The sequence below is a fragment of the Pelophylax lessonae genome, assembly GCF_965119305.1.
Source record: "Pelophylax lessonae genome assembly, chromosome: 4".
NCBI classification, from domain to species: domain Eukaryota; kingdom Metazoa; phylum Chordata; class Amphibia; order Anura; family Ranidae; genus Pelophylax; species Pelophylax lessonae.
Window position 1 is genome coordinate 640,087,834 of NC_138771.1, and position 72,089 is coordinate 640,159,922.

The 72,089-nt window shown below is 39.6% G+C and overlaps 3 protein-coding genes across 3 annotated transcripts; all 3 read left to right on the top strand.

The window, feature by feature from the left end:
- Positions 1 to 19,646: 19,646 nt before the first annotated feature.
- LOC309552898 (olfactory receptor 10A7-like) lies at positions 19,647 to 20,579 on the top strand (the record flags this gene model as incomplete). The annotated part of the gene is made up of 1 exon (XM_082253806.1): positions 19,647 to 20,579. One exon carries the CDS (start codon positions 19,647 to 19,649, stop codon positions 20,577 to 20,579), a length of 933 nt encoding a protein of 310 aa, XP_082109932.1.
- An 18,831-nt stretch (positions 20,580 to 39,410) lies between these two features.
- On the top strand, positions 39,411 to 40,361 carry LOC309552899 (olfactory receptor 6C4-like; the record flags this gene model as incomplete). Its single annotated transcript, XM_082253807.1, has 1 exon — positions 39,411 to 40,361. The coding sequence occupies one exon, from the start codon at positions 39,411 to 39,413 to the stop codon at positions 40,359 to 40,361; it is 951 nt and encodes a 316-aa protein (XP_082109933.1).
- Positions 40,362 to 68,860: 28,499 nt separating this feature from the next.
- LOC309552900 (olfactory receptor 5G26-like) lies at positions 68,861 to 69,553 on the top strand (the record flags this gene model as incomplete). Its single annotated transcript, XM_082253808.1, has 1 exon — positions 68,861 to 69,553. One exon carries the CDS (start codon positions 68,861 to 68,863, stop codon positions 69,551 to 69,553), a length of 693 nt encoding a protein of 230 aa, XP_082109934.1.
- Positions 69,554 to 72,089: the final 2,536 nt, after the last annotated feature.

Here is a 72,089-nt window from a genome sequence, read left to right on the forward strand (position 1 = left end):
TGAACATGCTGTGAGACTATCACTTGAAATCTTTTATGAAAAATTGCTGCAGTTTTTTCCTTCGCAAAATAATGTTCATGTACAGAAAACTATCAACATTTGTGTAGACACTGATCACTCTTTACACAGCATAAAAACAACACCCAATGGTGGGAAATATTGCTGACTAAGGTCACAGAAGGTTTTATAGGGCAGAGAGTTTCCATTGGAGAAGTTGACCAGCCTTGGTGGCCTTTGTATTTGGAAATCATATGTTCCTCAAAGGGAAGGAAAGAGAGAGATGGGTGATCTGTTCACATGGGAGAGGCACTAAGGGAGCATTGATAAACATGTAGGATGTCCTTTCCAGGATAAGAATACATCTTGCTGGAGCAGCACCAGGGAAATGGTAACAATCTTGAAGCTTAGTGAAGTCCAATCAATGGTGAATCAAGTAGAGCTGGGAATATCAAGAGGGTAGTATGGCCCAAGAGTTTGTCAGATCCATCTAGAGAGCTGCAATGTAAGGCACCAATTTTCCAGGAAGACATTTTACATAGAAGAATTTGGAATTTCTATTTGATATCAAGCTTGAGAAAGTACAGGGATACTGCATGTAAAATGTGTATCTTTTTAGCAATAAAAAAGCTCATGTGTTGTAACCATCTTGTTTTCTTATTATGTTTGCATGGACATTTAGGAGCCATGGTGATATTGACATCTTCGGTATCTTTTAAATGCAGGGTCTTTTTGTTATTAATATGCCTTTGAAGTTGTGTGTTCATTTTTTTTTATAAATGAATAAATAAAGTAATAAATTAATATTTTGTGAATAAATAAAGCTTTTTGAATTGATAATGTAATACCTCTTTTTATTGTCCCCATTATTAAAGTTTATTGGAAGTTGGATTTCATCTATGTACATTATGCAAAGAAAAAGGATGCTAAATCCCTTAAAGACAATGTAAAATTCTAAGAAATATAAACCAATTACATTCAAATGGGAAAGTCTGTACCACTTACAATCATTTTTTTAAACAGTTTTGATCTTCTTATATCAGCATGACCATGACTACATTTAATTTCCTTGATTCAGAATTTCTTGTTATGCTGGCAATAGAGAAAATTGTATTTTTTAAATTTTTATGGTTAATCATCTACAGTGATTGATTTGAAGAAAATTATAATCAGTTGTGTGGGTATGCATGTGACAATACTATCAGACCAGCTGGTCAAAGCCTAATTGAATTTTGGCCCGTTCAGCAGGAACCAGCCACATTTTTATCTATGTATGACCATGCACATTCATTATAAGGTGATCTATTGATCACCTTTTCATGAACTGGGTTGTTGGAAAATATCCATGGCAAGGGATTCCCATGATCAGAAAGAATAACACAGCGAGGAGGATTTCCCTTTCCAACTCGAATGTGTGGATGGGGAAATTGGCCCAACCATCTATGTTCATTTTTAGTGAATTAACAGAAGAAAAAGCTTTCCTGCTTCATAGTTATCTAAGTATCAGGAAATAATAGAAAGATTCTTTTAAGATTCCTCCAAAAAACATCTGCCTTTGAAGAACATCGGTTTCCAACAGACATTTTGTTTATAGTCCTATTACAGAACAAGATTTATAATATATAAAGTTAATTTCATTGAAAAAAAAAAAAAGAATAGTCAAGGGAGTTAGTAGGTTAGAGCCTGTTTATGCAACCAGGGTGCCCAGGCACCTGGGGTGCCTTCAGGTTTCTTCAGGAGTGTCTTGGCAAAATGCCTAAAAATTGCCCAAAAAGTGTATACAAGCCAGCAGGTTGATAAAGTCTGCCTTTTAGTCACACAAAGCCACAGATTTCCATCGTGCACCATTACAACCTTCCAGCCGCCAGTGTGCTAACAACCAATGATGCCATCAGTTGATAAGGAGGACATTGGGCACCTGTACAGCATCCTTGTTAGACCTCTTTCTCTCTGTCAGCATTGGGGTCATGTTGGCTTAGCAAGGTGTACACATTGGGTGTCCTACGTCTGTGGATGTGGCTACATTAGGTAAAACTTTTCAAAGGGTGCCTTGACTGAAAAAAGGTTGAGAAACACTGCGTTAGAGTCACATGCTTATTTGTCATTGAAAGATTGCCTATATACAGTAATCATGCTGTTAATAGTACAAGAGACTTGAAGGGCAGAGTAACTTAAAGCAAAGTTGGATGAAGAGAAGCCAGCAAGGAGGCTTTGGGTGACCAGTAACTAGCAACATCCACTTTTCTGTTTTAATAAACCCTCAAATGTCAGCAACAATATTCAAAATAAAACAATGTAATCCCTCTTTTTCAAAAAATTACAGAGAGGATGGTGCCTCATAATTTTACTAGATCATAAAATTCCGTAGGGATCTTTAAACAAGAAACTAAAACGGCTAAAATCTGCAAATCTAAAACTAATGTATCTTTTCATTGGACCTTTCAACTCCAGTCTGATTGAAAGGAAATAGTACATGGAATGTGGGACTTTTAGGGTACTCAAGAACTTGAACAAAGATACTGCTGATAAAAAAAATATTTATCTTAAAACCATAAATATTTAATTTTACATATATTCATAAAAACATACAGTAGCCAATGTTTAGTGTCTTATGAGGATATAGACATACAGTTTCTTTATATAAAACTTCAATTTCCGACCGGTTTCGCCGAACAGGCTTCTTCACGGAAATGAAGATATATACAAAAAAGACTGAGGAAAAGAATATACGTGTAAGACAAATTTGTATTTCATGCATTGTAACACAATACTGTATAGTTTCTATTTGCCAGATAACCACATCAATGCAAAAAAAAAGAAGAAAAAGGGAGGGATGCACCATACCTGAAGCATGGTGTCCCAAGCTTATTGGGATATCTTGGGATCCACCTCCATGTTTGACGAGTTGAGTTGATGCCAAAGAGCTTGATTTTGGTCTTATCTGCCCACAACACTTTCACCTCCTAGTTCTCCTCTGAATTATTCAGTTGTTCATTAGCAAACTTCAGACCTGCCTGTACATGTGCTTTTTGGAGCAGGGGGACCTTGTTAGCGCTGCAGGATTTCAGTCCTTCATGGCGTATAGTGTTACCAATTGTTTTCTTGGTGACTATGGTCCCAGCTGCCTTGAGATTATTGACAAGATTCTCCCATGTAGTTCTGGGCTCACCGTTCTCGTGATCATTGAAACAAGGTGAGAGCTTTCATGGAGCCTAAAACTGAGGGAGATTGACAGTTATTTTGTTTTTCTTCCATTTGTGAATAATTGCATCGTTATCACCCTCTCACCAAGCTGCTTGGTGATGGCTTTGTAGTCCAATCCAGCCTTGTGTAAGTCTACAATCTTGTCCCTGACATCCTTGGACAGCTCTTTGGTCTTGGCCATGGTGGAGAGATTGGAATCTGACTGATTGATTGCTTCTTTGGACAGGTGTCTTTTATACAGGTAACAAGCTTTAAAAGAGTGCCCTTAATCTCAGCTCATTATCTGTAGAGAAGAAACCTGGGGGACAAAAATCCTGCTGATTGACAGGGGATCAAATACTTATTTCACACATTAAAACGCAAATCAATTTATAACTTTTTTGAAATGTGTTTTTCTGGATGATTTTGTTGTTATTCTGTCTCTCACTGTTAAAACAAACCTACCATTAAAATGATAGACTGATAATTTCTTTGTCAGTGGGCAAACGTACAAAATCAGCAGGGGAACAAATACTTTTTCCACCACTATAAAGGGGTTCACTGTCAGTCCATTTTTCATCTGTGTCTTTTTTGGGAAGATTTTGCTTTGTTTCCTGTCATGTAGTCATGTATAGAAGTGAAAGAAAATCATTCCATTCTGTGGGAAATCCGCGGAAGGTGGAGGGACGTCCCCCCCTCCCTCCACCTTCCGCGGCAACCAGCCTGCACGGCCGCTGAAGGCACGATCAAAGCCGCATTTGGCACTGATCGGGTCTCCATGTAAAAACACGGGAGTGATGTCATGACATCACTTCCGGGTACTTGGCACCAGATTAAAAAAAAATGGCAGCATTCAAAACAGCCAAACTTGGCATTTTGAATGCTTTTAAGTGCAGAGGAGGGGTTTAGGGTCTTTTAGACCCCCAGATCCCTCCACAAGAGTACCTGTGAAATAAGAAAAAAAAAATTTAAATGTACGAAAATATTGGCCAATATCAGCCGATACCGATATGCAATGGCCAAAATATTGGTATCGGTATCGGCAACGAAAAACCGATATCGATCGATCACTAGTATATACATAGTTATATTGTACGAACTTTACCAATGCAACTATATACAAATATATCATACTTGGAATTTATCTTTAAGTACTCATTGACTAGTTAGTTTTGCAGCTGTAGCCACCCGCGATCGCTCCCCACTGAGAGTGAAGGATGGGCAGCTGTTGTAAACACAGCTGACCGTTTCTTCTCTCTGAAATGATCACAGAGCGCCTGTGATCCTTCTATATAGGATCACAGGTCACTATGATCATTTCAGAAGCCCATCCCCCCCCACAGTTAGTAAACATGCCCCAAGGCTAACATTTAATCCCTTGATCACCAACTAGGTTAACCCCTTCCCTGCCAATGTCATTATTACAGTAACAGTGCATATTTGTATCACTGATTACTGTAGTAATGTCACTGGTCCCCCCAAAAGTGTCAAAAATGTCAGTTAGGGGCCTGATCTGTCGCCAAAATGTCGCAGTCCCACTAAAAATCTCAGATCGCTGCCATTACTACTAAAAAAATAAATAAATAAAAATGACATAAATCTTTCCCCTAGTTTTTAGATGCAATAACTTTTGCGCAAACCAATCAAAATACGCTTAATGGGATTTTCTTTTTTACCAAAAATATGTAGCAGAAAACAAATTGGCGTAAAATGCTGAAAAATTTTGATTTTTCATTTTTCATTTTTTTTTGGGGGGGAGGGGGATGTTATATAGCAAAATGTTAAAAATATTGTTCTTTTTTTTTTTTCAGAATTGTCGCTCTTTTTTTTTATAGCACAAAAAAAAAATAATTGCACAGGTGATCAAATACCACCAAAATAAAGCTCTATTTGTGGGAAAAAAAGACATCAGTTTTATTTCAATACAGTGTCGCATGACCACACAATTTTCAGTTAAAGTAATGCAGTGCTGAATCGTAAAAAAATTGGCCTGGTCATTAAGGGGGGAAATCCTTCCGATCCAGAACAAAAAAAATTAAAAATGAGTAGCCCAAGAGGAGGTAAAGTAATAAATGAGGCTTTCATTGCAACACTCTCCTTCTCTTCGTGACTATCTCCTACAGAATATTGACTCAGCATCATAAAGCCTAGTTCCTGTAAACCTAAAGCAGCTTTCCTCAACCTTTTCAACACAGAGGAACCCTTGAAATAAATTTCTGGTCTCGGGGCACCCCTGCTAAAAATTCAAAATCTACAACTCATGACACATTAGTGTGACAGTCAGTGGGAAGAACGCTCCTTACTTTTGTCATCATTGGGAAGAATTACCCCCTTACAGATAGCTAAAAGGAACAATGGTGTCATTGGAAACTTATCTGAGAGGCAGAAATTGCTCATTGCTCAAGGAACCCCTAGCAAACTCAGGAGGAACCCTAGGGTTCCATGGAACCCTGGTTGAGAAACCCTGACCTAGAGTGTCATGGACACACTCCCTGTGATTGGTTCATCTTGCTTACCTGAGGTCACAATATTACTGCATAGCACAATGCTCGCACTTCATTATTTGATCATCAATCTGAGCAGGAGTAAGGGCCTACCACTGCTGGAGGGAAGAAGAGGACCTCACTCATTACATACTACATAGTGTGAGTTAGGGACCTTAGATTGTGAGCTCCTTGAGGGCAGCGATTGATGAGATTGTACAATATACATATATATATATAGAAGACACCTGGAAAAAAGTAAATGCTAAAATAGTAAATCTAGGGGACAAAGGCTTGAGAACATTGGGTGAAAAACATGCTTAACCTGCAGTTGGAGAGTCCAGAGAAGGACATCAAAGATAATTAAGGGAATGGAGGACATCAGCTATGAGGAAAGACTACAAGCATTAAACTTATTCTCTCTGGAGAAGAGACGATTGAGGGGGGATATGATATCAATGTACAAATACTGCACTGGTGACCCTAGCATAGGGAACAAACTTTTCAGAGAAAGGAAATTCAATAAGACACGTGGCCACTCACTAAAATTGGAGGAAAAGCGGTTTAACCTTAAACTGCGTAAAGGGCTCTTTACTGTCAGAGCAGTAAGGTTGTGGAAGTCTCTTCCACAAGCAGTGGTATCAGCAGGGAGCATCAATAGTTTCAAAAAACTATTAGATGGGCACCTTAAAGACCACAACATAGAGGGGTATACAATGTATGGATAACAGCAAACACACACACACACATCATAGGTTGAACTGGATGGACTGGTGTCTTTTTTCAACCTCACTAACTATGTATGTAACTATGTAAGTTGGGCTTTAATTGATGGTTAAAATAATTATCAGCTCTTGTAACAAAATGAGCAATGTATTCTTTTGAGAAGACAAAAGAGAAATCAATAATGCAATCAATTCTAGTGAAAAAAGTAAATAAATACTTAAAAAAGTAGTTTAAAAAGTTTTATAGAATAGAGGGAAAAAAAAAACAAATTCATAAAGAGTCGGTGTAACCCTCAGAAGCCATTAAAAGTCCATTGCACAAGAAGAAAATTACCACAAAGCTACTTTTCTGGAAAACAATATTTAATTCCAAAGTAATTTTATTTGTTTTGTAAAAAGTAGCAAACCTTGTTTTAGATTGTCAAGAGAAAAAATAAAAATAGATTTTCTTGAGATAAAAATGAAGGCCAATTGTAACAAAATATTTAAATATTAAATAAATATAGATTATCAGCTCTTGTAACAAAATGAGCAATGTATTCTGTTAGTAAGATAATTCAAGAAAAAAAGAAAAAAAGCCATCTTTTGTCACTAAAAAGGTCATGCTGTAAAAGGAGACCTTCCTCCATCCTCCAAAAAAATGAAGGTTTTCACCTCCAACTGCAGAAATAGACTGTTAGCACTTACCAATAGTGTTGTTCTGTTGGTAATTCTGAGAGCCTTTTTCTACAGTTGAAGTTGAAAATCTTCATTTTTTTGGAGGATGGAGGAAGGTCTCCTTTTACAGCATGACCTTTTTAGTGTCAAAGATGGCTTTTTTTATTTTTTCCTTGAATTATCTTCTCAACAGAATACATTGCTCATTTTGTTGTAAGAGCTGATAATCTATATTTATTTATATTTAATAAATATTTAAATATTTTGCCGCAATTGGCCTTCATTTTTATCTCAAGAAAAATATATATATATATTTTTTTTATCTTGACAATCTAAAACAAGGTTTACTACATTTTTACAAAACAAACAAAATTACTTTGAAATTAAAACATTTTTCCCAGAAAAGTAGCATTTCCCAGAACATTTTTTCCCAGAAAAGTAGTCATTTTTTTTCTTGTGTAATGGACTGTTAGAGGCTTCTGATGGTTACACCGACTCTTTATAAATTAGATTTTTTTCCCCCTCTATTTTATAAAATGTTTTAAACTACTTTTTTAAGTAATTATTTAGAATTGATTGCATTATTGATTTCTCTTTTATTATTAGTCAAAATAGTATTTAAACATCCTTAGGGGTTGATTTGCTAAAGGCAAAGAGACTGTGCACTTTGCAAAGTGCAGTTGCCCTCTGCAAGAGCAATTTCTCCAGAGCTTAGTAAATAAACAGAAGCTCTGCCATCATCCAATCAGGTTTTAGCAAAACAATTTTTTTTTTCCTTGCATATGATTGGGTATTTTTTGCAAAGTGGAGCTTTACCTCATTAATTAAACAATGGAACAACATTTGCCTTTAGTAAATCAACTCCTTAGCCTCTAATATAAAGCAGAGAAAAAAGGGAAATACTCAATAACTAATTTTATATTTTTTTATAATTATAATTTTTATAATTTTTTTTGGGATTTTGGAATTATTTACTTTAATGAAATATGGTCTAGTTGTATAAATCTCTTGAAAACACAGAATGAAAAAAAGCAAAGGCTTTGAATCAGAAAAGGAAATTTGTCTCCAAAGCATGTTACATGTAATCCGATGAGGATACCAATCTAAAAGTCTCTGATCTTCATAACAATTATAGCAATTGGAACCTTAAATCATTTTTAGGCTTGTTTTTTGTTTTTAAATCCCAATTGCACTTAAAGAATAAATAAATATTGCATATGAGGTTCGTTATGGCCTAGGCTTTGCACACTGATAAACAATGGTACACTTTGAGATTTACTCATGTCAGGATATTTAGGACAGACTTCTGGTTCCCGGCGCCACATGATAATTATACTGACTAAAGACTGGGTTTATCATTTTCATTATCTTGGTCTGTGTTGATAATTTTATAAATGAATAACATAAATGTATTGCATTTACAATGTTAGCTAAATTATATGCCAACAGCTACAAAAATGGCTAAATCTGTATTTCTTATTGAATTTATTGTATGTTTTATTTTTATTTTTATTTATTATTTATTTGTTATATATTATTTTGGGCCTAAAACAGCAAACAATGGGAACTGAAAAAAAAATGTTAAACAGGGAACACAGATGGTTTGTGGTGAAGAGATCATCTATCCAAAACTTGCAAGAACCATCCTTACGCAAAGGAAAGAGTCTTCGACTTCAACTGCCAGCTATATATAAAGCAGTAGTAGGCTCCTTTCACACTTGTGAGACTTTTCCTGCAACTTGAGACTGCAAAGTTGCATGATACTTTGTACCCCATGATTTCCAAGGAGTGCCGTTCATATCTGTGCGACTTAAAGTTGCAGTGACTTTAAAGTTGGCCCCTGCACTACTTCGGTCCGACTTTGATGCGGCTTGAGGTCTATAGACCTCAACATTACACAGGCATTGCTTCAAGTCGCATCAAAGTTGAGTCAAAGTTGCATGACTTTAAGGTCGCACAAGTGTGGAAGGAGCCTTAATGTCTTTACTTTGGTGTTTGGACAACATTTCACACATTCAGCCTTGTACTGAATAATTTACACCTGTTTCAGTCTTCAAACATATCCTAATCCAACAGCAGTTGTAATACGAGTATATTACATCCTACCAGTCAGAGGCGTAACTAGAACCTTCAGGGCCCCGATGCAAAGAACCATGAAGGGCCCCCCAGACCCCTGGCTGGGGCCCTTCCCTTCAAGCCCGGGGCTCTTCCCACTACTCCTGGGGCTCTTTACTCTCGTTGCATGGCCTTTTATTATGGTCCCGCAGCAGGATTCTTTCACAAGTTCTGCAGTGGGCCCCCTTCCTGCAATCTTGGGGCCTCCCCACAGTGGTACAATGCCAGGGCCCGGTCGCAAGTGTGACCTTTGAGATCCTGGAAGTTCACCCACTGGTTTGCTACCGGGCCCCCTGGAGCATGGGACCCGGTAGCAATTGCAACCCCTGCAACCCCTGTAGTTACGCCCCTGCTACCAGTTCTTATTTGTGGTTCCTGCATTTGTTTTCTTGTTTTTTTTTTTCAGGCTGTTTTCTCCTTCACTTTCATCTGGTAATCCTACCAGTAACACACTTTCTTTTCTAGCATGACAATGTTCACTCACCCTTCAGCATCAGGCAAACAGAAACCAGATTGGACTACAGATCTTTTACCCTCTCCTATTTTCTAAAGGTTAAAGAAGTATAGAGTGCACGGGCAGAGCGCGCGGGCAGAGTACATGGGCAGAGTGCACGGGCTGCGCGCGCAGGCAGAGTGCACGAGCAGAGCGCGCAGGCAGAGTGCAACGGCAGAGTGTACGGGCAGAGTGCATCGGAAGTGATATCTGGCAGAATCAACAGGTATTTTTGTTAACTTAATAAACAAATATAACAAAGTTTTCAATGATGCATTTCACATTTCAAATATTTTCCAATATGGAACAAAAGAGAAAAGTCTACTGTTAGATCTTCCATAGACTTTCATTATACCCTGGTGATTGAACAATGAAACTAGAACTTCTGTCATGTTTCTGGACAAGTCTTGACATGTTACCTGACACTATGATGACTGGATTATTACCCCAACACTTTATATTCCTGATATGCCTGCTGTACCATGTACTTGTATGAGAAAATATCCTGTTCTCTCTGCTCTGCTTCCTTTATGTGATATCCCTGGTCTTCCTTCTAGTCCCCTTGCTTTCCTTTTAAAAACTGACTACACTGGGCATGAGAGCACAGTGTAGTCAGTTCTCTAGCTATGTTGGGAACTCAGTGTAATCTCCTCCAATGAGCAGACTTGTCCTAACACGCCCCCCATTGCACAGTCATTCACTGGGAAGCTCAGTGTACTGCTGCTTCTCCTCCCCCCAGTTCCTATGCACCCGCAGCAAATCATAGGTGCCATGCAGGACTCCTGCAGCCTTGTCTGTGTATCTGTCAGCTTTTACCTTGTACGGGCAGGCAGATACAGATGGACAGGAAGATAGAATGAAATACCAAAGTGCTCAACAGCGCAGTGATAGTTAATTGAGACTACAAGTAGACAGCTGCAAAGCTATCGGTACTTGTAGTTTCCCATTCACAGAGCACTGTGAATAAATGATGTGGCCGGGTGGGCAGAGGCATGTATGGCCATGCTATTTTCAAACAGTGACAGCAGGCGCCCGGAGGAGGTGCCCGCTTGCTGACACTGGGGAGCAGGGGGAGGGGGGAGAGAGAGGCTGCAGCTGCAAGAACATGTTACATTTTCTAAGGTGAACCTATCCTTTAATGCAGAGAATGCATTAGGGTAAAAAAAACCTTAAGGCTTTAGAACCACTTTAAGTAGGTATATATTGATACATAACATGCATCATGATGCAATACAAATATTTACCTCGACTCTATATGAACCTTATCTATAGCACACAAACATGAATGTGCAAGCAAACTGTGTTAAAGGGGTTGTAAAGTCAGAAGGTTTTGTTAATCCTAATGCATTCTATGTATTAAGATAAAAAGCCTTCTGTGTGCAGCAGTCCCCCTCAGCCCCCTAATACTTACCTGAGCCCCCTCTCTATCCAGTGATGTCCACAAGTGCCTCAGCTGTATGGGACTCTCTCTCCTGATTGCCTGAGACACAGCAGCAGCACCATTGGCTCCCGCTGCTGTCAATCAAACTCAGTTAGCCAATCAGGAGAGAGAGGGGGCAGGGCCGAATGGCAGCTCCATGTCTGAATAGATACACGGAGCTGCAGCTCGGCTCAGGTGCCCCCATAGCAAGTTGCTTGAGTGGTGGCACTCGTCAGGATGGAGGGGCCAGGAGCTCTAGCCAGGGAATGGAGAAGAGGAGGATCCGGGCTGCTCTGTGCAAAACCACTGCACAGAGGAGGGAAGTATAATATGTTTTTTTATTTAATAGAAAAAAAATAAGAGTTTACAATCACTTTAAGCCTAGTAGACACTAACTGGCATTTTTTGTTCAACTCATTGGGCTGAACAAAAAAAATTGGAGAGCTCTGGAGGAGCCACTGTACTAACTATCCATCGTTAGTACAGCAATCTCTCCCGCTGAGCTATTGTGTTCTGACAGCTGGATGCCCCCGCCACAACACCCTGGTCAGCACTCTCAGCCATTGGCTGAGAGCGTAGATTGGATGCAGATCGGCAGACCCTTTTTGACATAAGCTGGCCCTTCTGTTGGACTTGCTGCCTACACATGGAGCAAATGTTGATGCCGCCCGATTATCGGCCTCTGTGTACTAGGCTTTTGAGTGAAAGTGTTCTCTGATTGTATGAGGGGGAGAGTGCAATGTCACTACCCCACCCATCTACCTTCTCCAGTCAGAGGATGCTTTGCATCCATTCATAAAATGCAAAGCATTCTCTGGGTAAAGGTTAATCATTTATAGTATAGCTATTGCTATATAGCTAGCAGATGTTGTCAACATTGCTAAATTTCTGCTCAATTTTGTTTGAATAGAGACATTTTATTGCATGTACAGGCATCACCTAAATTAACCCCTAATCCTTCTCCCTCATCCCATAGCACATTTTCCATAATTAAATTGTCTTGTTCCTGTAGTGAGAAGCAGCTTTTGTAAAATTCTTGCAAAATTCTGGGACAGCTGCTAGGACAGTGATGGAGAACTTTGGCACCCCAGATGTTTTGTAAACTACATTTCCCATGATGCACATGCACTCTCATCTGGAATATACAGTTCAGTTTTGGGCACCAGTTCTTAAAAAGGATATAGGGGAACTGGAGAAAGTGCAAAGAAGGGCAACCAAACTGATAAGAGGCATGGAGGAGCTCAGCTATGAGAAAAGATTAGAGGAACTGAATTTATTCTCTCTTGAGAAGAGGAGATTAAGGGGGGATATGATCAACATGTATAAATGCATAAGGGGTCCATAAAGTGAACATGGTGTTGAGTTGATCACTTTAAGGTCAACACAGAGGACAAGGGGGCACTCTTTACATCTAGAGGAAAACAGATTTTGTCTCCAAATATGGAAACGTTTCTTCACCGTAAGAGCTGTGAAAATGTGGAATAAACTCCCTCCAGAGGTGGTTCTGGCTAGTTCACTAGATTGCTTTAAAAAAGGCCTGGATTCTTTCCTAGGTGTACATAATATAAATGGGTACTAAAATCTTTTTAGGTAAAGTTGATCCAGGGAATATCCGATTGACTCTCGGAGGGTCAGGAAGGAATTTTTTTTCCCCTGCTGTAGCAAATTGGATCATGCTTTGCTGGGGTTTTTTCGCCTTCCTCTGGATCAACTGCAGGTATAGGATTGTGTATATGGGATTGTATGGTTGGGTTTTCAATGCTGTTTTTTTTTTTTGGTTGAACCAGATGGACTTGTATCTTTTTTCTACCTGACTAACTATGGGCCTAATTCACTATAAGTTTGGAGTAGAGCTTCTCACTTCTCCAAAAATAACTCCAGCCTAAACTCATTAGCATCTTAATTAGGTGAAGTTGCTGGAGTTAAACCTTCAACTAGGTGCTTTAGTGAATTCGGAGTTAGAGTTAACCAAGAGTGAATTCGGGTTTGGAGTTAACCAAATTCCCTTTGTGTTTTTCATAAAAGGAAATTTGTCTATTCTGAATCACTATTACACAGCAATGTCATCTATTATGGTTTATTTTATTTTTAAGGTATAGTTATGTATCTTATGTGTTTTAACCTTTAGATTTACTAATAGCAGACTACACAGCTATCTAATTAGCAATCTTCATTCTTTATTCATCTGAAACTTTCAGGCACATCTGATTGTATTCAGCACTTTAGTCTAGTGGTCTATGCTCATAGACAAAGATTGCTAGGTCATGAGTTCAAGGCCCAACCATGATAGCACCCTGTGTGCTCACAGTTGTGTGTCAATTTTTTATTTTTTTTGCCACATAGTAATGGATTGGCTGCATCACCTAAAATTGCATGTCAATGGCCATGTATATTCAAGAAACAGACATGCATATTTGCAGGGTGCAATTATGCATTTGCCAAGTTTCAGTATTTATTTACAGTTGTCTAAAATTTAAGGAGGTGATGGCACACTTGGGATTTGAACTCATGCTCTCAGTGTTTATAGATAGGAACACTAACCACTAAACCATTGAGCTGAGCATGATTACCCATGGAATATTTAGTCCCATGTTTCAATAGTTAACCACTTCCTTACAGGGCAGTTACACCCCTTCCTGCCCAGGCCAATTTTCAGCTTTGTATGCTGTTGCATTTTGAATGACAATTGCGCGGTCGGTCATGCAACCCTGTACCTAACACAAATGTATGACATGATTTTCACACAAATATTGCTTTATTTTGGTGGTATTTGATCACTGCAAGGTTTTTTTTTTTATTGGAAAAAGAAGACCTAAATGTTTGACCCCTAAAAAAATGTGGTTTTGTTTATGTAATACAATTTGGTAAATCAATATGTTTTTTGTTGCACTGACGAGTAGTGATGGACGAACATCAGCCGGGGCGGTTTGCGAACGCCAACTGCAAATTTTCTCAAAAGTCCGCGAACCGCGATTTCGCGGCGGGCCCCATTGACTTTAATGGGAGGCGAACTTTAAAAACCTTTAGGTCATACTTGCAGCCACAAAAGACGTACTAGCTGTGCAAATATAGTCCCAGCACATGGACAGTGTCATAACAGAAGTATTGCAATTGAAAAGGTTGCCCTATTTTTTTTTTTTTTTTACAGCAAAAAATATATATATATTTTTCATAAATCAGCCAGAACTGACAGCAGCAATGGTAAATACATTGTCTAATACATATAGGGTCCATTCACATTGACAGAGCGATTTGTGTGTGACTGCAGCCGATCTCTAACTGCCCCTAAACCAACCACAGGATACCTGCCCCTATAGTAAAGAGACTTTAATAGACCCTAAAACGACATTGGAGCATTTTAAATGACTTTGGTGGACATTGACAAAGCGATTTGTGTGTGACTGCAGCCGATCTCTAACTGCCCCTAAACCAACCACAGGATACCTCTCCCTAAGCTCTAAAGATACTAGACCTATACCGAAATACCAGCCCTCAAAAGGACTTTTGTGGACATTGACAGAGCGATTTGTGACTGCAGCCGATCTCTAACTGCTCCTAAAGAAACCACTGGATACCTCTCCCTAAGCTCAAAAGATACTAGTAGACCTATACAGAAAAATACCAGCCCTGAAAAGGACTTTTGTGGATCTTCACAATGCTATATGTGTCTAGCAAACTCTCCCTGATGAGCACAGCAGACCTCTCCCTACACTGGCAGAAAGCGGAATGTGAAATGGCCGCCAGATCGGGTCTATTTATAGGGTAGGGGGCATGTCCATGTGCTGGAATGTTTCACTTGGCTGTCCCGTTCCACCTAAAGGCTGTGTCACGGGTCAAAGTTCTCCCCAATGTAAACAAGTATGGCCACCGCGAATGACGCCATGTGTCCAAAAATTTGGCGGGTAGCGAACAATCAAAATTTGCCGCGAACCACAAGGCCATCTCTACTGACGAGCATTGATGAGGCTGCGCTTGCAGGCACTGATGAGACACTAATATGCAACACTGATGGACACTGATAGGCGGCACTGATATGCAGCATTGATGGGCATTGATAGGTGGCACTGATGGGCAATGATTGGCACTGGTGGGCAGCACTGATAGATGGTAATGATGGGCAGCACTGATGAGGAGGGCACTAACAGGCTCCCTGAACACTGATTGGCATCAATGGTGGCATGGGTGAGCATCCCTGGTGGCCATGGGTCAGCAATCCCTGGTGGCTCTAGTGGCATCCCCCAAGGGTCTGCACTGGTAATCAATGCTCTGATTACAAGCACAGACCCCCCCTCCCACACACACACACTTACTTTGCATATGAATGCCATTTCTTCACAGCTGAAAGTGACCCTCACCATGATTAGCCAGTTGATTGTGACCACTTGCTGGAATGTGTGCAAGCCAAATTGGTGTAATTTCTGGTCCAGAGCGAACACTAATGTGCCATTTGCAATTTATTTTAAATATATTTTGCTTTATTTTAAACATGGTGCACACAGACAACTAAAATGTATTGGAAATGTTTTACCTAGGCCAGTAATGATAATCCTTAACCCCCCCCCCAGATGTTTTTGCCCTACATTTCCTATAATGCTCATGTACTCTGCAGTGTAGGTGAGCATCATGGGAAATGTTACAAAACACCTGTGTTGCCAAGGTTCATCATGACTGACCTAGGCCAACTAAAAAGGTGACTGAGCGCTGTAGCAATCTTTTATTTAGTAATCATTTTTAGTGTTTTTTTATTAAAATGTTTTGGTTACATTCATCCACAGAGGCTGAATGGAAATGTTGTATTATTCCTTAATTTATATATATTTTTAGCTAAATCTATACATACACACTTTAATTATTTCTTACAATTTAGCCCCCCACACACACACACTCCTCCTCTCCCCCCCACACACACACACACACACTCCTCCTCCCCACACACACTCACTCCTCCCCCCCACACACACACTCCTCCCCCCCCACACACACACTCCCTCCCCCCGACACACACACACACTCCACACTCATTCCCCCCCCCACACACACACACACTCCCCCCCCACACACACACACACTCCTCCCCCCCCACACACACACACTACTCCCCCCCACACACACACACACTCCCCCCCACACACACACTCCTCCCCCCCACACACAAACACCCCCCCCCCACACACACACTCCCTCCCCCCGACACACACACACACTCCACACTCATTCCCCCCCCCACACACACACACACACACACACTCCCCCCCCACACACACACACACTCCTCCCCCCCCACACACACACACTACTCCCCCCCCCCCCACACACACACACACACTCCCCCCCACACACACTCCTCCCCCCCACACACAAACACACACCCCCCCCCACACACACACACACACAAATATGAAGAAAAGAAAACAAAAAAACAGGAGCTGTGTAAAAATGAATAAGCTTTATTAAACATGTATAAAACATCAGTAATCACTCAAGCAGGCATGTGAAATGCCCCCCCCCCCCAAAACCCCAAAATCAAGTAATCTTTATTCAAATTACAGTGCAAAGATACAACATATGATGAATAGATAGAGCTTACAATATCCAACAGTCCAGCAAAATAAGTTGTAGACACCTTAGTATTAAGCATAAAACATACCCAACATACTTTTATGGTTATTGTTTGCATGAGCCTGCCTTTCCATTTAAATACCATCAAATCAGTAGAACATACTGCTACACAGAGGCATGGAAATAAAAAAAACACATGTATAGAGTACATAAAGACACACTTTGCAAAAACTATACCAAACATTTAGAGCATGAAAAGTATTCATCCAACAAAATACACTACCTGCAATATGGGTCCTTAGGCATGCCAGCAAACCCACCCCCCCCCCCCCCCCAAAAAAAAAAGCAAATTCGGACATAAAGACATGTGGCCCTGCTGCCAGAGGCCAAATGATCTGCTCTTAAACATGCCTTAATATAACCTTGGTTAAACTACACCCACCCAGTATAGGAAACGCCCAGCAAAGTAATTAATTGGGTCTGTTGGTTCCTAAACCAAAATCACCAGTTCACTAATAAATGAGTGTTTGTCTAAATGAAAAAGCCACTTTGTGCTCATGATGAGATTATTGAAAGCATTTCTTATGTGTGTTGTCTTGATGTAGTATTTTTGTAACAAAAAACTGTGCAAAATAGCAAATGTTTGCAGCATGAGCAGCTGAACCCAGAAATCTTTCGGAAAAAAAAAATATATAAATTATATTTTGGGGATATATATATATATATATATATATATATATATATATATATATATACATATCTATATATTTTTGGGGTTGTTGAATTCTGAGTTCTGGGGTTCCACTGCATATGCTCAATCAATTTGCAAATTCTGAGATTTTGCAGCTCAAACACTTTGCTATTTTTTTAATGTGGCTCTATATAGGAAGCAACACTAATATGGCTCCCCACTCAATCAACAAATATATTAATTTCTCACATATACAATGTTTTATTTTTGGGGAGGAGCCATATTAGTGCTGTTTGTCATATAGAACAACAGAGACAGTTGTAGGTAGTTCAGCGATTTGAACACCCAAATACACTGTTGCACGGCAGGTTGGCTAACCGCTTAGCCACCTGGTGCTCATGAATTTCTTCATTACATTTATTTCATAATATATGCCATTGATAGTTTATTAGCCTATCAATTTATATTTAAAATACTAATTTTTCACAGAAATAAATGTTTTTTACACCTATATATAATTTCCAGCGTGCAGGATTATTTTTATAAATTTGTTGATTTGGTACAGTTTCACTAAACTAGGTTAATTCGTTGGGAATTGTGGTCTCTGAGGTTTTTTTTGTTATCTTTATACCAAACATAGATGCACTGGCAGCTTAAAAATTAATATAGTTTAATTAGATTAGTCCATCAAAAAATTATAATAAATAAAAATTATTTGTGCTTGAATTGGGTCTAAATAGAATTTGCGCTAGTTTTTTTACATTTTTTAAGTCTCTATGTAGTTTATCTACAGATAACCAGCAGCATTTTTTATTGACCCCACCCATATATAAATTGATCTCATATGTGCATAGTCCTTAATTTTATCCAAAGTTAACATCCAAGGTGCTTGATCACATATTTTCTCATATATACATATATATATATATATGTATATATATATATATATATATATATATATTTTTTTTTTTTTAAAGAAATCACAAATCACACATGCTTTTCGAAATTTTCATGAGCACCAGGTGGCTAAGTGGTTAGCCAATCTGCCGTGCAACAGTGTATTTTTGGTTTGGTTAGATATAGGAAGTAACAATAATATATTGGTTTTTGAATATGCATATATATATATATATATATATATATATATATATATATATATATATATATATATATATGTATATGCAAAAAACAGTATATTATTGTTACTTTCTATATCTAACCAACCCAAAAATATATTCATTTCACACATATACAATGTTTTATTTTGGGGAGAAGCCATATCAGTGTTGCTTGTCGTATATATATACACATAGGCAAAACACACACACACATATATATATATATATATATATATATATATATATATATATATATATATATATATATACATATATTTATTTTTTGGCATCTATATATATAAATATGTGTGTGTGCGTGTGTGTGTATATATATATATATATATATATATATATATATATATATATATTTTTTTTTTTTTTTGTGATTCATATATATATATATATAGACATACATAGATATGTGCATTTCTCTCATTAGCGCCTGAATAGCGCCGTTTTACCTCGAATTTGCGGCGGTATTTGCCGCAATTCACTATAACTCCCACTAACGTTTTCTAAAACGATATTTTTAGCCTAATTTTTGGTATGGAGCATGCGCACATGGGCTATCTGCCAGAAATAGAATCTGGAGCTATTTTTGGGTTTTACACTTTCATTAAAATCTTTTTTTCTACTTAACTTTTTCACACAGTTTAAAAGCAGTTTAGCTCAAGATCATATAACACATCTTTCCCACACATTTTTTTATTTTTTTCCCCCCATATTTTGTGATTTTGAACAAAACAGTCCACCTTTTAGCTGGACTGTTTGTAAGTCCAGTCCTGACGTTATTTGATCTTGGTGAATTTGACACTGCTCATAACGTTTCTGATGGAGTTATAGTGAATTGCATTTGCACCTAAAAATAGTCAAAATTGAGGTAAAATAGAACTAGATCAGCGTTGGAGGAACAGTGAATTAGGCTCTATGTAACTCTGCACTGTAGTCGAGCATCATGGGAAATGTAGCTCCAAAACATCTGGGATTCCAAGGTTCTCCATCACTGTGCTAACTGTGCTGTTATTTATGTAGGCACACTCCAGAACTACATCCCCCAATATCCTTTTCCCTACACACAGTGAAGCTGTTTTACTAAAGGAGTTCAGAATATTCATCCAATAAATTGAGTAAAAGTTTTACTTTAATTATCCAAACGTTCTCATTGCTGATGAGAGCATTAACTCACAATTAATGTTTCTGCAGGTATGAAAGAACTGACCACCAGCAATAAAAACATCACAACAGCAATTGAGTTTTTCCTTCTAGGATTCTATGAACTAGGCAGGTTCAATACCCTACTGTTCATTTTTGTTCTTGCATGTTATACTGTGACGTTGCTCCTTAACATGATGATAATCATACTGGTGTCAACCAGACAATGTCTTCAATCACCAATGTACTTCTTTCTCAAGAACCTCCTAGGATCAGAAATTATTATTTTGAATCTTGTTGTCCCCAACATGCTACGTGTTTTGTGGTTTGAAGGTGCCCCCATATCCATCCCTAGCTGCATAGCTCAGAGTTATCTCTATTGTGCATCTGGAAGTACAGAATGTTACCTTTTGACAGCAATGGCCTATGATCGATACTTGGCCATATGCAAACCTTTACATTATAACTCAATTATGGACCTCAGACTCCAGTATTTCATAGTTATCTTTTGCTGGGTGTATGGTTTTGCCTTGAGCTTGATTACGCTCAGTCTTCTGGCACAACTTGAGTTCTGTGATCGTACTATCATCGACCATTACTTCTGTGACCTTCTTCCATTTTTAGACCTTGCCTGCTCAGATATTTCTTCTCTAGAAATTGACATAATCATTATCTCTGTGCCAATACTAATTATTCCTTCTTTACTTGTCATTGTAAGCTACATTTATATTTTTGTGACTATACTAGGCATGTCTTCTATCACCGGGAGAAAGAAAGCCTTCTCCACTTGCATTTCTCACCTCTCCGTAGTTGGAATAGCTTCTGGAACCTCAATAATAAATTACATGGTACCAATGAAGATAAAATCTTTCACATTTAACAAGATAATATCGTTTACGTATATAATTGTGACACCACTGTTCAGCCCCATCATATACTGCATAAGAAACACGGATATAAGGAATGTTATAAGGACATTAAAATAAATGTAAACCCAAGCATTAAAATCTCACTTTAAAACTTTCTCACTCTAAAACTTTACCATGTCAATAAAATGTCTGTATTTGTTTAATCTGCAGCTCTCGGTAACCCCTTCAGTTCCAGGAAGGTTGACCCCCCATTCATGACCAGGCCATTTTTTGCAATACAGCACTGTATTACTTTAACTGACAGTTGCGTAGTCGTGCGATGCTGTATCCAAATACATTTTTTTCCTTTTTTTCCTACAAATAGAACTTTCTTTTGGTGGTATTTGATCACCTCTGCAGTTTTTATTATTTGACCTATAAACAAAAAAAGACCAAACAAAAAAAAAAAAAAGAAAAAAAAAAGGCCTACAATTTTGAAAAAAAAAATAAACAATATTTTTTACTTTCTGCTATAAAACATACCCAAAAAATGTAAAAATCTAATTTCTTCAAACATTTAGGCTAATATGTATTCTGCTACATATTTTTGGTAAAAAGAAAAACCCCAATAAGCGTATTTTGATTGGTTTGCATCTACAAGTTATGGGAAATTTTTATTTATTTATATATTTATTTATTACTAGTAATAAATCGAGCTCAAACTCAAGGTTGGATGGGGAGTGTCGGTGCACAGCCATTTTCAGATCAGTTTTTCAGATTTTCAGATTCAGTTTTTATTTTTTGCACTATTAACAAAAAAAGACCTACAATTTTGTAAAAAAAAAAAAAAAAAAACAAAACAATATTTTTTAATTTCTGCTATAAAACATACCCAATAGAAAAATGTGAAAAATTATTTTCAAATTTCTTCAAAAATGTAAGCCAATATGTATTCTGCTACATATTTTTGGTAAAAAGAAAAATCCCAATAAACGTATTTTGATTGGTTTGCATCTACAAGTTATGGTAAATTTTTATTTATTTATTTATTACTAGTAAATAGTAATAAATCAAGCTCAAGCTCCATCAGGTTGGATGGTGAGTCATTTTCAGATCTCTCCAGAGATGTTCAATCGGGTTCAAGTGCGATGCTGTACCCAAATAAAATTGTTGTCCTTTTTACCTTCAAATAGAACTTTCTTTTGGTGGTATTTCATCACCTCTGCAGTTTTTATTTTTTTTCGCTATAAACAAGAAAAGACCTACAATTTTGAAAAAAAAAAAAAACAAAACAATATTTTTTACTTTCTGCTATAAAACACACCCAATAAAAAAAATGTGAAAATCTAATTTCTTCAAAAATTTAAGCCAATATGTATTCTGCTACATAGTTTTGGTAAAAAGAAAAAAAAAATCCCAATAAGCGTATTTTGATTGGTTTTCATCTACAAGTTATGGGAAATTTTTATTTATTTATTACTAGTAGAGTTGAGCGGACACCTGGATGTCTGTGTTCGGCGGGTTCGGCCGAACTTGAAAAAAAAGTCCGGGTCCGTGTCCCGGATTTTTTCCGAACTTTACCCGGACACCGAACCCCATTGGAGTCAATGGGGACCCGAACTTTCAGGCACTAAAATGGCTCTAAAACACCAATGGAAAGGGCTAGAGTGCTGCAAATGGCAGCAAAACGTAGTTAAGAGCATGGCAAGTGCTCTGCAAACAAATGTGGATAGGGAAATAACTTAAAACAACAAAAAAAAAAAACAGAAAAATAAAACAATGTTCTTCATCTGTGAAGGACGAGGCCCATATGGAGTAGGAGGGAGGTTGAGGTGGATGTGGCGGTGTCATAGGCGTGCGCACAGGGTGTGCCGGGTGTGCCTGGGCACACCCTAATCACCTAGGGCACATTAGCATTATATTGTTTGCCAGTGAGGAGATGGGAAAGATCTCCCTCGGACCTGCTTTGCCATAATAGAAGTGCCACACACTTCTATTTCACTTTGCCAGCAGGGAGAGTAATGTACGGGGGCCATATACATGTAGGCAAACACATGCATGTGTATTTAAACTTTGGGGTGCACACCCTAATGCAATAGGCTGTGCACACCTATGGGCGGTGTAGGTGGAAGCGGCGGTGGAGGAGGACGAGGTAGCCAACACTGCTTTTTTTCAGTCATTTTAAATGAGGGTACACCCCAAAAGAGTGAGAAAGATCAAAAATAGAACAATGGCTGGGTAAGGTCGGTATCCATCTCTATTCTGCACAAGGTACGGAAAAGTCCTGTGGGATCCATGCCTGGTTCATTTTAATGAACGTGAGCTTGTCCACATTGTCTCTGGACAGGCGGCTGTGCTTGTCTGTGATAACGCCCCCAGCCGTGCTAAATACACGTTCAGATAATACACTGGCTGCAGGGCACACCAGCACCTCCAAGGCGTAAAGGGCAAGCTCAGGCCATGTGCCCAATTTGGAGACCCAGAAGTTGAAGGGGGCAGACCCCTCATTCACTACATGTAGGCGTGTGCACACATACTGCTCCACCATGTTGGTGAAATGCTGCCTCCTGCTAAGACGTTCCATATGAGCTGCTGGTGCTGCTGTTTGTTGTGGCGTGCTGACAAAGCTTTTCCACATTTCGGCCATGCTAACCCTGCCTTCTGAGGTGCTGGCAGTGCCCTGGTTGCATTGGTGACCTCTTCCTCCTCTGCCTTGGCCTTGTGCTTCCACTGTGGCCCCGCTGTCAGGTGGGAATGCCAGCAGCATCGCGTCTACCAGCGTGCGCTTGTACTCGCGCATCTTGGGATCGCGCACCAGTGAGTGAATTAAGGACGGTACGTTGTCCTTGTAACGGGGATCCAGCAGCGTGGCCACCCAGTAATCAGCACAAGTTAGAATGTGGGCAACTCGGCGGTCGTTGTGGAGACACTGCAGCATGTAATCGCTCATGTGTGCCAGGCTGCCCAGAGGCAACGAAAGGCTGTGGGAGGTGTATCGTCTGTGTCCTCTGTATCCCCCCAGCCACGCACCAGTGATGGCCATGAGCTGGCTTGGGTGCCACCCTGCTGTGAACATGGTTCCATCTCCTCCTCCATCTCCTCCTCCTCATCCTCCTCATCCTCCAGAACTGTGCCCCTGCTGGACAATTGTGTCCCTGGCGTTTGTGGGTGCAGGAACCCACCCTCGGAGCCACTTGTGAATGACTGCCCTGAAAGCCTTGGAAATGTTACCTCTTCATCCTCCTCCTCCTCCTCATCCTGTGCCACATCCTCTTCCATCATTGCCCGAATTGTTTTTTGAAGGAGGCATAGAAGTGGGATAGTTAAGCTGACAACGGCGTCATCGGCACTGGCCATGTTGGTGGAGTACTCAAAACAGCGCAACAAGGCACACAGGTCTCGCATGGAGGCCCAGTTATTGGTGGTGAAGTGGTGCTGTTCCGCATAGCGACTCACGCGTGCGTGCTGTAGCTGAAACTCAACTATGGCCTGCTGCTGCTCGCACAGTCTTTCCAGCATGTGCATGGTGGAGTTCCACCTTGTGGGCACGTCACATATGAGGCGGTGAGCGGGAAGGCCGAAGTTACGCTGCAATGCTGACAGACGAGCAGCAGCAGGGTGAGAACGCCAAAAGTGCGCACAGACGACCCGCACTTTCTGAAGCAGCTCTGACATATCGGGGTAATTTTTAAGGAACCTCTGCGCCACCAAATTCAGCACATGCGCCAGGCAAGGGATGTGCGTCAAACCCGGCTAGGCCCAGAGCTGCTATGAGATTTGGCCCGTTATCGCACACCACCAGGCCGGGCTTGAGGCTCTCTGGCAGCAACCACTCATTTGTCTGCTGTTCCATGCTCCTCCACAACTCCTGCGCGGTGTGTGGTTTTTTCCCCCAAACAGGCAAGTTTTAAAACTGCCTGCTGTCGTTTACCCCTGGCTGTGCTGAAGTTGGTGGTGAAGGTGTTAGGCTGACCGGATGAGGAGGCAGTAGAGGATGAGGAAGCGGAGTAGGAGGAGTTAGGAATAGGAGGCAAACTGAAGCGCCCTGAAATCCTTGGTGGTGGAAGGACATTCGCCAAATTGCTATCCACCTCAGGCCCATCCGCCACTGCATTTACCCAGTGTGCTGTTAGGGAGATATAACGCCCCTGACCGTGCTTACTGGTCCACGTATCGGTAGTTAAGTGGACCTTGGCACAGATGGCGTTGCGCAGTGCACACCTGATTTTTTTCCCCCACTTGGTTGTGCAGGGAAGGGATGGCTTGCCTGGAAAAGTAGTGGCGACTGGGCACGATGTACTGTGGGACAGCCACCGACATAAGGCTTTTAAAACTGTGCGTCTCCACCAGATGGAATGACAGCATTTCAAAAGCCAAGAATTTTGAAATGCTGGCATTCAGGGCCAGGGATCGCGAGTGGGTTGGGGGGTACTTCCTCTCAAGTGTTTGGGAGATGGAAAGCTGAACGCTTCCACGGGACATTGTGAAGATGGTTGGTGAACCCAGGTGGTGGTGTTGCTGACAGATTGTCTGTTTGCGGGGTGGCAGGTGCCAGTATCACTACAGAGGTGGATGAAGAGGCTGAGACTGCATCAGAAGAGGAAGCAGGAGGAGCCAGAGACCTTTCTTGGTTTTGAAGGTGTCTACTCCACTGCAGCTCGTGCTTTGCACTTAGATGCCTGATCATGCAGGTTGTGCTCAGGTTGAGAAGGTTTATGCCTCGCTTCAGGCTCTGATTGCACAGGGTGCAAACCACTCGTGTCCTGTCATCAGCACATTTTCTGAAGAACTTCCACACTAGAGAACTCCTTTGAGCTGGCTTTGGTGCGCTCGGTCCCTTGCTGTGTTGGGCAGTAGCAGGCGTAGTGTCTAGGGCACGGCCGCTCCGCTTCTGCACCCTGCTCCCTCTTCTGCTGTGCTGGTGGCTCTGTGCGACCACCGCCTCTTCCTCCAAACTACTCAGGTCACCTGCATGACCTTCATTCCATGTGGGGTCGAGGACCTCATCGTCCTCCACATCATCTTCCACCCAGTCTTCACCCCTGCCCTCCTTGTCGGTCTCCACAATTCTGAGTGGCGCAGCAGTTGGCACCTGCGTTTCGTCATCATCGGAGACGTGCTGCGATGGTCCTTCCATGTACTCATCTTGAGAAATAAGTGGTTGGGCATCGCTGCACTCAATCTCTTCCACTTCTGGGGCAGGGCTAGGTGGATGGCCCTGGGAAACCCTGCTGACAGAGTCATCAAAAAGAAGAAGAGACTGCTGCATGACTTGGGGCTCAGACTGCTTGCCTGATTTGCAAGGGGGTGAGGTGAAAGACGGTTGGACATCGTCTGCAGGTGCCAACTCTGACCTTTCTGCAGTAGACTTGGTGGGAGACAATGTGAAGGAACTGGAGGCACTGTCAGCAGAAAACCAATCTACTATCGCCTCTACTTGTTCTGGCCTCAACACTTGTAGAGGCGCATGATGCCCTACCAAATACTGCTGCAGGTTCTGTCGCCTACTCACACTTGAGGAAGGTGTTTCACTTGTGCGTGTAGCTGGCACAGATCGACCACGTCCTCTCCTTGCAACAGGAGCTCTACCAGCAGCACCACGACCCAGGCCACGGCCCCTATTTGACGGTCTCCTCATATTTCTGTAATTTATGATCTTGCCCTAGAAATGTGTTTATTGAATAGCGGAACAAAACAACAACAGTATCGCACGGGTGTATCTCACAGTCAAATATGCAAACTATGCCGCAATTTAATTTTTTTTACCCCAAAAGGGTGTTTATTAAATAGCGGAATAGAAAAACAGTATACAAATACAACGGGTGTATCTCACAGTCAAATATGCAAAGTATGCCGCAATTTACTTTTTTCACCCCAAAAGGGTGTATATTGAATAGCGGAATAGAAAAAATGATATAAAACGGTGTATCTCACACGTACAAACACAGACTAGGCCCCGATTACAATTTTTTGTACCCTAAAGGCAGGATGAGGATGAGGAAGAGGAGTAGGAGGAGTTCGGAACAGGAGGCAAACTGAAGCGCCCTGCAATCCTCGGCGGTGGAAGGAGATCCGCCAAACAAATTTAAAAAGGTGTATCTCACATGTACCGATACAGACTATGCCGTAATTTAATTTTTTACACTCCAAAAGGGCGTATATTGAATAGCGGAATAGAAAAAATTTTATAAAACGGTGTATCTCACACGTACAAACACAGACTAGGCCCCGATTACAATTTTTTTGTACCCTAAAGGCAGGATGAGGATGAGGAGTAGGAGGAGTTCGGAACAGGAGGCAAACTGAAGCAACCTGCAATCCTCGGCGGTGTAAGATGCGCCCAAAAAATTGGAAAGGTGTATCTCACACGTACCGATACAGACTGTGCCGCAATTTAATTCTTTTTACCCCAAAGGGTGTAGATTGAATAGCGGAATAGAAAATATGACATAAAAAGGTGTATCTCACACGTACAGACCCAGACTAGGCCTGGATTACAATTTTTTGTACCCTAAAGGCAGGATGAGGAGTAGGAGGAGTTTGGAACAGGAGGCAAACTGAAGCACCCTGCAATCCTCGGCAGTGGAAGATGCGCCCCAAAAATTTGGAAGGTGTATCTCACACGTACCGATACAGACAATGCCGCAATTTAATTATTTTTACCCCAAAGGGTGTAGATTGAATAGCGGAATAGAAAATATGATATCAAAAGGTGTATCTCACACGTACAGACCCAGAGTAGGCCCCGATTACAATTTTTTGTACCCTAAAGGCAGGATGAGGAGTAGGAGGAGTTCGGAACAGGAGGCAAACTGAAGCACCCTGCAATCCTCGGCGGTGGAAGATGCACTCCAAAAATTTGGAAGGTGTATCTCACACTTACTGATACAGACTATGCCGCAATTTAATTATTTTTACCCCAAAGGGTGTAGATTGAATAGCGGAATAGAAAATATGATATAAAAAGGTGTATCTCACACGTACAGACCGAGACTAGGCCCCCGATTACAATTTTTTGTACCCTAAAGGCAGGATGAGGAGTAGGAGGAGTTCGGAACAGGAGGCAAACTGAAGCACCCTGCTATCCTCGGTGGTGGAAGATGCGCCCCAAGAATTTGGAAGGTGTATCTCACACGTGCTGATACAGACTATGCCGCAATTTAATTTTTTTTTTACCCCAAAAGGGTGTAGATTGAATAGCGGAATAGAAAATATGATATAAAATTGGTGATTTTTCAAAAGCACATGTGAACACAGCAGTGTCTTATGTTTTATGTCACAGTCAGCTCTGCACCAGGCTATGAAGGGAAAAAAAGAAAATTCCCCTTTAACTTTCTAATTTTTAAATAGCAGATTAGTACAGACTATGCCACAATTTAATTTTTTTAACCCAAAAGGGTGTATATTGAATAACGGAATAGAAAATATGATATAAAAAGGTGTATCTCACACGTACAGACCCAGACTAGGCCCCGATTACAATTTTTTGTACCCTACAGGCAGAATGAGGAGTAGGAGGAGTTCGGAACAGGAGGCAAACTGAAGCACCCTGCTATCCTCGGCGGTGGAAGATGCGCCCCAAAAATTTGGAAGGTGTATCTCACACGTACCGATACAGACTATGCCACAATTTAATATTTTTTACCCCAAAAGGGAGTAGATTGAACAGCGGAATAGAAAATATGATATAAAATTGGTGATTTTTCAATAGCACATGTGAACACAGCAGTGTCTTATGTTTTATGTCACGGTCAGCTCTGCACCAGGCTATGAAGGGAAAAAAAAGAAAATTCCCCTTTAAATTTGTAATTTTTAAATAGCCGATTAGTACAGACTATGCCACAATTTAATTTTTTTTTAACCCAAAAGGGTGTATATTGAATAGTGGATTAGAAAAAAGTATATAAAATTGAAAATCACTCAATAGCACATGTGAACACAGCAGTGTCTTATGTCACGGTCAGCTCAGAGTCAGCAGCAAGCAGGCTATGAAGGGGAAAAAAAAAATTCCCCTTTAACTTCATTTTAAACAGCAGATTAGAACAGCAATCTGTAGTAAAATATAGCTGAACGCTGCACACAACAGACTGATAAAAATAGATTTTTTTCTCCCTCCTCCTCAGTGGGCTCAAGTGAGGGCAAAAAGATCGTTCACTGCACCACCCCCCACACAGCAAAATCGATGTAGACTGTCCCTGCCTAATCTCTCCAGCCTGTCCCTAAAATGCTCAAAAAGATCGTTCACTGCACCACCCCCCACACAGCAAAATCGATGTAGACTGTCCCTGCCTAATCTCTCCAGCCTGTCCCTAAAATGCTCAAATAACTTTCCCTGCCTACACTCCGACCTGTCCCTGCATTCTTTTCGGGCACAATTTTTCACTGTCTGTCCCTAATCAGCAGCCAGCACGTAGGATGTGTGCTCTCTCCCTACACTACAGCAGAATGACGCGCCGCGCTGTGGCTCTCGAACTTATAAAGACATGGGTCACATGCTTCAGATGGCCAATCACAGCTACTAATACATTAGTAGGCATGGCTGGGATGGCTTAAGGCACACCAGTTAAACACTTGTTGATTGGCTGTTGAAAGCCCACCATTAAAAGCGCGCCATTACATACAAAACAGGAAATAAAATTACCGAACACGGATTTTAAACCCGAACATACCGTAAAGTTTTCGGGTCCGTGTCCGGGTAGTAAAAATCCAATTATTCGGTACGAACCCAAATAATACAGTCCGTGTTCGCTCAACACTACTAGTAATAAATCAAGCTCAAGCTCCATCAGGTTGGATGGTGAGTCGTTTTCAGATCTCTCCAGAGATGTTCAATCGGGTTCAAGTGCGATGCTGTACCCAAATAAAATTGTTGCCCTTTTTTTCCTTCAAATAGAAGTTTCTTTTGGTGGTATTTGATTACCTCTGCAGTTTTTATTTTTTGCGCTATAAACAAAAAAAGACCTACAATTTTGAAAAAAAAAAAAAAAAAAAACAATATTTTTTACTTTCTGCTACAAAACATACCAAATAAATAAAAAAAATGTGAAAAAATCGAATTTCTTCAAAAATTTAAGCCAATATGAATTCTGTTACATATTTTTGTTAAAAAAACAAAAAAACAAAAAGCGTATTTTGATTGGTTTGCGTCTACAAAACTATGGGATATATTTATTTATTTATTTATTACTAGTAGTAATGGCCACGAGCAGCGACTTATATTGAAATTGTGATATTGCTTTGGACAAATCGGACACCTAACTGACACTTTTGACACTTTTTGGGGACCAGTGACACTAATACAGTGATCAGTGCTAAAAAATATGCACTGTACTAATGACACTGGTAGGGAAGGAGGTTAACATCAGAGGCAATCACAGGGTTAAGTGTATGCCTAAGTTGTGCTTATTCACTGTTGGGAGGTGCTTTGACTAGGGAAAGGCAAAGATCCATGTTCCTGCTCAGCAGAAACACAGGATCAGTACCTCCCCTCTCTGACAGAATGGCGGTCTGCCTTGTTTACATAAGCAGACCGCCGCTCTGCTTCTTTACTGAACGATCGGTGGGTCCCGGCGGACATCAAATTCACCGGACCCACTGATTGGCTCCCGCTGTGTCCAATCAGCTGGTGGTGCGCACACAAGCCCCAGACCCGAAAGTGTCAGATCATGTACTAGATATGTGATCTGGAACAGAGCGGCCGTCCTGCTGCAGGAAATTAACATGGGGTGGCTACTAAGCGGTTAAAATATTACTTGGTGATCCTGCTAACGAAGTCCTTGTAAAGTTTTCGCCATTTAACAGGCAAACACAATTTTAAGGCTTAACATTTTTGGTATCTATTTACTCATTCTTTTATTTGACCACAAAATAATGGGAATTGTATTGTGTTTGTGTACCAAAATTTATTTTAGTGTATTTGTTTCTAAAAATATGTGTTTTAAAAAAAGTTGTGAAAATATCATGTGACATAAAAAAATTGCAACTGCCGCCATTTTGTTCTACATGGCCTCTACTTTCAGAAAAAATATATTTATGCTGGAGGGTTCAGAATAATTTTCAAGCATAAAAGTGCAGATTTTTTCATGCAGAAAAAAAATGAAATAATTGCCCTGGAAGACAAGTGAGTAGAGGAGACATATACAGTGCATCTGGAAAGTATTTTTCCACATTTTGTTATGTTACAGCCTTATTCCAAAATAAATAAATTCATTAATTTCCTCATAATTCTACAAACAATACCCAATAATGACAACGTGAAAGAAGTTTGTTTGAGATCTTTGCAAATTTATTAAACATAAAAAATGAAAAAAATCCAATGTACATAAGTATTCACAGCCTTCGCTCAATACTTTGTTGAAGCCCCTTTGGCACCAATTACAGCCTCAAGTATTTTTGAACATGATCCTACAAGCTTGGCAAACCTATTTTTAGGAGGTTTCTTCCATTCTTCTTTACAGGACCTCTCAAGCTCCATCAGGTTGGATGGGGAGCGTCGGCACACAGTCATTTTCAGATCTCTCCAGAGATGTTCAATTGGGTTCAAGTCTGGGCTCTGGCTGGATCACTCAAGGACATTTCGCAAAGTTGTCCCATAGCCACTCCTTTGCTATCTTGACTGTGTGCTTAGGGTCCTTGTCCTGTTGGAAGATGAACCTTCGCCCCAGTCTGAAGTCTGGAGCAGGTTTTCATCAAGGATGTCTCTGTACATTGCTGCATTCATCTTTCCCTCAATCCTGACTAGTCTCCCAGTTCCTGCCTCTGAAAAAAAATCCCCATAGCATGATGGCACCACCACCATGCTTCACTGTAGGGATGGTATTGGCCAGGTAATGAGCGGTGCCTGGCTTCCTCCAGACATGAGGCTTCCCATTCAGGCCAAAGAGTTCAATCTTTGTTTCATCAGATCAGAGCATTTTGTTTCTCATGGTCTGAGAGTGCCTTTTGGCAAACCCCAGGCAGGCTGTCATGTGCCTTTTACTGAGGAGTGTCTTCCGTCTGGTCACTCTATCATACAGGTCTGATTGGTGGAGTGCTGCAGAGATGGTTGCTCTTCTGGAAGGTTCTCCTCTCTCCACAGAGAACACTGGAGCTCTGTCAGAGTGACCATCGGGTTCTTGGTCACCTTCCTGACTAAGGCCCTTCTCCCCCGATCTCTCTAGGAAGAGTACTGGTGGTTCCAAACTTCTTCCATGTACAGAGGATGGAGGCCACTGTGCTCATTGGGACCTTCAATGCTGCAGACATTTTTCTGTACCCTTCCCCAGATCTGTGCCTCAATACAATCCTGTCTCAGAGGCCTACAGTCAATTACTTGGACTTCATTGCTTGGTTTGTGCTCCGACGTGCAGTGTTAACTGTGGGACATTATATAGACAGGTGTGTGCCTTTGCAAATTATGTCAAATCAACTGGATTTACCACAGGTGGACTTAAATCAAGCTGTAGAAACATCTCAAGGATGAAGAGTGGAAACAGGATGCACCTGAGCTCAATTTTGAGTGTCATGGCAAAGGCTGCGAATACTTATGTACATGGGATTTTTTCATTTTTTATTTTTAATAAATTTGCAAAGATTTCAAACAAACTTCTTTCATGTTGTCATTATGGGGTATTGTTTGTAGAATTTTGAAGAAAACAATTAATTGAATCCATTTTGGAATAAGGCTGTAACATAACAAAATGTGGAAAAAGTGAAACGCTGTGAATACTTTCCGGAAGCACTGTAGGCAAAACTTTTTTTTCAATTTGAATAGAGTAAGGGAGAGTTATGTATAACCCCTGTCAAGTTTTTTGCCATCTGTGTCCCATTGGGAGGATTTTCCTTTACTTCCTGTTCCATAGCCAAAAGAGGAAGTGAGAACAAATCCCTGCAAATTACCCTTTTCACTGCCAGGGCCGTTTTTGCATTTTTTGCACACATGTTTAAGAGCCCCCCCCCCGCCCCAAAGTACCCCCTCTGTTGAGAGCATGTGGTCTAGTATGGTTCAGGAGGGGGGCACTCCTTGTCCCCCCCCTCTTTCCTGACCTGCCAGGCTGCATGCTCAGATAAGGGTCTCGTATGGATTTTGGGGGGGATCCCACCGTGTTCCCCACCCTGTTTGTTTCTTTATTTTTTTTAATAGCCAGGTTCCAGCAATTGCAACTCTGAGTTAATTTAAATAGGATTTTACAAATTATTATTTTTTTTTTTTAGAAATTTAATTTTAGCTGCAGCATGTTCTATGCATGCTACAGATGCACCACTTTACAGGCAGACCAAGGGGACCCTCTAGGCACTATATTTAAAATAATTTTTACATTTTTATTATTGCCCTTTAGGCTTTATTAAAATCACTACTCCTGAAGAAACAATTGTTTAAAAAAAAAAAAATTGCATTTATACATGGACCCCCATACCCCTTTTTTTTGGCCAATTACTTGCATATAAGTCTTCAAAATGGGCACTTTTGATTTTTCCTGTTAGGCTCACATAGACATCAATGAGGTTTGCAGTTTGGGTTAGAACTTTCCCCCTGTTCGCGAGTTCTGCTGCAAACCGAGCGCGGGGGGGGGGGGGGGTCTGGGGGGTGTTCGGCCCATCTCTAGTTCAGGGATCCACCTGGCAGAAAGAGGAATTCTTCTTTCAGGAGACTGGTGTGAGCCAGTGTATGCAGGATCAACTTGACGGTGTGTCCTGAGTTTGAGGACGGTGTCAAGGAGACAGACAGGGGTCTACACCAGATGGCTTGAGGCCAGTGCAGTGGTTCTACAGGAAAAAGCCATTAAGCTTGTAAGGGTATTTGTTTTTGTGGAAGAGGATTGTTGACAAAAGCCCTGTGTGGGAAGCCATTTGTGTTCTGGGAATTTTATGTTTAATAAAAGGCGGCAAGGAAGCTCTTCAAGGAAGATGTTGGTGAATGACTGAGTTCTAATGCTCCTACCACTCCTACTGCTTGAAGTGAATCCCGCACTTTAATGATGCCAGAAGACAGTGGGGAGAGTCACATAACAAATGTGCTTACCCTGAAAAAAGACACTGACACTAGCCAATCATATGGTTAGGAATAATAATCTATGACAAATATAGGTTGCTCTCTCTCTATATCCACTTACCTCCTAATCATGTACCTGGTACGCCATTGTGTTTCAAGTGGTTGTACCGGCGTGATAATAGATATTTATCCAAAAGAAAGCCAATTTTTTAATTTAAAAATTTACAAAAAAAAGTAAAAAATGTAAAACTTGCTCATGTGCATGAGGGATATGCTGGTATGAGAGTGGAAGTACTTAAAGTGTATCAAAACTTTTTGGGAGGAGGAAAGGGTTCTTTGCAGTCTTTGTATCCTCTAGGGAGATTACAACATACAAAGCCATCCACAACTTTGTCCCGAGCTACATCACCAATCTTGTCTCCAAATATCACCCAAACTGTCCTCTCCGCTCCTCCCAAGACCGCCTGTTATCTAGCTCTCTTGTTCCTTCCTCCCATACTTGTCCCCAGGACTTCTCCAGAGCCTCTACCATACTCTGGAACTCTCCACCTCAATGTGTCTGGCTATCTCCTTCTCTGTCCACCTTTGGGCGATCCCTGAAAACTCATTTCTTCAGGGAAGCCTATCCTGCCTCCAACTAACAGCTGAACTTTTAACTCCTCCATCAGCTCATCCCCCACAGTTATAACCTTTTGTACCATTTGCCCCACTCTATTTGATTGTAAGCTCTTATAAGCAGGGCCCTTTCAAAGCGGAGTTCCAACCAAAAGTGGAACTTGCGCTCTTTTGCTTCCTCCCCCCCCCTCCGGTGCCACATTTGGCACCTTTCAGGGGGGGAGGGGGGAACGGGTACCTGTTTTTGACAGTTACCCTTCCCCACTTCCGGGAGTTGGCGCCGCGGCGCTGTCCCTCGGAAGTTTGGCCCCCTCCTCCTTTCCCCTCCGCCGGGCCAATCTGAATGCACAGAGCGCTTCGTGCATGTGCAGTAGGGACCCGCCCGTGAAGTCGCAAGGCATCACTGCCGGGTTCCCTTACCGGCAATGGCAGTGGCAGCACCCGACAGTCGATGGAAACATCGGCTGTGGTGCTGACATCTCTGAACTCCAGGACAGGTAAGTGTCCTAATATTAAAAGTCAGCAGCTACAGTATGTGTAGCTGCTTACTTTAAATTTTTGGAGGGGGTGGAGGGGGAGGCAGAACTCCACTTTAACTCTCTTGTATTTTATTGTATTGTTGTAACTGTGCTGTTTACCTTTAGATTGTAAAGTGCTGCAGAAACTGTTGGCGCTATATAAATGCTGTGTAATAATAATTATTAATAACCCAATGGGAGTAAATCTATACTTATTAGTTTCACTGAAACAGAAATAGAGGGGGAAATCATGCAATGAAGATATCTGCTTTTGGGACAATCATTTAGGAGGGAATTTCAATTACTTTTGATAGATCTCCTCACACTTTCCATTGTGCAGAAGAGAATAAAAAATACCTTCAATGGGACTCAGGCAGCAAAAAATAAATAAATAAATAAAAAAAAAATTAAGAGGTTTTAACTATCTTGTACTCTATCCAAACTAAATTTGATGTTAGATAAAATAACAGTATAAATAAATAATAATAAAAAAATATATATATAACTTTTTTATAAACTGAAAAAAGTACATTGAAAGAACATGGAAAAAAGAAAACAAAAAACATAATAAATTAAAGAACCGTAATAGGGCACAAAGGGAATACAAAAGCAAAATCCTACAAGGATAAAACCATTCAGTTAATTACAACAATAAAAGGATATGGGAGTTGAAGTTTTTTTTTTACTTTACATATAAAGACCATGAAAATGTACGAGGTTCAGTACAGCCAAATCTCTGGAAACAATGAAGAACACTGCACTTTCAACCTTATGATTAGAGGAATCTTGAGACCATTGTTATTGCAATTTCTCCTTGTCTTGACCTGTGTTTATTATTTAAGGTTTCAATAATTTTGTTAGTGATTGAATCCCTATATAATAATATCTTAACGTTATGCCTTTAGCTGTAAATATTTTCTATGCAATAGTTGAGCGTAAGGAAGAACAGAATGATTTTAGAAAAAAAATGGCTTTTCCATGAAATTCAAGTTTTTGCCATAGGCAAGATTTTGCTGAATCAGAAACTCACAATTTCATTTTTTGAGCTTCTTACACAAAATTTGATTAAAAAACTACTCTTATTTTAATTTAATATTTTACTTCTACTTTTTTATATTTAGAGGGTGGGTTTTTGGAGGGGCTTTATTTGGGGCTGTTTCTTTTTTAATTAGTATGTATTTGTGTCTTTGTATTTGCTTTGTTTTCCTTTTAGTGTGTGCTTGATCTTTAATTGTGTACTGACACTTAAACTTTAATGCAAAATAATTTTTAGCACGCTTTGTTACTTTCTACTTTTTTTTTCCTTTTTGGTTAAAAAAAAAAAAAAAAAATATATATATATATATATATATATATATATATATATATATATATATATATAACAATTAAAAAATAAGCTATATATATATAAAATATATATATATATATATATATATATATATATATATATATATATATATATATATATATATATATATATATATATATATATATAACAATTAAAAAAATAAGCTATATATATAAATTAAAAAAATAAGCTTTAGGGGTAAATGAACAAGTCCAGGATAGTTCTTTTTTTTTTTAAATGCATCCTTAAAGCATGATATAAGTTACAAATCCAGTGCTGGGTATCTCTTTGTAATAGCTTAGTGCTTAAAATGTGGAGTTTTCAAAGAAGCTGCCAATCATTTTTTTTTTTTTCTTTGTAAGAACATAAAACCGATTAAGAGAAACATATTTTGAATTGTCACCAGAAGTGGAATAAAATGGAAATCATTTGCTGGAAATGCTTATTCCTGTGGCATCTGTCTAAGAGGACTTACCTCACTTTATGTTAAGTCTACAGGACAGTAAATTGAGGAAAATCTCTCGAAGTGGACAAAGAAGCCAAAAACAAAACAAAAAGAGAAACCTTACAGGGGGTTCATTCATTCCCTAATCTATTCAAATAACAGAAAGGATTTAAGATATAAGTCAGTAAGCATGAGGCATACATTTAACCCCTTGATCACCAACAGTGTTAACCCCTTCCCTGCCAGTGTCATTATTACAGTAACAGTGCATATTTTTAGCACTGATTACTGTAGTAATGTCACTGGTCCCCCCAAAAATGTCTAAAATGTCAGTTAGGGGTCCGATCTGTCCACTGCAATGTTGCAGTCCCGCAAAAAATTGCAGATCACCGCCATTACTAGTAAAAAAAAACAATAAAAATGACAAATCTTTCCCTTTGTTAGTAAATGTGATAACTTTTGCGTAAACCAATCAAAATACGCTTATCGCAATTTTTTTTTTACCAAACATATGTAGCAGAAAACAAATTGGCCTAAAATGTTAAAAAAATTTAGATTTTTACATTTTTTTGGGGAATGTTATATATCAGAATATGAAAAATATTGTTTTTTTTTTTTCAAAATTGTTGCTCTTTTTTTAAAAAATTAAAAATTGCACAGGTGATCAAATACCATAAAAAGAAAGCTCTATTTGTGGGGAAAAAAGGACATACATTTCATTTGGGTACAGCGTCGCAAGGCCACGCAATTGTGCGTTAAAGTAACGCAGTGCCGAATCGCAAAATATGACCTGGTCAGGAAGGGGGTAAAATCTTCTGGTCTTAAAGTGTATAAAACACGCTCATTGAGAATTTTTTTGTCAAAGACATGTAGCTAAATACATTTTGGCCTAAATATATGACAAAAATTGAATATATTGGATATTTTTTAACAGTCAATGTAGAAAATGTCAATTTTTTGCAAAATTTTCACTCTTTTTTTATTAATATCGCAAAAAAATAGAAACAGCAAAGGTGATCAAATACCACCAAAATAAATCTCTGTTTGTGGGAAAAAAAGGATGTAAATTTAGTTTGGGTAGCATGACCACATGACCAATTGTCAGTTAAAGTCACACAGTGGCCTGGTCATTGAGCAGCAAAATCCTCAGGTCTTAAAGTGGTTAACTTAGTGTTCTTTATTTATGTAAAATGAGAGGGGGGAGAAGAAAATGAAATCCCCCTACAAATGATAGGACTTTATAGGCATACACTGATTAATCTAAAAAAATAAAAAGTACAATCTTGAGTGATATACATATAAACAAATTTATTTTTTAAAAAATTTATTTTTTCATAAAAACCATCACACAGATGTAGATAAATAGCCATACAACAGTATACTCCTAAGCCAAAAGAACCCATGTACATTCCAACATGTCACAATGTTTTATTTGTAGACCATAACCATGGTCAACCTTCTTGGTCCTGAATAGACAGGGTTCAATTGTACAGAAACGTGTCCAAGGAATCGCTACGCGCTTCGCTCCACAGCTTCTTCAGGCGATTCCGTGGAGTTAGGAAACACGGCATAATAAATACACATTCTATGATTTACAGAAATATTCATTAAAGCGGTAGTATACTCAGCCCTTAGTTCTCTCCAACTCAATTGTAAGCCTGTAATATGTCATTATAAATCACATAGCCCGTAAATCATATCATAGAAATATTCCTTACATCTGTTATTTCTTCCGTTCTGCTGTGTTTTTTCCCATGTTTGGCACCGCCATCCTTACTGTTGTTTCCGTGTGTGCAGTATTTCCACCCTCATTGTGTGTTGTGTTTGGAAATCCCGCGCATGCGCACTAGCCGCCAAAACCAAGCCTCGATTTGGTTCATGTCTTCGGCTCTCTCCACTAGCACTCCCCTGTGACGTAGCAAGTCACATGAGGTAGTGGAGGAATTTCTGAATGGGGACGGATGGAGTCTCGCGTGAGCATGGGGCTGACGTCCAGCAAAGGAAATGATGCAGCCCCAGCATTGACCCTGCATTATTCCTGCAGCAGCCGGAAAATCAGGATACACAGAGCATGAGCAGGTGATGTAATTCTAAATTACAACAGAGATATCTACAGAATGGCAAAAGTGAGTGGCAAAGGAGCAAGGTATATATGTCCTATGCACAGATATAATTTTAATTATGTAAAGTACAAGAAATGAGTATACTACTGCTTTAAAGATACATAAAGATACATAATTCATTACATAATTGAATATAAAAATATTTTAATTTTTAACATTGATTGTACACAATATATTATAATTATAGTTATTTACCAATTTATTTTATTCTCAGGTATAGAGAAAGGACCTGAGATATCTCGGACACGACAAAAAAAGAAACACAAGGGAATGAGGGAGGGGAATGCAGTTCAGTTTTCTTAATTTAGTGTTCTTTATTTATGTGTGTTTTCTTTTTTTGTGTGTATTAGATTGTTATTATATATGTATTGTTTCTTTAAAGTTTTAATTTCACTTTTAAGAGCCGGTTCACACTACCACGACCAGAAAGTCGCCCCGTGACTTGAAGAGACTTGTTTAGAGACTTGGAAGAGACTTGGAAGAGACTTGGAAGAGACTTGGAAGAGACTTGGAAGAGACTTGTGCACTACTTTGAAGAGACAGGCGACTTTGTCTGTGGGGAATGCCTGGCTAATCTCTTTCTTCTTCCTGGAAAGTCTGATAACAAGTCGTGTCAATTAAGATAAGGAGGCAGCTCCCATTGAAGTATATGGGACAGTCGGATCACAGGTCGCCTCAAAGTACTACAGGACCCTTTTCTGAAGTCGGAGCGACTTCAGTAGTGCCACTTAAGACGGCACTGATTGATTAACATTGCTTTTGTTATGTCAAGCGACCTGGGGCTACACAAGTCGCCTCACAAGTCGTGCTAGTGTGAATGGGCTCTAACTGTTAGCATTTTTTTTTTTTTTTTTGTGAATAATTAAATAATTTTGCAATTGATAGGATATCTGTGCTTATTTATGCTGTAGAAATGAAACTTTGACATATAATTTCTGTCAATGTAGATCATGAATGGGAAAAATGGCACAGCAATAGTAGATTTTATTTTGCTGGGGTTCCAAGGCCTTGGTGGATTAAAGACCATTCTCTTCATTTTCATATTTCTAGCTTATACGGCCGCAATTTGCATTGATGTGTTGATCATTGTATTGGTCTCAACCACAGAATGTTTACGATCCCCTATGTACTACCTTCTCAAACATTTCTTATGTTCAGAAATGTTGTTAGTGACCCTTGTTGTTCCAAACATGTTACGTGTCCTTTGGCTGAATGGAGCTATCATCTCTATCTCCAGTTGCATCGCTCAGAGTTATCTCTACTGTGCATCAGGTAGTACAGAGTGCTATCTTCTTGCAACGATGGCCTATGACCGCTACTTAGCCATATGTAAGCCTTTGCTCTATAACAACATTATGGGACAGCATCTTCAGAATTCTCTGGTAATATTTTGCTGGTTGCTTGGATTTTTGTCAACCCTGATCACAATGAGTATACTTACTCAGCTTAAATTCTGTGGACCCAACATCATTGACCATTACTTCTGTGACCTTGCTCCCTTCGTAGAGCTTGCTTGCTCAGACACCTCGGTCCTGGAGATAACAATAATAGTCTTCTCATTTCCTATCATGATCATACCATTTTTCTTAGTTTTGCTCAGCTACAGTTGTGTTGTGATAGCCATTCTTGGTATGTCATCAGTTATTGGGAGGAAGAAGGCTTTCTTTACCTGTAGCTCTCACCTCTCTGTAGTGACTATGTTCTATGGATCCTTAATAATAAATTATCTGGTTCCATCAAACTCACAAACTTTTAACAAGATGATATCAGTTCTGTATACAGTTGTAACACCCTTGTTCAATCCCCTCATATATAGTATAAGAAATCAGGAAATTCGAGCTGCCATATATGCATTCATTTCTAAATATAAAAAAAAACCCACAATAATGCCACAAAAATGATTAGCAACTATTACCTGCATACTTCCAATAATTTTAAAAACAAAATAAATATCCAAATATGTTTTTTTTTGCATAGATATTGTGTTAAAGGAACCTGTTACATAAACCAGTTTCAGTTGCAAGGTCGCTGGGAAAAAGACATTTTTAGGCAGGTTGATCTCTGTAGTCTCCAAAAGTCTCAATGGTCCCTCCTGTAGACCTTCACATAACTTGCAGAAGAGAGTAATGGTGTGGAGGTCAGCAGTAGGGATGATACGATGGTTCACTCTGAATTTTGGCTGTTTGGCCATTTGGGTGAATGCCCAACTTTTGCCAATCCAGCCCCCTGTTGGTGAGAGCCAATATCATACAGAGAAATTGTATTTCTACTGTTCCTCTATGTGACAGCTTCCAACTTTTACTGGTTTCTAAGGAAGGGCCAGTTGCTTGCACCCATGACATCCGTAGGAACTGCTGACATCCCAGAACATCCATGGAATTCCCTGGCCACGTAAACAAGATGGTAGGGATAGCAGTGACATCACTAAGCAAATATGGCTACATATATAGCAGACCCTTGGATTCATTTGTTGGCAATTTTAATCACTTTTTTCCTGTGTAAATGTCAATGTCAATACTGCTGCAGCACTTTCTGTACATCATATAGATGCGCCGCTTCACAGTCAGGATTAGGACAACCCTGAACATGCTATTAAAGGCTGAGTTCACACTGAATTCGCATGTGGCTCACAGCAGGGGGTCCATCTTTGTAAGCTGAAGCAGCTCCATTCACTGAAAACATTTGAACTCAATAGTTTGGAGGTGCGTCCACATTTTTGGTTGCGTAGTGTATGAAGATCAACAGAAACTTGACTTTTAGAAAAAGAGCTCTTGCAGACGACTGATCACTACCTCCAGCTTCTAGTCAATCCTCCTACATCACTTGATACACCTGCTACCTAAATGATGCCTCCCTTTTTCCTTTTACTTCATGCAGAAACCTGAGAAAACGCCCCATCGGAGGGCATTTTTGATTCCTAACTCTTTTCCTATGCCAACTCCCCTCATTCATTCCCCCCCCCCCCTTCTTGACTGATGACACTTGCCTCCTATAACAAGGAGTACTTCATTGACCTTCCATTACTGACCTTGGCATTGGATGGCATTTCTCTACAGATCTGGCTTCTAAAATGTACCATGCTCCTGCCATTTACACCTTGAGCCTTATCTCTGTATTCCTCTGTACCGCTAGGGTTTTCCACATCCCACCAATCATAGCCATTGGCTCTCTGCTATGCCAATTCTTGTAACTTGACATCAAAGTAGACCTTCACCCCTTTTTTAATGCACATTCGTCCTGTTTCCTCCACTCCCTATTACACAATAGCAAAAAAAAAGAATAAAATAATAATAAATACCTTTTTTCTAAAGTTCATGTGCCTAATTCTCACTTAGGTGAGAATGACATACCTAGACCCTGCGCATGCGCAGGAATGCAGTAGTTCACCCTGGAAGTCCTTGTGCTAGTTATGCACATCCAAGAACTTCCTCCATGGATTTCTACACCATGTATCCCAAAATTCAGCTTGCAGAATCTCATGCATTCTCATCAATGGTGCAGGGGTCTCATTGCTCATTGCATTTCTGCGCATGTGTAAGCAGGTCCAGTGAATGAGCAGACATGCTGGGGGATCTGCCAGGTCCCATATACCTGAAAAAGATGTGTCTGAACACAATTCAAAATGGCAGTGCCGTCGAAGATCAGTATAGAGAGAATCTTCCCTACATGTAAGACAATGCAGGACTCAATGGATTATTAAGTATGTTTTTTTTTTTTATACAGGGATAGGTTTCGTGAATATTACATTTTATTTTTGATCGTAAGAGTGGAGTTTCTCTGTAATAGATATAGAGATACTAAAACTGTGTGGGAATCTAGTATTGAAAAGAAATGTTAGTGATAATTTGTGTTCCCTGATAACAAATATCAAATTTGCACGTTACATATAGAGTAAAAAAAGTAATAAAAACAACATATTTAGTTAATTAATTATTCTTATTATATTTTATTATATATACATGTTATTATATTATTATTATGCAGGATTTATATAGTGCCAACAGTTTGCACTGTGCTTTACGATATAAACTGAGACAGTACAGTTTTTAAATGGAGGTGGGGTAGGCTTCTCTAAATAAATTCGTTTTTTGGGATCTTTTAAAGGTGGAGAGGGTAGGAGCTAACCAGACATAGTGGGATAGAGAGTTCCAGAGGTTGGGAATGGTTCTGGAAAAGTCCTGAAGGTGAGCATTGGAGGAGGTAACAGGGGATCTAGAAAGCAAGATGTCTTGGGAAGAGCAGAGAGGACGATTTGAGCAATATCTCCAGATGAAGATGGTGATGTAGGTGGTATGGGAGGTATTGTGGTTAATATTTTAAATTTTATACCTTTGGCTACTTGAAGCCAGTGAAGGGATTTTCAGAGAAGGGCAGCAGTCACAGATTGGTTAGTAAGGTGTCAAAGTCTGTTAGAAGTATTCATTATAGACTGAAAGGGGATAGCCTGTGTTATGCAGGCCATACATGGGTCAAATTCCAAACAAACTTTCTTTCGAAAGTCAGAAACGTCTTGCGTTTCGTGATCTCATGGTGCCACCCATGATTTTGAAATTCAACCAACCAAGCCTTCAATTTCACCTCCTTTTTCTACAGAAAATAATTTTCGTGGCCTGAAATATTCTTTTCTTTCCAGGAATTTTCTTTTGCTCATAAACATTTTTTTTTTATGATATTTCTCACACGATTCTCCCCTAAATGATTAGAAAATCGTTAGTTTTTCGAAAACTTTCCAACATGCCCGATCACTCAAATTCGATGGCCACATGAAAATCGGCCGTTGCAGCAGCCCACTATGGTCATGGAGGCCATTAAGGTCATGGAGTGGCCTAGCCAGTCTCCAGACCCTAATCCGATAGAACATTTATAAAAACTTTGAGTTGCCAAGTGACAGTCAAGAAACCTAAAGAATTTAGAGAAGATCTGTAAAGAAGAGTGGACCAAAATCCCTCCTGAGATGTGTGCAAACTTGGTAACCAACTACAAGAAACATCTTTCCTCTGTGCTTGCCAGCAAGGGTTTCTTCACCAAGTACTAAGTCATGCTTTGACAAAAAATTGTTATCAGATACTTACCGTAATTTTCCTTTCCTGGCCTATCCTCATGTCAGCACACAATGGGTTAACACCTCCTCTGGAGCCCACAGCACTACCTCTTCCTAGCTAAATAAAAGACAGCCCTTCCCCCAGCTGAAGTGTTCGATAACCAAGCTTGTGACAGAGCACTAGGAAGGGAGTCCTGTGCTGATGTGAGGATAGGCCAGGAAAGGAAAATTACGGTAAGTATCTGATAACAATTTTCCATTTTACTGATTCACCTCAAGTCAGCACACGGGATATACCATAGCTGAATATAGGGCAGGAGAGAACACATGAAAAGAGACACTCAAAGAAAAGCTGTTAAAGCCAAAAATAATTGATCTCTCTTGTCCAAAACTTGCTGACCGCACATCTAGTTTGTAAGGTTAAATGAAAGCCCCACAAGAACTTCAAGCTAGCCTTCCTTCATAGGTCTTCCAAGCAATCCTGGCATAACTGCCCCAAAGGCTACCGCTCCTCTTGTTAAAGAAGCTTGCAACTGTTTTAGAGCAGAAATGCCTACTTCCTGCATGCCAATGTAATCAACCTGGAAATCCAACAGTGGATGACTCTTGAGGACCTGATGGCTAAATGAAAAGATTGTCCACATTCCTCTTTGACCAAGTACACTGTTATTACCTAGACCATTTGTATGGAACTGAAGTCTCGCTGCTGTGCACCCAGTGACTCTTGTGTGAAAACTTGAAGGGACTACTTCCCAGTTTTGCTGGAAACTGGATACCACTTGAAAATTGAACTTTGGGTATTGACGTAGTATCACTATTTATGGTAAAAAAAAGAAAAGACACAAAAGGTCCCTTGCAGGAAAAGCGTTGCAATCTTCAAAATCCTCCTGTCTGAAGTAGTCGCTGTCAGAAGAACTAGTTTTTTCCGTGAGAAATTTTAATGGAAATGAACCGGCACCAGTGCTCTCAGATCAAAGCCTAAGTTCCACAGAGGGAACAAGGATTTCCTTCAAGGTCATATATAGGTTCTCACCTGCAAGAAGCATCTGGTAACTGGCTTTTCCACCCATCTGCAGCCTGTGAAAGATAAGGTAAAGATTTGTACCTTAAATGGAGTTGTATGCCAGATCAACCTCTAGCGCTGACTGTAAAGTGACTAGGATAATGGCTAGAGCAGGGAACACAGGAGAGAAAGTTTTTGCTGAGCAAACAAAACAAACTTCTTTCATATCCTCTCATAGGTAGCGTTTACCGATGATCTTCTGGTCACCAAGCTCTGAACAAGCTTGTATGAGAATCCCTGCACCTCTAGTCTGGCCTATTCCATAGCCAGGCTATTGGATTGGGATGGTGTCATTGACCTTGCCATAAAATATTTAATTTGGCCAGAAACGGTTTATGGTGCTGATGAGTCAACATCTGGGGGATCAGTACAAGCCAAGGCCTTCTCGGTAGGTAGAAATAATCTGTATGGCATGGACTTGTTCTGTCCAAATTTTAAGAAGCATCTTTCAAGGACACCGAAGAGAGACAAAGATCAAACGGAAAATTCCATGGCATTGTAAACCTATCTTGTATGATGGAGTCTTTGCATTGGTATCCTGTTGCAAATTTTAGAAGCTGCGTGTTCAGTGGAGTATCTCTGTGAACTACTGATGGAAAGCCTTATTGGGCCAGTGGTTTAGGGCACTTGTTGAAAAATATTCTGCCTAGCCAAACCGCTAAGTGATTTTGCTTTCCTGGCAAGCAGACCAACGTTAACTGGCTGTAAGTGCCCAGTGAAAAGTTTTTGTTGCAAGATGTAACAGCAAAAGGCTTCTGGTGAACCCTTGGCAAGCAATGTAGGCTACTCCTGTCTTGTTGTCAATCAACTTCACTCAGGCCCCCTTGAAGAAGATACTGAAAGGCTTGCAATGCTAGAAAAGGCTTCCTTCAGTTCCAAATAATTGGGAAGTCTGCATTCCACCTGTTTCTTCAGATTGGGGACTCCCAAGCCCCGGAGACCGGGGTCTGCCTTCAGAATCATCCTATCTCCTGGGCTGAGACACATGGCCTGAAAGAAGCAAAGTGGCAATGTACAAAATTCCAGTTCTTTCTGAATTTGCATAGGCACAAAGATTTTCTGATCCATAGACAGCCCAACTCATAGACTAAAGAAGGCAAACGGAAATTCCCTCATGTGCCACTTGGCCCAAGGTACCACCACTGCCAATAAGATCTTCAAAAGATTCCTGAGGCTGTGCCAATTCTGTAAAAGGCAAACACCTGAACTGGAAGTGACATCTGGCCACCGCAAATCCCACATGCCTCTGGTGCTCAGCATTGATCGGTACCTGGAAGTATGAGTCGGCAGGTCGATTGACACTAACTGGTCCTCCAGCTGAACTACCCTTAAGTCTGCATGGACTCCATCTTGAACCTCTTGGTGTGTATGTACACATTCGATTCCTTTAAACTGAAACAGGAAAAAAGCCTCCTGCTTTAGGTACTAGAAAAACTGGGGAGAAATGCACCCAGGTGATTCTATGTTTCTGGCATCCCTGGCATGATGGTCTTGTAGCAATATAAATTCTTAAACATAATCTTGCAAACATTTTCTCTTCTGAGATCTGTTGGTCATGAATTAAATGGATTCGTTGGTCAACTTTGGATCTCTCCATTGTACTCCCACCAGTCTTCTGGACCCACTGGTCTTTGATGATTGTCGTCCAAACCCTCCAGAAGGAGGCTACAATCATCAAATTCACTCAGGCCTCCTGGCCCCAACTGGAAGAGACTATCTTGACACACCTTCAAAAAACTTTTCAGCCATCTTACTAACTTGCTCTGGATTTCATGTAAAAAGTAACTCTCAGGCACCTCCGCTGTGATCTGTTAAATCTGCAGCCTCTCCTATAAGATTTGGATTCCTGCACCCTTATGAAGTTTAATAGACTTGAGTGAAATATGGCTACCTCCTCTTACTAGTCTGTGGCCACAGTCCTGACTTTTCTTCCTGTCATTCGCCTAACTATTATAAATATAGGGTGCGCTGATAAATGAATAAATGTGCAGCTGCAACCAAGATACTGTGCCAAGTGTAAATGTGTTATAAATAATTGGTGCGCTAAACGTATAGAGGAAATTGCAACAAAACAATTCAATATAACTGTGATAACGATGTGACAAAATACTGAATAAATTCAACACATTAAAGTCCATCAAATAATATCCACATTATAGTGATGAGTGTTTAAGTGAAACTGTGGTATTAATGCCAAAGTGCTGGAACCATGTCCCAAACTGTGTATTATCCACGTTAATGTAGTCCCACCACCAGCTGACTGTTCTTCTTACCAGACGTGAATTAGACTTGAGCAATCCAAAATAGCAAAAATCATGCACATCCACCCTCGTGTAAACCACACTAGAGAGCCTCTTACCAGATGTAGAATGTATTGTAGCATGTAAGTATGCTCTCACTTGGTCAGAACGTGACAGATAGCTGGATGGATGGTCTATTTTCCCCAGATTCGGTAATGGTAAGTCTTCTTGTTGTCTCCACAAGTAGCATGTAATAAATGCAAATGGGCCAACAATAGTGTATTACCCCCGATTTTTTATTAAAACATAGGCAAATGTACTTACAGGAGACGATCTTGTGTCAAGCATGTATTGAACAGAGCCTATAGTAATCCTGCGTCCGGCTGCAGCACGGACGATCGGATGGCGCGAGTGACGGCGCGAGAGGAGAGGAGGCGTGTCGCGCCGTCACTCGCGTCATCCGATCGTCCATGCTGCAGTTTATAACACATTCGCCTAATTGCTTGTGTGGACGTTCCATCTGCCCTCCACTGGAGTAATCACAATGCACTCATGTCTGTGACTGAGTGTGCCAGCATCTGTATTAGGTCTATCAAAGCATCAACCAAAAGTCATCTGCCAGGTTCAACTCCTCCAAATCTTGCAGTTTCCAGTCTTGAATTTAATGCCATTTCTAAACAGTTTATATATCAAAGTGAACGATGTTGCTGGTTGACAGAAAAAACCTTTTACTATATAGATTTCTCTACAAGCCTGATGGCCAGATCACCACAAATTCTGATTTCCTGATGTGTTTCTGCATGAGTGTTTTTGATGCATTCCAATGCATTTTGCCACTTACTTCAATCTACACGTGGCTTGGAGAATGACCAAAAAAGAAGAACACTTCAGTTTTGTTGGGGGAGGGGCTGTCTTTTATTTAGCTAGGAAGAGGTGGTCCTGTGGGCTCCAGAGGAGATGTTAACCCGTTGTGTGCTGATGTGAGGATAGGCCAGGAACCCTATTCTACTCACTGAACTGCAACTCAGTTTATAAAATCTGGATCATTTTTTTTTTGTGAATTTTTGATTGAGATTCTGTTGCTATCATTTAAAATATATTAAAAAAGAATAGCGCGCAAATGCAAAAGAAATTACTACCAAATCTGAAGAGAGTCCATAAATAAAAATGGGGGTTTGGTCCCACCATATGGCCATATCGTGCTCAAGCCCACTACTGCGTCAAAGTACCCCATTATCAGTGGGTCCTACACTATCCATGAAAAAGAGATGAATCCAGCCTTTCTAACCCTTGGAGATAATACTCCTTGCTGGAAGAGATGTGCAAATGCACTACAGGGGACTCCTCCTATATCCACTTGATGGTGGACACTGATTGAGTACAGATGTGTGTGGGGGGTGGGGAGGGCTGCTCAACCTCGATAGTCTGGTCAGACCGAATACATAATAAACAGGCAAAAAATTTGGGGGAGCATACCCATGTATTTCCAAAGCTGCTGCAGCTATGAACCAAAAGACATGTATATTAAAAAATAATAGCGCGCAAATGCAAAAGAAATTACTACCAAATCTGAAGAGAGTCCATAAATAAAAATGGGGGTTTGGTCCCACCATATGGCCATATCGTGCTCAAGCCCACTACTGCGTCAAAGTACCCCATTATCAGTGGGTCCTACACTATCCATGAAAAAAGAGATGAATCCAGCCTTTCTAACCCTTGGAGATAATACTCCTTGCTGGGAGAGATGTGCAAATGCACTACAGGGGACTCCTCCTATATCCACTTGATGGTGGACACTGATTGAGTACAGGTGTGTGTGGGGGGTGGGGAGGGCTGCTCAACCTCGGTAGTCTGGTCAGACCGAATACATAATAAACAGGCAAAAAATTTTATGTTTTAATGTGTATATATATATATGTGTGTGTGTGTGTGTATATATCTATATATATACCCCTATACAGAAGTTCAGATGTCATGCCTGCCTCCAAAGACGCACAAAAAATGCCATGGAAATACATGGGTATGCTCCCCCAAATTTTTTGCCTATCATTTAAAATATATCTATGATAAAAATGATAGACCCTTCATTTCTTTGTGTGTGGGCAAACAAAATCTGCAGGGGATCAAATAATTATTTTTCCCACTATATATACTGTATATATATATATATATATATATATATAGTATATATACAACTTAGCGAGAGGGTTATATATACATAAGTTGTAATTATTTGGGCCTGCTGCAAGTTTATCCTGAAAACTAGACCCAACAAAACACTATTAATATAAAAAAAAAAAGCACGCTATCCCTTTAAGTGGACATCAAATACCAAACCAGTGCATATAATGAAAATATGATGTCAGAATGTTTATAGTGCTCTGATAAACAGTGTCTATTTATGCAAATAAGCAAGGATCTATAATTTAGGAGATTTTCAACTTATTTACATAAATCAACAAAAACTCAAGATCGTTTATTGGCACTAACTTGAAGATAAGAGGAATACAATTTTGTGCAAAAATATATATATTTATTAACCACTTACCGCCCGCCCGCCGTCATATGACGGCGGGACGGTGCGGCTATTATCCTGGGCGGACGTCATAAGACGTGACCCAGGAAATGCACGGCAGGCGCGCGATCGCGGGCGCGCCGCCGTGCACTGCTGGTGTCAGGGTGTCCCCGGGACACCCCCCCTTCACCGGCAGGGGGGAAACAGCCACTGGGCGTGGCTGTTTCCCACGTGATCGGCTGTGTTCCAATGACACAGCCGATCACAATGGAGGCGGCCGGGAGATGTCCGCGCATGCGCGATCGGGAGCGCGCAGCGCGGTCATGTCGGTGGCACTGTGTTCCGTAGGAACACAGCTGTCACCGGCAGTAGTAAACAGTCACTGACAGTGACTGTTTACTATGTGATCGGCTGTGAATCCATTCACAGCCGATCAGAAAATGTAAACAAAGAGCAGTAACTCACTGTTACTAGCTCTTCTCCCCTCATACAGTTTCCAGTATGAGGGGAGAAGAACTAGAAACAGTGAGTTACTGCTCTGTGTACCTGCAAAAGTAAAATCACACTAATAAAGGTCCCCCCACACAGTCCTCAGCCCCCCCCAATGTCACCTGTCACCCAACAGTCACCTCATCAGTGCCCAGAAATTGACACCCATAACGTTCACATGTGAGCGCAGCGATCGCGGGCAGAATCACAACGATTCTGCCGCGATCCGGAAATCATTGCAAATTGCGGGACGCCTGTGCGTTGCCCGTTTTTTGCAATAGCACCCCAAACGCTGTGCAATGTTGCCACCATTTCCGCCTGCCGAATCGCGGTAACATCACGCAAACAACGCATGACGCCCAAAAAAGGTACAAGAGCTTCTTTGGGGCGTCATGCGTTGTTTGCGTGATGTTACCGCGATTCGGCAGGCGGAAATCGCAGCAACATCGCACAGCGTTTGGGGTGCTATTGCAAATCACGGGCAACGCACAGGCGTCCCGCAATTAGCAATGATTTCTGGATCAGGGGCAGAATCGCAGTGATTCTGCCCGCGATTGCTACGCTCACATGTGAACGTAGCCTAAAATTCACCGGTCACCAGAGACTGCCATCAGTACCGCCGTGCACCATCGCCCGTCACCTGTCACCCATCAGTGACCATCGCCCGTCACCTGTCACCCCATCAATCACCGTCACCTGTCACCCCATCAGTCATCGTCACCTGTCACCCCATCAGTCATCGTCACCTGTCACCCCATCAGTCATCGTCATCTGTCACCCTATCAATCATCGTCACTTGACACCCCATCAGTGATCGTCACTTGTCACCCCATCAATCATCGTCACATGTCACCCCGTCAGTGATTGTCATCTGTCACCCCATCAATCATCGTCACTTGTCACCTCATCAATCATCGTCACCTGTCACCTCATCAGTCATCGTCACCTGTCACCCCATCAGTCATTGTCACCTGTCACCCCATCAGTCATCGTCACCTGTCACCCCATCAGTCATTGTCACCTGTCACCCCATAAGTCATCGTCACCTGTCACCCCATCAGTCATTGTCACCTGTCACCCCATCAGTCATCGTCACCTGTCACCCCATCAGTCATCGTCACCTGTTTGCCATATACATGCAATCACTTACTGACCGCCTAACGACTATATGCGTCGGCCATTAAAAGCTAAATACTGGGGTTATGGCAGCAGATAGCCCCCATAACCCCGGTATTTTTTGAAACGGCGGGCGGTCGGCTTTCAGATAAGGGTGGTCCCAGTGGCGGATTCGCCGCGGAATTACCCTTACGGTGCAGGGGAAGAGGTGCCCCCCCCCTCCTGCCGCGTCCCAGACGTTTTCCCAGCTTACCGGACCCGCCGGCAGCGGGGAAAAGTATCCGGTCTCGGATCCTCAGAGACAGGAAGTCGAGTGAGGGCAAGATGGCCCTCACTCAACTCTATGGTCTTGGAGGACCGGAGCTACGTCAAAAGACGTTGCCTAGCAACCGGTTTAAAGGGCCGCTTTTTTTTTTTCTTTTTTTTATTTTCCTCTTTCAACAATTTTTTTTTCTTTTCTTTTTTAGTGTAGTTGTGAGGTGTGAGGTCTTTTTGACCCCAGATCTCACAATAAAGAGGACCTGTCATGCCTATTTCTATTACAAGGGATGTTTACATTCCTTGTAATAGGAATAAAAATGATCAAAACATTTTTTTTTTTAAACTGTGTAAAAATAAAAAAAATAATAAATAAAATAAATAGGAAAAAAAAAAAAATTAAAGCGCCCTGTCCCCGTTAGCTTGCGCGCAGAAGCAAACGCATACGCAAGTCCCGCCCACATATGTAAACGGTGTTCAAACCATACATGTGAGGTATCGCTGCGATCGTTAGAGCGAGAGCAATAATTTGAGCCCTAGATCTCCTCTGTAACTCTAAGCTAGTAACCTGCAGAAATTTTTAAAATGTTGCCTATGGGGATTTTTAAGTACCAATGTTTGGCGCCATTCTGTGAGCATGCGCAATTTTGAAGCATGACATGTTGGGTATCTAATTACTCGGCGTAACATTATCTTTCACATTATGGAAAAAAATTGTGCTAAATTTACTGTTTTCTTATTTTTTAGTTCAAAAAAGTGAATTTTTTTCAAAAAAATCGCATCTGGAAGACTGCTGCGCAAATATGGTGTGATAAAAAATATTGCAACGATCTCCATTTTATTCTCTAGGGTCTCTGCTAAAAAGAAATATATAATGTTTGGGGGTTCCAAGTAATTTTCTAGCAAAAAAAATGATTTTAGCTTGTAAACACCAAGTGTCAAAAATAGGCCCAGTCTTAAAGTGGATAAATGGACAACTTTGTGTAAAGCGCTACTTGGATGTTAGGCCTATGTGTGTGGCCAGGCTGTGAAAAAGTGTTACACATGTGGTATCGCCATACTCAGGAGGAATAGCAGAATGTATTTTGGGGTGCAATTTTTGCTATGTACATGCTATGTGTTAGAAATATTGCATAAATGGACAGCTTTGTGTAAAAAAAAATGTGTTTTCATTTTCTTTCCACATTTTCCAAAAACTTGTGGAAAAAAATGACATATTCAAAAGACTCATTATGCCTCAAAAATTATACGTTGGGCTGTTTGCTTTCCAAAATGGGGTCATTTTATGGGGGTTTCCATTGTCCTGGTGCTCCAGTGCCTTCAAAAGTGCGATAGGTTGTCAGGAAATTATATGTGTAATTTGTGCTCCTAGAATGCCGGACGGGGCTACTTGAATGTTAGGCCTCTGTATGTGGCCAGGCTGTGAAAAAGTCTCACACATGTGGTATCGCCATACTCAGGAGGAGTAGTAGAATGTGTTTTGGGGTGTAGTTGCAAGTATACATGTGCTGTGTGAGAGAAATAACCTGTTAATATGGCAATTTGTAAAAAAAAAAAAAAAAAAAAAAAAAAATCTTCATTTTGCAAAGCATTGTGGGAAAAAATTACAACTTCAAAAAACTCACCATGCCCCTTATTAAATACCTTGGAATGTCTACTTTCCAAAAAGGGGTCATTTGGGGGGTATTTGTACTTTCCTGACTTTTTAGTGTCTCAAGAAATGAGATAGGCCTTCAGTACATCAGGTGTGAGCAAGTGTGATCAATTTTCAATGATTCGCACCATAGCTTGTGGACTCTATAACTTTCACAAAGACCAAATAATATACACTTACTTAGGTTATTTTTACCAAAGATAAGTAGCAGTATAAATTTTGGCCAAAATTTGTGAAGAAAAATGACTAATTTGCAAAATTTTATGACAGAAACAAAGAAAAATGCGTTTTTTTCAAGATATTTTCAGTCTTTTTTTATTTATAGCACAAAAAATAAAAAACCCAGTATTGATCAAATACCATCAAAAGAAAGCTCTATTTGTGTGAAAAAAGGACACAATTTTTGTATGGGTACAGTGTTGCATGACTGAGTAATTCTCAGTCAAAGTGTGAGAGCGCTGAAAGCTGAAAATCGGTCTGGGCAGGAAGGGGGTGAAAGTGCACTGTAGGCAAGTGGTTAAATAAAAATCAGTGCAGAATAATATCAAAAATATAACTGGTAATAAACACAAAATTCTTAACAAAAGTCAATAATATGTATCACACAGGTAATGTGAGAAATTTATTCAAGGAATGTCATTACCGAATATCAAAGTAACCAAAACCCATAACTTTTGGAACGTGATTCTCACAAAATATGGAAACAAAATTTGACAGATTTGACACGTGTCCTCTCTCAGCCAACAAATGTTCACAACTCAATGTTTAAAAAATGCATGGACAAAAATTGTTACACCATGCACCAAGACTTGCTAGAAGTCAAGATTGTTTTTGGTAAAATAAACTTCTATTAAGTTAATTTATTTTAAAAATGCATCACAGCAGCACCATTTACTATGGATTGAAATTAGCCTCAAGGGAATTTATACATATGTGTATAAATTCCCAAGATTAGAAAATAGACCAGTCATACTGCAGTTAGAATGATCTAAATTCAAATCTTGATGCTATAAGGATAATAATGGTTCAGTCAGATGTATATGGCAAGCAAATTGCCTATAGAAAATATAGAAATGCATACTTTACCAAAGATTTCTATGTCTGTTGCCTGGGATTTCACTTTTGAATAGCCTGCCTCAGCTTCAAATGTCTCCCATCAGTGTGTCAGAACATCCTCAGAGTATTTCTACTTCATTTCTCCTCCTTGATCTTTCCAATTCTCCCCCCATCTCTAACTTACATTAAACTTTTATCCTTTGGGAATGTGGACGTGGATCTTGTTTTCCACATGAAAACACGTCAGATAGAGTCTCATTCACTATGTGGCTCTACCTCTCCATTATCAACAGAGGGGCACTGTTTGTCAGTATAACAATTTGGGGAATGTGACGGGAGTCTCTTTGGTTGGGGGGGACTTGTGGAACCCAGATTACTTTAGAGAGGTTGGGAAACTTCTTGTCCAGCTTCCCCAGCCCCTCTTATGTGTAAGTCACCCTGTGTCTATTAGGGGCACAGGGTGACCAATAACCCCAGTTGTATCTGCACTAATTAGACTCGCTGTACAACCACACTGGACGCAGCCTTTTGTGTTACCCCAGTTATCCTGGGTTCTATATGTGTGGTTTGTGTTGAAAGAGTGAGGGGCTCTTTCACTTGGGACAATAATATTTCTGAACAGTGGAAATATATGAAGATGAATGGTTTGACTTTTCAGATTGGTAGAATATTGCATGAGTGTCTCATAGACCCTTGCTAGATAGTGAGGTGGGGTGGGGTTTGTTATTGTTAAGTGCCTGTATTCCATTGTTCTATTGTTTCTGTCTGCCTTAAGATCAACCTATTATGGGATGTATATGTGTATGTGGATTGGCTGCTAAGGGGGAGGGGGGATTGTCCCACAATGTATATCTCTATGTGCCTGTGTTTGAATAAACAGTTTGATTCTGGTTTACTCCAAAACCTGTACTGTCGAGTTCTTGGGGTAACTATAGCCAGATTCACAGATCTCGTGTTCCAGAGCTTAGGAAGCAGCTTCTTGGTGGAGATACCCAGTCAGGGTGTCCAGAGTCCATCACAGGGAAAATAGTTTAATTCAACTATTTTCTCAAAGATAACCTTCTGACCTAAGCCATGGAGAAAAACCTAAATTTTAGTATGTCATCTTTCATGCCAACTTACTGTCAAGAATACCATCTACCTTTAAATATATATTGCCTGAATAGATGTTTGAAACCACTGCAATTAACATTCCTTGAAAGTGAAGTAACTTAAAGTGGGATCCATATACCACTTTAGTTCTTTACACATAAAAAAAATGGTATACATATTTAACCAAAATTATATATTTAAAGCTAATACCTATTATATCCATAATAATACACATATAATTTAAGGAATACCTCCCCCCAATATATAACGAATATCGGTTGAATATTATAAAAGTAAATATATATAAAACGTTCCTTGAACTTATTCAACTAAGTAGGCCTAGGTATATGCTTCGTATAATACAACGACACAATAATATTTTTGCTAATACATTTACTACAAATAATAATAATGTTTTCTCAAGCACATTTTTAAATGAGCCCTTAAAAAAAATGAAATCCTCATCCCTTGTCCATTGTTGAAATCGAGACAAGAAATTACATCACTCTCATTATAACCCAGCCTGGACCATGGCTAGTCCTTATCTTGGCGTGTTGTCTGGGCCCTTTAATTTATTGGCCTGAGAAGGTCTTTGCTAAGCCTCTAAAATTCTATGTAAGAATCAAGGATAATGAACTTACATTCACCTCATGACAAAGATGGCTGCCAGGATGCCTATATAACAATATGTAAAATGATATGTATGGGCCTCATTTAATTCATTTTAGCCCCAATAGTTCTGACAATCAGTACATAAAATTCATGTGAAAGTTCAACGAAAACGTAAAAAAAAAATCATAGATTGCTATAAATCACTAATAAGTGTATATGAAAAAAGTTCAACTGCAAGTCATATATTTAATTTGTCCATATCCAATAAATTCATAATCCAGCATAAAGTGTTCACATGCTTTCAAAATGTCCAGTGCTCAAACACATTCTCTGTTTGATGTTTATCTATAATTTTAGAAATAATTTTAATTTTATGGCTGCAGAACAATAATGTTAAAAACATAAACTGAAACAGAGAATGAATTGGTCTTTTTCTAGATTTGAAATTTTTTTTTTTTTTTTGTATAAAAACTAAGTGACTAAAATATATGACATATCAGTTTATTCATCTGCAAAACTTTAAAAATTTTAATAAAAATGACCAACACCATTAAAACATCTCATCAATCGAAGGTGATTATTGAGATGTTTAAATGGTGTTGGTCATTTTCTTTTAGTTTTTAAAGGTTTGCAGATTAATAAACTGATATGACATATATTTTATTTTAGTCATTTCGTTTTTACAATAACAAAGGAAACACTCTTCTAATACAAATAAAATTACATCCACAGAGAAATTATTATATTAAAAAAAAAAAAAAATAAGTCTCTAATGGCCACAGGAATCATATACACAGTGAAAATTGAAGTCATCATTGTTTGTGTTTATTTATTTATTTTTTTAAATTCTCCTGTACAGTATATATAAAGACTAAATAAGTACAGTATTCAGATTCAGATTCAGAATACTTTATTGAGTATATGTGATTCGGTAAGGCCATATATTTAGATAGCAATGAACAATGTGTACTGTGTACACACAATATTCTTGTTTGTCCCTGTCTTGACCTGTGTTTTCATTCAAGGATTAAAGGATTTGAAAGTTTTCATTCTTATGCAATATTATTTATTAATATTAATATTATTTATTCAGCTGTAAAAAAAAGTATATTCTAGAAAGTTAACTGTTATCAGTTGTTTTTTATGTTTAGATTTTATGTGTTTAGCTTTGTATTTACAATGTAAGCATTTCACAGAGAACTATAGGTGGCTGCAGATGATGAACATTTCTACTAGAAGTTAAAAACATTAAAACCTCTGAAAAGCTCAACACAGGTAAGCTACACTATTTGGCAAAAACGTGGACATCAAAATATTAACCACTTCAGCCCCGGAAGATTTTACCCCCTTCCTGACCAGGCCCGATTTTGTGATTAGGCACTGCGTTATTTTAATGGACAATTGCGCGGTCGTGCGACACTGTACCCAAACAAAATGTATGTCCTTTTTTCCCCCTAAAATAGAGCTTTCTTTTGGTGGTATTTGATCACCTGTGTGATTTTTATTTTTTGCGCTATAAACAAAAAAAGAACCACAATTCTGAAAAAAAAAAAAGAAAACAATATTTTTCACTTTCTGCTATATAACATCCCCCCCCCCCCCAAAAAAAAAAAAAATAAAAATACAAATTTTTTAACATTTTAGGCCAATTTGTTTTCTGCTACATATTTTTGGTAAAAAAAAATCGCAATAAGCCTATTTTGATTGGTTTGCGCAAAAGTTATCGCGTCTACTAACTACGGGAATTTATTATTATATTTTTATTGTTTTTTTTTTACTAGTAATGGCGGTGATCTTTGATTTTTAGTGGGACTGCGACATTGCGGCGGACAGATCGGACCCCTAACTGACATTTTTGACACTTTTGGGGGGACCAGTGACATTACTACAGTAATCAGTGCTAAAAATATGCACTGTTACTGTAATAATGACACTGGCAGGGAAGGGGTTAACCCTATGAGTGATCAAGAGGTTAAATGTATGCCTCATGCTTACTGATGTGTGTGGGGGGAGAGGGGGTTCTGTGACACAGACAGGAATCACAGGTTCAGCTATGCTGAATCCTGTGATCTCTCCCTGTCTATCACTGAGAAGATCCGCCTGCTTTGTTTACATAAGCAGGCGGGTCTTCTCACACTTTCCCTGACAATCGGGGAAGGGAGGCAGGGATCGCCGCCTCCCCTCCTCTGGCCCGACTCCCGCTGTGTCTAAACACAGCGGGAGCGAGCCTCCGGCCACGGGAGCGCGCCACCGAGACCACTAGGAGTCCAGTGACGTAGGTCTACGTCGCTGGACCCAGGGGAGCTGACCTGCCGCAGAAGGATTACTGTGAGCAGTTGGCTAGTGGTTAAAGGATACATCCACTTTTGTGGAAAAAATATAGGAGAAAATAATAAACCATATACAATTGCTACACAAGCCATATTGTAATGTAATGTTACTAAAAGAAAACAACCTTTCCTTTTCAATCTGCAGCTGCTGCAATTTTCTGTAAAATGACATGCAATATGGCAACTTGGAGGTGCTCTGTACACAGTTGGGGTATGGAATGCCCCCAGAAATGTATTTTTCTGCTTGAGTGATTGGCTTACTGATTTTCCAAGAAGTTTTCACTAAAGTATAAGTCAGATTTTTGGCATCTCCAGCAACAGAAATGTAATTTATGGTGAGAACGGGTTACATGCTTCTAAAGGGATACAGACACTGCAGCTTTTACCATCAGAAGACTTAGAGTGCACCAGACCCTCCCGTTCCTAATCAGTTTGCAAAAGACAAGGTCAGACAAACAGATTTTTCTTCAGTGCAGAAACAGGTAGGACTGGGCAACAAAGTTTGTTGAAATCCCTGTAATGCACATAGATCACATAGAGGGGATTGTTCTTTTTTTCTGAACAAAAGTGGAATTATACTTGAAGGTGTTTTCAGGAAAGGATATTAACCTTAACCCCAACCCTAAGCATGCAAAGAACATTTTTGCCAAATAGGCACACTACAAAATCTTGAGGAAGTCCTGCCTAAAGGAGTGGAGGCTGTTATAGTAACAAAGAAGGAAGAAGGTGCAACCCTATAATATCAACCAGGGTTTTGGAATGGGATGGCATAACAATTTTATGCAAGAGAAGTAGTGGAACCGCACTCAGGTAAATCAAAGCAATGAATTCTCTTTATTCTTCAAATCATAGGCAGACAGACAGTGCAGGGAACAGGTAATCCAAGGTTAACACGTTTCACGGCACACACGGCCGCTTACTCATAACCAATAGTGATGGTTATGAGTAAGCGGTCGTGTGTGTCGTGAAACGCGTTAACCTTGGATTACCTGTTCCCTGCACTGTCTGTCTGCCTATGATTTGAAGAATAAAGAGATTTCATTGCTTTGATTTACCTGAGTGCGGTTCCACTACTTCTCTTGCATCAATCCGGATGACGGGTCTTACCAGCACCAGGTTGAACCGACACACCTGAGCGGCTTTTCCTTTCTCAAATAACAATTTTATGGTCAAGTAGTACTTGTGTACCTAATGGAAGATTTCCAGCAGCACAGTGGGGTTATTTACTAAAAGTGGAGAGAGCAAAATCTGCTGCAACTCTACAAAGAAACCAATGGGCTTCCTGGTTTTATTGCCAAAACTTAACTGAACAATGCACAAAATCAAAGAAATTCCAGCGCTGGAGCTGTGGCAGTCTCAATAGATGATTGATAATAACTCCACCTGTGGTGCTGCTAATAAAGGTGCTGAACCAGCACAAAAGTACACAGAAAACAAGGAGATCAGCGCTAGCCTCAGTGGATATAGGGGAACCACAGCCAACATGAACCAATATAGTATATTGAAAATTGATAGTTGAGAATAAAAATCCAAACCGGTATGTGAAGTCCCTGATGGATGAGGGGTGTACACCAAGCATCGCCGCCGGATGAGGTCCACTCTCTGACGGAGAAAGCTTGAGCTGGTTGATTGTGCCAAGGAGCACACCGAACCAGCCGTTGTCAAAGACTTTGACAAAGCGGTACTTCTGGGAAACATGTCGTCATGGCAACTGGGCATTATTTGCGAGTCAAGCTGGTTCTGAATTACTGTTCCATCACATCCGGTAGTGACGTCCTTCCGGTTTCCGGCTGCACGCATCCATCTGGCTCCGCTGAGCTCTGCAGCACAGGAGGTAGAAGGAGGAAGTGTTAGTGCACACCGGCTGGTTCGGTGTGCTCCCCTCCCCTCGCTGCACAATCAACCAGCTCAAGCTTTCTCCATCAGAGAGCGGACCCCATCCGGTGGCGATGCTTGGTGTACACCCCTCATCCATCAGGGACTTCACATACCGGTTTGGATTTTTATTCTCAAATATCAATTTTCAATAAACTATATTGTTTTTTATGTTGGCTGTGGTTCCCCTATATCCACTGAGGCTAGCGCTGATCTCTTTGTTTTCTGTGTACAATGCACAAAATCTGCCGGGGCTGAAGTGGTTAAAGAAAATTGAAATTGCAAATTATAAGAGTAAAAAATAATGTTTTAATGAAGAGGTGTAGAGCTCGGCCTTAGGATATAAGGTTTTTATTTGTTTAAAATATTTTGTTGAAAATTACAGAAGTTAATTTGCTTCAGCCATTCTCAAACCACAAGTGAGAAGGTTAGACGTTTTGAGCTACAATAAAAAAAATAAATTATATATATATATATATATATATATATATATATATATATATATATATATATATATATATATATATCAATTATAGGTATTCTGTACTGAAATAATGCCGTTTTAACCTTATGGCAGTGAATTACAGTCATGATTCTATTATATAGGTCTGATCTGCATTTAAGGCCCTACTATAAGTCATTTTTGTGGGAATTGCCAGTGTTCATATTGTTGCAAGTCTTGAGGGATAGTACTTTTATTTTAACGGGAGCTGAGGTGGTGCATACACGACTTGAGAAATAGATTTGACTTATTTCACACATAAATAGCACTTTATTTTAGTACATATAATATTGCCATGTTTGTAATTTACATTTAATATTAGATGTTAAATAGAAGTTAAAGTAAAATTGAGTATATTTATTTGTGACGTTCTACATGGAGTTTGTAGTTGTCTAGTCCTACAAAGATATTAGTTTGTCTCCATATTCTAGCCCTGACATTGCACTTCATAAGCGGGAAAAAAAAAAAATGAAACCTAAAAAAAACTTTGCCCCACACTCACATTGATTTACACAATTTTAATAGGTTATAGAAAAAAAGAGTAAAGCGACTTAAGCAAACATATATATATTTGCAAGAAAACATATCAATTGTGTTACTAAAAAAAAAAAAAAAAAAAACGGAAATATGAATGGTAAAGAAATAATGGTGGGAAAAAGAGGAAGTATATTTTAACTAAATATATTTTTCATTTCTTGAACTCAACATATTTTTTTTAAACATTTAATTTACTAGACTGGTGTTATGTTATTCTAATGACATTTGTCATATATACAGTATATAAAGGGAAAATGTATGAGAATGCATTTTTTTTTTCCAAATATAATATTTATTAAAGTTTTCGGGTGAGACAGCATATTCCAGAAAAAGGAACATAAGAAAAACAAAACCGTTGAACAAAATATCACTTATTCACTTAAATTCCTACGTCTTCTGTTTATTATACAACTAATTCGGATAATACTCCTCCCACCCTTACTTCTTTATTTCTATAGCTCAAATCAACCCCAGAAAAAAAAAAAAAAAAGGTTGCATTTTAAATGAATGAATGGAATTGCCAATGAATGAAGGAATGAGAAGTTGTTTTATTGTGTCAAGGAAAACAATAATCAAGACAGAATAGATAAAAAAAATAAAAAAAACGATGTGATAGCGCTGCTATAAATAATATAATAATAAAATAACAATATAATATAACAATAAAATAACAATACTAAACGTAAGATATCATAGCATATAATAAATAGAAATATAGATACTATATGAAGTGCAATTCAAACAATGAACACCTATTAAAGTGCAACAATGGTGCAGAGACTCCGTCTATGATTGAATAAAGTGCAAGTGACACAATGAGTCCTGGAGTGCTGACAAAAGAACAGAAGCAATCCAAAGTGCAACAGTGCAAAAAAAAAAAAAAAGTCCAAAGAAGTGCAATAGTAAATTATTCCGTGCGTGTCCACTCTTTAGATTATGTGCTGCAATCACCAGGTGAAGTGTCTGCTCACCTCCACGAATAACCCACTAGGGGGTCTCAGGCAATAATAAGATAGATACACACTGCCGCCTGGTCTCTAGATCACACCGCAAAACTAAATGTTACTCCAAATGAGCACATGTAGAGATAAAAAAAAGAGAATCTCCAATGGTGCAGTACCCAAATGTACATGAAGCAATAAGACAAATCCCAGCTTCAACCATTAAACTCATATTTATTAAATTAAAAAGCAGCTTTAAAATTCACAAATCCAAGATGATCACAAATGTAACATCAAACCTGCCCACTGCTTGGTACCTCTACGTGTTACGTCATATCCATCATGGCTTCTACTGGAGGAAAAAGAAACCGAGCGGTGTAGGTGGGGGCTTTGCATAGGGTGTCTATATCATCAAAAACGCCAAAAATATATTTTTTTGCGCATGCTTTTTCCTTAATAATCAAGACAGAATAATAGTACAACAGTGTTGGGTTATGTTTAATGAATAAACAAGATTTACCATTTGATCATTGAAATACAAGGTTATTTCATGTATGCTTTAGGATGTGTACACCATTAGGTGTTTAAAACAAGGGTCTACCTATGGTATTCATGAAGAAAAGTTGGATGTTAAGCCTAATATTCCCTCACTTAGAGTTTGGAGCTGAAATAACATTTGATGATGGGGTTTTGGTTAAAAAAAAAAGGTGAAATTATAGATACTTTAGGAGTTATTGAGATTAAGCAATTGCTCATGTTTTTTGGTGGGAAAGTTTGTTTGAGTACAAACTTAAAGGGACTACCTTTTTGGATATATTGCTTTATTAAATTGTAATATTGCTTATATTCATTACTGTTTTATTTTGCTTATGATAATCATATATTGTAAAGTTAGGAAACTAAGTTCTGAGTAAGGTGTTCTGTTCTGGGACCCCTGGTTCCATTCCTGTTACAATCTTGGGTTTGAGAAAGATGTTCAGTTGTATATATATATATTGAATCTATATATGTCTAGTAATGGAAAAAGTTGCTAGGAAACCTTTAATTTCTGCATGTTTAATGGACGTACGGACTTATGTTTGAATTAATGAAAGAACATTATTTTTAACACCTCCAAAGTTAAGAAACACTTTATCTAGTAGTTTAGGTGATTTTGTGGTTATTCATGTTGACTGGAGAGTATCCACCCCGTCCCCATTGACTTGAAGAAATTAACCCCCCCCCCCATTCATGCCCGTATCAGGATGCTCTACTTGAAGAAATGACTTCGTCTTTCAATGGAAATCCTTGTTGTTTTAAAGCCACACAGGAGGTCCTGGAGTGATTCCAGAAGAATTGCCAAGCCATCTTTCTCCACCTTTTCGCTAAGGGTTAAAGGAGGACTCCTGCCCCTGCAAATGCCTAGAGGAAGAGCCATAATGCCAATCCGAAGGCCTGAGAGATCCAGTGAACACCTTGAGAGAGAGATCTGAGGTGCCAGCCCGAAGACCTAGCCTGGAGGATGCTTTGTTGCTTTGCCAGTCTGTCTGTGAATTTCAAGTTCTGTCCTTACCTTTACCGAGAGACACGTTTTGATGGGGTGGAGAACCTTCTAATTGCATGAGTGGGTACAGAATCAAAGTTTGGAGGTATTGTAGAAGGGTAGGAAATAAACTTAGGGAGTGAAATAATTTGGACTTTGTAATCTGGAAAATTTCTGGACATGTAAGCCAAACAAGAGAGACTCTTTTTTTGTTCTTTTCTATTTTTGCAGAAAAATATTTTTATTGACCAAGAGATTGTCATGCCCCTCTTATTTTTCCATTTGCTAAACAGTTGAGATAAAAGTTTAGGTGACCTTCATTTATGTATCGTCGTCTTGTTATATGTTAATTTTAATGTGTCTATTGGTTTTTGTATTGATATAAGCTTATAAAGATGGGCCAATGCATTTATAAGAAAGCAATCTAGGATAATACATACTAAAGATATTTACTGATAGTTGTCACTCCATGACAATAGGGGAGGATTGTAGGGATCCTGGAAAAGGCCCGCTAATATTCATACTGGTTTGTGCTGTTATTGAAACCTAAGGCTAGAATACTCCTTTAAATATATTATAGCTTCTGTAGTCAGTTTCTATAGAGAAAGAGGAATATTAATAGAAGTTTTTATTTTTTTTATAACCAAATTTTTATTGAATTTTTGCAAGAACGTTAGATACAAACATTGTATTAGCATAATAAGGCAGAGAAAAATGATCACAATGGTCACAGATTTGAAACAAGAAACCTGAACATAATAACAGGTCGAGTCAAGGCACTACAGGTGAACCTTTCCGGTGACATATGAGTGTGTTGAGCTTCCGCCCTATAAGGACCAAACATTAAGGTACACCGGGCTCCGACTACCCCACATGGGAACCAACTGTAGTCAGAACCGGGTACAACAGGGGGAGTATTATGGGTTGGGGTCAGCCATGATTAACTAGTGGTAGGCCAATCGGTGGGGGGTGCTGCGAATTAATAGAAGTTTAATTGTTGGATGTGTATAGGGGGGGGGGGGGTTTGACTAAATATGTGCAAGTAGAGGGTGTCATCCTTGTTAAAAGCATATAGCACAAAAGAGTAAATAGTAGGAGTTTAAATACCCCTCAAGTGATCACGCAGATGCATTCATATATAGAAAAATACAAAAAAAACTTTTTCTGACAATAAAATGTCTAAAAACTCATATTAAATGTTATATTAATACAAGAAAACACATAAGTAGTACTTATGTGAGAGACAGGAGGTCCTGAGGAAGCAGTGTTTTCTGCAAAATGCGTCAACCTTCTATCAAGTGCCCCCTACAGCAAGCAGCTTGCTATGGGGGGCACCTGAGCTGAGCTGCAGCTCCGTGTGTCCATTCAGACATGGAGCTGCTGTTTGGCCCTACCCCCTCTCTCTCCTGATTGGCTCACTAACTTTGAGTCCCAGGACGGCCCAGGTGAATCGTGGACATCGCTGGACAGAGAGGTGGCACAGGTAAGTATTAAAGGGTGCTGGGGGGGCTGCTACACAGAAGGCTTTTAATCCTAATGCTTAGAATGCATTAAGACAAAAAAAAAAACCTTCTTGCCTTTACAACTCCTTTAAATAGATGAATTAAAGATGCATTGCTATATCTAATAATTTCGAATGATCCAAGTCTAATCTCAGATGTAGCAATATGGGACAAATTGCTATCCAGTGATCACAGGATGATCACATTAAGTGTAAATCATAGGAAAACAAGGCACGAGGGGAGCACAAGAACCCTACACTTCAGAAGAGCAAACTTTTCTAAACTCTGCACAATGCTAGAGAGCATCAATTGGGACCTAACCCTAGAAACATTGAACATGGAGAAGAAATGGGAATGCTTTAGGAACATATTAAACAAAGGTATCAGTGCATTCCAATGGGAAATAAATATAGAAGAACCAAGGTCAGACCGGGGTGGCTCAACCATAAAGAAAAAATTCTTATTAGAGAGAAAAAAAATGGCCTTTAAGAAATATAAAATGGAGGGGGCACTGTCAGCTTTTTAACAATACAAGGAATGTAACAAGAAATGTAAAAACAAAATCAGGGCAGCTAAAAAAGACTACAAGAGACACATAGCAGGGGAGAGTAAAAAAAAAGCCCTAAGAAATTCTTTAGATATATTAATAGTAAAAAAACGAGGTCAGAGCATGTTGCACACATAAATAACGATGAAGGGAGGATGGTTACAGTTAACACAGAGAAAGCAAATGTACTAAATGCTTTCTTCTCCTCTTTTTACACAGGAAAAGGAGGGGTATACTGACCACAACAGTATTGTTAGCAGCACATCACAGGACCTACTGCTGGGGCTAACAAAGGCTGGAATCAAGGAAAGACTTGATAAGATTAACACAAATAAATCACCAGGACCAGATGGCTTACACCCGAGAGTACTCAAGGAACTCAGTCGGGTTATATCTAGACCGTTGTTCCTAATCTTTGCGGACAGTATACTGATGGGAACTGTACCAGTTGACTGGAGGAAAGCCAATGTGATACCAATATTCAAAAATGGGCAGAGACATATTCCAGGAAACTACAGGCCAGTCAGCCTGACATCAATGGTATGTAAATTATTGGAGGGGATGATTGAGGACAACAGTATCATTAGTAGTTATCAGCATGGGTTTACAAAGGGACGTTCTTGCCAGACCAACCTGTTAACATTCTATGAGGAGGTGAGCCCCGATCTAGACAGGGCGAGGCCTGTGGATGTGGTGTATCTTGATTTTGCAAAGGTATTCAATACAGTTTCCCATTAATGCTTAGGCTACAAGCTAAGGTCTGCAGGTATCGACCACAAGATTTGTTCTTGGATAGAAAACTGGTTACAGGGGTGTGTCCAAAGGGTGGTGATAAAAAATGTTTACTCAGATTGGTCTGGAGTGGTAAGTGGGATCCCCCATGGTTCTGTCCTGGGACCAATTCTATTCAATTTATTCATAAATAATATAGAGGACGGGATTATTAGCTCAATCTCAGTTTTTGTGGATGACGGTGCTGATGGTTGTATTATTGATCTTGATGGAGAAGTCAGGGGAGGGGGCACAGGCCGGAGGAAATATTATGAGCTCCATTTGAAAAAGATTGAGTTTGAGGAAGTGGTGTGACATCCATGCTTTTATGTCAGTTGATAAGTTAGTAAGGTGAGAGGAGAATTAAAGAGTGAGGTGAGGAGCAGAGAGATAGATTTGTGTGTCGTCAGAGATGGTACTGGAAGCAATGGGAGTTTATCAAGTAACCAAGGGAGGAGGTGTAGATGGAGAAGAGAAGGGGGTCCAAAGACAGAACCTTGGGGGACCTCTACAGAAAGAGGAAGTGGAAAGGAGGAGACAGAGTTAAAGGTAATGTTGAAGGCACACTGTGATGGGTAGGAGGAGAACCAGGAGAGAGGAAAGTCTTGAAGGCCAAGACAGTGGAGTTTTTAGAGGAGGAGGGGATCAACAGTATCAAAGGATGTAGAGAGTTCTAGTAGTATGAGTATGGAGTAGTGGCCATTGGTTTTGTCAGTTAGTCAATCAGTAGTGTGTTTTAGCAGGGCAGTTTCAGTGAATTGTAGTAAGCGAAAGCCTGACTGTAAGGGCTCAAGAAGGTTGTGGTCAGTGAGGTAGAAGCTTAAACGGTTGTAGACTAAGCCTTATAGATGTTTAGAGGTAAATGGAAGCAAGGAGATGGGTCCTAAGTTGTTCAGGCTGATGGGGTCCAGTGAGGGCTTTTTAATTATGGGGGTGATCAGCATGTGCTTTAGAGGGGAGAGGAAGGTACCAGTAGAGAGGGAGAGATTGAAGATGTGAGTGAGGGAACATAGGATAGAACAGAAGGGTGACTGTAGTAGTTGTGAGGAAGCAGGGTCCAGCAGACAGATGGTAAGGGGGGCTTCTGGGAAAACTTTAGCGACCTCTTCAGTAGTACCTAGGTCAAAAGGAGGTAAGTCTTGAGGGCGGTTTTGTACAGGGTATGTTAAGAGGGATAGATGTCTGTGTAGTGGAGATGCCCCCGTGAATTGCATCAGCCTTGTTTTTGAAGTGACTGGCTATCTCATGAGCAGTGAGTGAGATACTGGGTTGAGGTGGTGCTGGTGGAGAAAGTAGAGAATTAAAAGATTGAATAAGATTGAAAGGTCAAATAAAGACAGCAGTACATCCAGTTCATAATGTGTGTGTGTGTGTTTATGTTGCTACCAATGTTCATATGCCTGTACTTTGTGTTTACTGAGAAACACATCTAAAAGTTTTTCTATTTTATCTATACTCCCTGCTGACACCACCAAATGTGGAAGGAAGTTCCACATTCTTACCGTTCCAGCAGTAAGGAACTCCTTACGTTTGGGATTGAACCACTTCTCATGCAACTTGTGTGGCCACTTGTCTTCTTTGGAGACCTGAGATTAAATAGTTTTCTAGTTATTGAAAGGAATTAATCATTTTATTTTTACTAGACAAAACATTATTTCAAATATACTATAACAAAGGTAAATATGAGATGCTAATAGATATAATGCTGTTCTGCTTTGCACTTTAAAAAATAGGGCTGATTTACTAAAGGCAAATAGGCAAGGGAATTTTCTATTAGCTTATTGAAGGTGTGAAATGTTGATCATCCAATCATGTGCAAGCAAAAATACAAATTTTCTTTAGTTGCTTTGCACATGATTGAGTATTCTTTGCAAAGTTAATTTGTACCACAGTCACTAAGCTAAGGGAAAATTCCCTTGCAAAGTGAAAATTACATTGCAAAATGTAAATCCTTCGTGTTTTTAGTAGATTAACCCTATTTGGTATTGTGCTGTAGAAAATTAAACTTAAAAAAAAAAAGAAAATTAAACTTAAAGCTGAACTCTGGGTGCTCAGAAACTTCTTCCACTCCCCCTCCAACTAATTGCTGGGGAAAAAAAAAAAAACGTATTAGTGCAAAAAAATACTCATCTAAGTCATGTGACCTGGGTCCTGAGTCTTTCTAAGTTCTTTCCTGCAGAGAAGGAGGGGGTTGTTATTCGGGTGTCCATGTCACAGCCTTGGTGACATGGACACTCCCTATTGGCTACCAGGCAGGGTCCCCAGCAGAGAGACAATGGAGCCATCAATTGGGACTCCTGCAATCCCAGTCCCAGGTGTGGGACATAAATGGTGAATTTTGGTGAATATATAAAAAAATCAAAAGGGATTTATTTAGGAAAATACTGCTGAATGGGTTTGAGGGTGCTGGAAGAATGTAGGTGATTGGCATGTCTGAAGATGGCCTTTAATGCTAATAATTATAATCTCTCTCTGTGCAGATACAAAACAATTGATTATGAGGGAGAAAAATGGCACAGCAATTAAACATTTTTTTCTTTTGGGATTTCCAGACATTGGTGGATTCCGGACTGTTCTCTTCATATTTATTCTCATAGCTTATACTTCTGCACTTTTTATTGATGGATTGATTATCACAGCAGTCTCAACCAAAAAATTTGCTGCCTCTCCTATGTACTTTTTTCTCAAAAACTTCTTGTGTTCAGAAATTTTGTTAGCGACCCTTTTTGTTCCCAACATGTTACGGGTCATATGGCTGAATGGAGCTATCATCTCTATCCCTTGCTGCATTGCTCAGAGTTACCTCTATTGTGCCTCAGGTAGCACAGAAAGTTATCTTCTTGCAGCGATGGCCTATGACCGGTACTTGGCCATATGTAAGCCTTTGCTGTATAACAAAATTATGAGCCAGAATCTTCAATATTCTCTGGTAATCCTTTGCTGGATGCTTGGCTTTATGTCCACACTGGTAACAATGGGTTTTGTGACTCAACTAAAATTCTGTGGACCCAACATCATTGACCATTACTTCTGTGACCTTGCTCCCTTTGTTGACCTTGCTTGCTCAGACACTTCAGCTTTTAAGATGGAAATATTAATCCTCTCATTTCCTATCATGGTCATACCATTTATTTTGGTTTTGGTGAGCTACAGTTATGTCATATTTACCATTCTATGCATGTCTTCTATCACTGGGAGGAAGAAAGCTTTCTCAACCTGTAGCTCTCACCTCTCCGTAGTGACAATTTATTTTGGGTCCCTAATAATAATTTATCTGGTTCCATCAAGCTCACAAACTCTTAACAAGATGGTATCAGTTCTTTACACAGTGGTAACACCCTTGTTTAATCCCTTTATATATAGTATAAGAAATAAGGAAATCAGAGCTGTTATACGTACGTGCAATAATTACTTCACAGCAGATACCTAACATAAGTTAAATAGAGAGAAAGACTGATAACACTGCCTGCTTTGGACTTTTTAACCAGTGACTATTTAAATGTAAAATATTTTTGACTTAGAGTCATAAAGAAAATATGCATTTTTATTCCATTGATGTTGAGTTTATTAAATATAACATTAAAAAATATTACATTACAACATGTTTTTTTTTTGGGGATGTGTACTTAAATAAATAAATTATATTTCAGCCATGAGGAAAGATTAGAGGAACTGAATTTATTCTCTCTTGAGAAGAGGAGATTAAGGGGGGATATGATCAACATGTATAAATACATAAGGGGTCCAACTTGGTGTTAAGTTATTCACTTTAAGGTCAACATAGAGGGCAAGGGGGCACTCTTTATGTGAATAAATATAAAGTGAAGAAAGTGCTAAAAATAAAGTGCCATGTGAATACAATCAGTATCTAATCAGAATCTGAAGACTGTGCGAAAATATATAGAGTAACATCAAAAATACATTAACAGTTAAAAAAAGAGCTATGTATGAAGTACAGAATCTAATAAAAAAATTGATAAAGATTACTCAAAAATAGTTCATAGATGGTCCAATAACCAGTGCCCTTCGGAGAAATTCATACACGTTCCAATAACCAGTGTATTAGTGCAAAAAAACGTGTTGGTGCTTCTTCAATTTCTTAAAAAAGTGCTTAACAGTGCCGAGGTGCCACACTCCCCTCATATATCCCTACTCACCAGAAACGAAGACCCACTATTGGCTCGGATGTGGCTATTGGTGAGTATAGGGTCCAGGAAGAAAATGTGTGAAGATATCTTCCAAACAAGCTGCTCGTTATTAATGGCAAATGATGGTTCCTTGGTGGGCTCAGCCCAATTGAAAAGAGGAGATCATAGTATAATATTGTATGGACAATTTTATTAATAAAATGTAACCGTGTATACTCACAAACAACTAAAAAATATAGGCAGCAGATCTATAATGCAATGCTTCCTGGAACGCTGACTAGCATGCGTTCCACCAAGGAACAGGAAGTGACGTAGATGGTTAGGTTACGCCGGAAATTATGTCTACGTGTTTCGCCCGCCTCCCAATGGACATCCATGAATGATATAGCTATTAACTTGCATGGTTGTGAACTGACGTGTGTAGAAACATGAAGAGTCATGGAGGGAACATTATAAAATTCTTGACAGTGTCCCTTCCATGAATTTACCAACAGCTCTAACATTAAAATCATTGAAGGCAACCACTTAGTGTGCAGTGTCCATATATCATGCAACACCTGAAATAACAATTGTGACCCAGGGTCTTACAGCTGCTAAGACTTTGAAGTATACAATTAAGGCCTTTGTTTTAAATAAAAATATGTTTGTTTTTTTTTTTTAAATGTAAGCTTTTTTTTTAAAGGGTCTAAATGTATTTGTGTTCTATAGTTTTCTTACAATATACAGCAAATACTTATTTCAAAGTTTCATTGTGAAAATGTTTGTTTTGTAAGGTAGCACCTAACTTTTTCACTAAGTTTTAGTGTGAACTTTTTGAGCATTTGCTAGAAATGAAAACAAAGTAACATTCATTATAAATTTTGTGGAAAAAACACGTTATACTTACCTGGTCCTCCCTAGCTCTCCATTTTTTTTTTTTTTTTACGTTCAGCCCACTAGGTTGAACAAAAACAAGCAGCTAGTGTCTACTAGGTTTAACACAGTTTGCTTGCACATTCATCTTTGTGTGCTGAAGATTAGGTTACATTTAGAAGTAAAGATTGTGTTGCCTCATGATGCAAGCTATGTACTGTATTAATGTGTACCTACTTAAAGTGGTTCTAAAGCCTTAAAGTGATTGTAACATTTCATTTTTTTTTAAAAATAACAAACATGTTATACTTACCTTCTCTGTTCAGTTGATATTGCTCAGAGTAGCCTGGATCCTCCTAATCTTGGGTCCCTCTGCGGTGCTCCTGGCCCCTCCCTCCTGTTGAGTACCCCCACAGCAGGCAGCTTGCTATGAGGTAGCCAAATACTGAAAATTACGACAAATAGTGATGTAAAAAACGTGCAAATAAATAAGTGGAATAATTAGAATTGAGATGATCAAAAAATGTCCAATATTAAATTAATAGATAAATAAATAGATAAAAATAAATAAATAAATATATAATAGTCCAAAGAGTCCCAGTAAAGTGACACAATGTGCAAGAAGCAAATGGTGCTGTGTTATATCCAATGCCAGTGCACAATTCGCCACCAACTGTAGGTCTGTTTACCAGAAGCCAGATGAAAAAGGCTTATCAATCACCAAACGATTGGGTCAAAGAGGCAGAGCTTATATCAACCAATGAAGCCTGGATGGGACCTGGATATCCGCAAAAACATATGTATAGGCAGAATGTATCACCCAATGCCAACCCTTTATCTCAGAATCCACGGGTAAGGATAGCAAGAGAATGCATAGGGGACTCCATAGTGCATACCATTAAATCAATTTTATTAAAATGTGAAAAAACACTTACATAGACAGCAGATTATAAGTGTAAAAACAAA